General features: G+C 38.6%; 1 protein-coding gene and 1 pseudogene across 1 annotated transcript; both read right to left on the bottom strand.

Moving 5' to 3' along the window:
- LOC127424061 (protein-tyrosine kinase 6-like) overlaps nucleotides 1-3,684 on the bottom strand; it is a 6,712-nt pseudogene extending 3,028 nt beyond the window's left edge.
- Nucleotides 3,685-11,075: 7,391 nt separating this feature from the next.
- LOC127424415 (nucleolar protein 4-like) lies at nucleotides 11,076-60,948 on the bottom strand. The gene is made up of 11 exons (XM_051669601.1): nucleotides 60,579-60,948; nucleotides 40,445-40,597; nucleotides 31,374-31,485; nucleotides 29,314-29,423; nucleotides 22,714-22,867; nucleotides 18,581-18,879; nucleotides 17,880-18,065; nucleotides 17,390-17,578; nucleotides 16,602-16,718; nucleotides 15,824-16,013; nucleotides 11,076-15,626 (listed from the first exon to the last, which is right to left on the bottom strand). The coding sequence occupies exons 1-11, from the start codon at nucleotides 60,918-60,920 to the stop codon at nucleotides 15,403-15,405; spliced, it is 2,076 nt and encodes a 691-aa protein (XP_051525561.1). The 5' UTR covers nucleotides 60,921-60,948; the 3' UTR covers nucleotides 11,076-15,402.
- Between the last annotated feature and the right edge of the window lie 699 nt (nucleotides 60,949-61,647).

The raw sequence follows: 61,647 nt of genomic DNA, 5'->3' as shown, positions 1-61,647 counted from the left end.
AAACTGTCAAAATATGTAAATGACTCCTAAAGGGAAATATTTGAACTGGCTGACAGACAGCAACATGCAAAGAGTTTTGAAACCAACTCTGTGCTCTGTGCTCTCATTCTTTCAGCTCTTACAGTCACTGAACAAGAAACACAGCATTGCACACGTTCACAAGCAGTGACAGGAACAGAAAAAGTAGGTAAAGCGGAAGTAGTGGATTCCAGCTAAGAGTTTTGCCTTAGGAGGTACATTAAACCAGAACAGTTATTAATAAAACAATATTCCCAAAGCACATGCACCAACCCTACCATTATTTTGGAGGACCTTAATGGCCACGTTGACCATGCCTTTCAATTTTCCACGGTAAACATCAGCAAAGTATCCTTTACCGAGCTCCTCTTCCAGAGTGAACTCTTCCTTTGGTAACTCCTAATCATCTACCGTTTGATGGGAAAGATCTTGTGGTTTTGGTTCTGGCTGTTGGCATAATATATAACAAACAGGAACTCTTGGAGGGGAAGTACACAGTAAAACAGACACAAATGTAACATGAACAGAACATACTGTATGTTTGGTGTGTGGTGATACAACTGGTATATAGGATAAACTGTATATAGACAGAATATATGTGGTATTATACAATAAATATATAATAATTACATATACTATAAGCCTTAGAAAGAAGTTGACAAAATTGTAAATCTATAGTTAATTTTGAGTTCATATTTTAAGGGCTGTAAATTGGCATTTAATAGGTTTAAGGTTATCAAGGCAGGCGATTTGAATTAGTTTGTTTGGATTGGTGTCTTGGCATGTTTATTGCACCGGAATATGAACATGGCTAATTGTCTTACAGACAGTCTTCTCCCTCGTGTCACAGATGTTTTCGTGTAGTTGCTGTCTCACTATCTTAGTTCCTCTTGAATGGCACATATTTTAGAAACAACGTCACAATGGCATAAATAGATTTATTTTATAAATAGAACTATTTTCTGCAGTTTAGTTTGAAAATTCATTATTTATCCTCAGCTTGCCTCATAGTATCTCCCCCTTTATGCTTCACTCACCCATTTGCAGGGTTGCGTGAGGCTGGGGGCAGAGTCCAGGGAATGCCTCCTGTAGTGCTCCAGCTTCTCCAGGCTCGGAAACATTTGACTCTGATCCAACTGTCTGATAGAACCTCCTATTCACATCCTCGTGGACTAATGTGTTTCACTTCAGTGTCACTGATTACCACTGACAGAATGAGAGACAGATAAAATGGATGCAGGGCGTAGCTGAGGTCATTTAAGATATTTTCAGGCTAATTGCACCTGCCGTGAATTAACAGAACAGGAGTGTCCGTGCCGCCTGCGCTTGCCACCCCCGGGCAGGCTGTCTATGTTGCCCATGCCTAACTGAGAAGAATATTCCAGCTCTGTAGGTCCTCAAAATGCAAGTGAATGGTGACCAAAATGTTTAAGCTCCAAAAGCACATGAAGGCAGCATAAAAGTAACTCATAAGACTCCAGTGATTAAATCCATTTATTCAGAAGTGATATGATAGGTGTGGGTGAGAAAAAGATCAATATTTAAGTCCTTTTTTTACTATCAATCTCCACTTTCACATTCTTCTACTTTTGTTTTTGGTGATTCATATTCTTCGTGCATATCGCCACCTATTGGGCAGGGAGGTGAATTTATAGTAAAAAAGGACTTAAATATTTATCTGTTTTTCTCCCACACCTATCATCGTTTCTGAAGATGCTTACTTTTATGCTGCCTTTACGTGATTTTAGGAGTTTCAAAATGTTGGTACCCATTCACTTGCATTGTGAGGACCTACAGAGCTGAAATATTCTTCTAAAAATCTTTGTTTGTGTTCAGCAGACGAAAGAAAGTCATACACATCTGGGATGGCATGAGAGTGAGTAAATGATGAGAGAATTTTCATTTTTGGGTGAACTCCCTTTTAATTCACCTTGGTTATGAAGAGCAGTTTGTAATTTTATATAGAGAGAACAACTTTTGGAACAACTGGAATCACTCAAGTCCAGTAATTAGCTACATATTGTTACTATTAAAGCAATTACTTATAGGGCAGACTGGGGCTAGTCGTCACACTTTGTACTCCAGTGAATATTTCTCAGCATAAATGTAATTTTTGAAAGTCAATTTCTGCATGGCCACATACCTTGAAAACCTGGCAAGAAAAAAGCTATAGAACATTTGTACCATTATTGCCTAAGAAAAAAAGAGTTCACTGAACACACGTTGGCCTTTTGTGTCAACTAGCCCCAATAGTGGTAAATATGGTCAGTCAAGACTAGAGAAACATGCACTTGGACTTATCTGATCTTATTGTTCCTGGGAAATAGCCCTTGTGACAACCTACCGGTGTGACAACTAGTGATCTAATCAGTATTAACTGAGAACAGTCCAAAATTTTGCTTCTTTTTAATTTTTGCTATTGCATTCTCTATTGCATTGTATGGACAAACAGAGCTGAAATATTCTCCTAAAAATCTTAATTTGTGTTCTGCAGAAGAAAGAAAGTCATACACATCTGGAATGGCATGAGGGTGAGGAAATAATGAGATAATTTGGGTGAACTACTCCTTTAAACATGCAATATAATTATCACAGACACTATTATGTTAGTGTAAAATTCACTTTTATATATTTTGATGTGATCCTGTCTTAACACCCCATCACTACAAACTTCAGAAGAACGCTCCCATTATAATCAGTGAAGCTGCCGACAATACAAGTTTGCAGTGCCTTAATTTTAGCCCGTAGTTCAACGCGAGTCATGGACTCTCGCGAACTGGTTTGTCGCTTCTTTAGCAGTGTTGTTGAGGTGTGTAGAAAATACCGTAGTAGCCAACTCACGGATGTTTTTGCACCGTCTCCCTTATCGCCAGTTAACTGTGAGGAACGAAGCCCTTTGCTGTCACCCGCTTTTGTCTAGTTTAACTACTGTCCACCAGTCACCGGCGCGCTCGTAATTCGGAACAGTTCTCCCTCCTGGAAGGAAATTTCCTCCTCGGCGCGAGCCTGGAAGGGCCACGGCGCCGTGTAGATCTCTCCACCTTCACCGTCGGGCACAGGCGGCGACAAGTTTGGCGGTTTGAGTGCACTTTGTGTCTGAAATTTACACTGCTGTAAAGTTGTTTTTATATTGGATATTCATTAGACATTCGATCCTTCCTTTATGGTTAATTGGTATGTAATTGCAAAATAGTGGCGGGTCTCGTTCAGATAACACTGTAAATCATAACAGCAAAATTAATTATGCTGTTATACGATAAATGTAATTGTTTTAAGCATAAAAAGTGAAAAAAGCAAAACAGCGATCCCAACGAGGGCAATCCAAGTTAGGGAGTGTCTCAAAAGTGCAAAACGCACAAATATCAGTTAAGAGATACATAATTGCATGGCTACTTTAAAAAGGTGGTTCTTTTTACATGTGTAATGTTTATGTTGGTAAACAATTTAAGTTAAATTGAGATCATTTTTAATTTTCTTATGATTTATATCCCTGTTATAAGTGTTGTGTAAAGTTACTTTTAAAAGTAACTCGTTAGAATATTGCATTACTCCTTAAAAAAGTAACTTAATTAAAAAGTTATTTTTTTTTTATGGAAAGTAAAGCATTAGTTTACTTCTGGGTTACTTTTTTCTCACAGCCACTTTCTCTTCTGCTGTGCTGTGCATTCCACACAAATAAGTAATGCATTGCATACAAGAGACATTACAGGTCATGCTATTGTACAACACTCATGTCAAAACAACATAGTAAACAAACAGATATTTAGAAAGTAGGTCTTCACGCAGTGGCGAATTCTCAGGGCCAGCAAAGCCTTCTCTGCTGGCCTGACATGCCAAATAAATAAATATTTTTCATCCTTTCATTCTCAATCACCTTTTTGCCTATGTATTTTTTAATCGCTTTCCACTCTTAATTAATCTACAAACAAATAGAGAAAAACAAAAAGTTTATCCAGCCAGAATTTATTCCTTGATGCATACAAGCAAAGTGTGACAGCTGTTTCACAAATCGCATGCCCGAACCCGAGCTCGTTAGCTGAAGCAGCGTGTGAGTTTGAGCTCCACCCCCTCAGGCCTTCAGAATTTCCACAAAATCTCTCAAAATTGCAAATGAATGAGCAACTAAAGTGTCAGATTCATCAGCCAATCAGATTGATTTATTTGTTCTTGGTGGGTGTGATCTTTAGGATATGTCCTGGTCTAGGCCTTCTAGCTGGCCTTGAGTGACACAATCACGCTTTAAGTGATGTACGTAATTTGAAAGTGAAGAGCGCGAGATCGTCATCACTGCCGCTATCACCATTGAGAAAGAGATCCTTATGTATTTAAAATCACGAGATGTTCTGCATGACCGTGTGATTGCTTAATTTATTAAACAGGAAAGGAGGGTGATTTTCAAATTTGTAAGTGCTTTTTGCATTGTTATAGCAACATCAAGAGTTTTCTAAGTGTAAATTAGTCTGCTTGAGCATTCAGGCTGTGTCTCGTTTGGAAGGCTGCATGCTAGGTAGGACGCATCCTTTGAAGGCTGCAGTATACCGATTGTCCTCCTTTAAACAAGTCTCGGGCTGTCTCGTTTGGAAGGATGCGTCCTCTGGAGGTCGCATTTGTCGGCTGCATACGTCATCGACTATCCTTCCAAACGAGACAGCCTATGTGTCATATCAAGTTTTTAAAACTTTCATTCAACTCGGAAAGTCGGATTTTACAACTTCCTACTAGGAAAAGTGCAATGGAATGCATCTTCAGAATCAGAATTAGAATTAGAATGAGCTTTATTGCCAAGTATGCTTACACATACAAGGAATTTGTCTTGGTGACAGGAGCTTCCAGTATACAACAATACAAAACCGCAACAAGACTTTTAAAAAATATTAAAAAATTGAATAATAAATAAATAAATATTGAAAAGAAAAGAAAGTATATATAGAATACACAATAGACAATATATATATATATACACACACACACACACACACACACACACAGACATACACATATTTTGCACATTAATTATAGCTCAATGGGGCAATTTAACTGTTCATGAGAAGGATAGCCTGAGGGAAAAAACTGTTCCTATGCCTGATGGTTCTGGTGCTCAGAGCTCTTATGTGTTGGCCAGAATGCAACAGTTCAAAAAGGTAGTGGGCAGGGTGAGTGGGGTCCAGAGTGATTTTTCCAGCTTTTTTCCTCACTCTGGAAGTGTATAGTTCTTGAAGGGAGGGCAGGGGGCAACCAATAATCCTCTCAGCAGTCCGAACTGTCCTTTGTAGTCTTCTGATATCCAATTTCGTAGCTGAACCAAACCAGATAGTTACTGAAGTGCAGAGGACAGACTGAGTGACTGCTGTATCAGCAGCGCCTGTGGCAGCTTGAACTTCCTCAACTGGTGAAGGAAGTACAACCTCTGCTGGGCCTTTTTCAGAATGGAGTCAATGTGGGTCTCCCACTTCAGGTCCTGTGAGATGGTAGTGCCCAGGAACCTGAATGACTCCACTGCTGCCACAGTGCTGTTTAGAATGGTGAGGGGGGACAGTGTTGGGGTGTTCCTCCTAAAGTCCACAATCATCTCCACCGTTTTGAGCGTGTTCAGCTCAAGGTTGTTTTGACTGCACCAGACAGACAGCTGTTCAACCTCCCTACTGTATGCAGACTCATCATCATCTCGGATGATGCCGATGACAGTGGTGTCCTCTGCACACTTCAGGAGCTTGACAGAGGGGTCCTTGGCGATGCAGTCGTTGGTGTAGAGGGAGAAGAGTAGTGGGGAGAGCACACATCCCTGGGGGAGCACCAGTGCTGATTGTACAGGTGCTGGAAGTGAATTTCCCCTGTCTCACAAGCTGCTGCCTGTCCGACAGAAAGCTGGTAATCCACTGACAGATAGACATGGGAACAGAGAGTTGGTGTAATTTATTCTGGAGTATAGCTGGGATGATGGTGTTGAAAGCTGAACTGAAGTCCACAAAAAGGATCCTTGCATATGCCCCTGGTCTGTCCAGATGTTGCAGGATATGATGCAATCCCATGTTGACTGCACCATCCACAGACCTGTTTGCTCGATAAGCAAATTGAAGGGGATCTAGAAAGGGTCCAGTGATGTCCTTCAGGTGGGCCAACACCAGTCTCTCAAATGATTTCATGACCACAGACATCAGGGCGAAAGGTTTATAGTCATTAAGACCTGTGATTTTTGGTTTCTTTGGGACAGGAATGATGATTGAGCGTTTGAAGCAGCAGGGAACTTCACACTGCTCCAGTGATCTATTGAAAATCAGTGTGAAGATGGGGGCCAGCTGGTTAGCACAGGATTTAAGACATGCAGGTGAAACGCCATCTGGGCCTTGTGCTTTCCTTATCTTTTTTTTCTGAAGACACGGCACACATCATCTTCACAGATTTTAAGTGCAGGTTGAGTAGCAGGAGGGGGAGGAGGGGGGTTGTAGGAGGTGTTGGTGTTTGTGTGAAGTGAAGGTCTGAGTGGGTGTGGGGTGTGAGATTGGGCCTTTCAAATCTACAGTAGAACACATTCAGGTCATCAGCCAGTTGTTGGTCCACCACAGGGTTGGGGGTAGGAGTCCTGTAATTTGTAAGCTGTTTCATGCCACTCCTCACTGATTCAGGGTCGTTAGCTGAAAACTTGTTTTTCAGCTTGTCAGAGTATCTTCTTTTAGCCATTCTGATTTCCTTATTCAGTGTGTTCCTGGCCTGATTGTACAATACTTTATCCCCACCTCTGTAAGCATCCTCTTTGGCCTGACAAAGCTGCCTGAGTTCTGCTGTAAACCATGGTTTGTCGTTGTTAAACCTTAAATAAGTCCTAGTAGGCATGTACATATCCTCACAGAAACTGATATATGATGTAACAGTATCTGTGAGCTCATCCAGATTGGTGTCTGCAGCCTCAAAAACACTCCAATCAGTGCAGTCAAAGCAGGCTTGTAGTTCCAGCTCTGCTTCATTGGTCCATCTCTTTACAGATCTTACTACAGGCTTAGCAGATTTTAGTTTCTGTCTGTAGTTTGGAAGAAGATGAACCAGACAGTGATCAGAGAGTCCCAAAGCTGTTCTAGGGACAGAGTGATATGCATCCATTATTGTTGTGTAGCAGTGATCCAGTATATTTCTTTCTCTGGTTGGGCATATAATGTGCTGTCTGTATTTGGGCAGTTCACGTGTGAGGTTTGCTTTGTTAAAATCCCCAAGAATAATAATAACTGAGTCCAGGTAATGTTGCTTCGTGTCTGTGATTTGATCAGCCAATTGTTGCAGCGTGGCATTCAAATACGCGTTTGGCGCAATGTAAACACTCACCAGAATAAACGAGGAAAACTCCCGCGGCAAGTAGAAAGGCTTTCAGTTGATAAAGAGCACTTCCAAATTAGGACAGCACATCTTCTTTAATGTTGTTACATCTGTACACCAATTTCATTGATGTAAAAGCATGTTCCACCGCCTCTCGTTTTCCCCGTTAACTCCGCAATGCGATCCGCTCTAAACAGCTGGAAGCCCGGCAGATGTAACGCGCTGTCCGGACTGGCTTCACTGAGCCAGATTTCTGTGAAGCACAAGGCAGCAGAGGTTGAAAAGTCCTTGTTTGTGCAGGTGAGGAGATGTAGTTCGTCCGTTTTGTTAGGAAGAGAGCGGAGATTCGCAAGATGAATACTCGGCGGCACTGTTCGAAAGTCGCGCCGATGGAGCATGACCAGCGTGCCTGCTCGTCTCCCTCGCCTGCATCTCTTGAACAACACAGGCGCGCCTCCAACTAAAATGTCCAGCAAAACATCTGAATATTCAAAAACCGAATGTTCAGCAGTTCGTCTCTGGTAAAACTGACTGGAAAAAGATTACCAAACACAGGACAAACAAACAAAAACAACAAAACAATAGGAGCGCTCCACACCGAGGCGGCCATCCGTGGCACCATCATGATGATATTGAAGTCGGAATTACAGCTTGTAGGCTCGTGTAGAAATTCTCAACTCTGATTTCGCCGAGATGCAGGGGCATGATGTCACACAAACATGTCGACACACAGGGAGATATACAAAGTGATAAACATTCAATTTATTAAGTAATAAATGTGGTGAGACATCATCAGGTCACATAACCAGGAAGTTATATGGATTTGAACATTTCAAAACTTCATAAAAAATACACAAAATCATAATTCCAAAATCCAAGTCATGTAAGATGTGTGTAAAGTGTATGTGAATGCATTACAGGTGGTGTGACATCACTAGGTCACATGACCAGGAAGTTATATGGATTTGAACATTTAAAGAATTCCTAAAAAATACACAAAATCATATTCCCAAAATCCAAGTCTTGTAAGATTAGTGTCAGGTGTGTGTGAATGCATTACAGGTGGTCTGACATCACTAGGTCACATGACCAAGAAGTTATATGTATCCAGAATAAAAGTCATGTAAGGTGGAAAGGTGTTGTGTATACATGTGCTAGAGGAGGTCTGACATTCATCTATTTCTGTTAGCTATACGTTAAATGCAATTTCAGTTACGTTACATTGTTACTTATAACATCATTACATATCCTAGGGAATAAGCCATTTATGGCTTTAAATGTTTGTTTTTAGTGCCATATATTTCTGCTTAACTTGTCTGACAATATTAAGTTGCATCTGGATAAAGCTACATGTTTTAGCCACAGAGTAATCTGTTTTTCACCAGCCTTTGTCCGTTTCACACTTTAGAGACACTCCCTAACTTTGCCTGTCGAATGTCTAACGAATGTCTAATATACAAACAACTTTACCGCAGTGAAATTTACCAGTATTCCCATACTTTTCCGTTTCACTCGTAGAAGGCATGAAAAGTCTTTCATAAAGCGCCCGTCCTTGGACATTCCATTTGAATGTAAATTTATTACAAACTTGAAATGAGAATCAAAAGGAACAGGTTCTGGGCCGATGACACGTGGATGCGGGATCTTCTAAAGACAAGTGTCATAACTCTAGTGAGAGAGCTGGCTGGGAGGAGCAGAGATAGTGTCAGTCTCACAACAGCTGTCAACATGTTCGAGGGCTTCTGTGATTCTCAAGAATGGTGGATTTTGAGACAAAACCAACAGGTGAGTAATATGGTAGGTTTGATGAGGGAAAAAACAAGATTAGGCAAATGCACTGAATTATCTTAATTTTGAAGAATTTTTTCTTTTTTTTTTAAAGCAATTTATAAAACATTATCACATTAAGTGTATAAAATGGATAAACTATTCAGGGATTATAATTTCATAAGCATATTCATATATTATAATTCAGTCTCTAGTTATGCTGCAGACAACAAGCCCAGGTTGGATTTTTACCAAGACATGAACTCAGAATTTTAGAGTGCCATTCAAGCAGTTTATGTTGTCAATGCAATATATATATATATATATATATATATATATATATATATATATATATATATATATACACACACACACAGCTGATCACAAAGTATAGTCAGGACATTACTGATTTAAAAAACAGCACCATCACTATTTGAAAAAAGTCATTTTTGATCAAATCTAGACCGGCACCATTTCCAGCAGCCGTCACTCCAACACATTATCCTTGAGTAATCATGCTAAATTGCTAATTTGGTACTAGAAAATCACTTGCCATTATATCAAACACAGTTGAAAGCTATTTGGTTCATTAAATTAATCTTAACATTGTCTTTGTGTTTGTCTTTGAGTTGCCACAGTATGCAAAAGACTGGCATGTCTAATGGTCAATATTAGGTCAAAATTGGCAAAAAAGAAACAGCTTTCTCTAGAAACTCTATCAGTCAATCATTGTTTTGAGGAATGGCAGCTATACAATGCTTGAAATTGCCAAAAAACTTAAGATTTCATACAAAGGTGTACACTACAGTCTTCAAAGACAAAGAACAACTGGCTCTAACAAGGACAGAAAGAGATGTGGAAGGCCAGATATACAACTAAACAAGAGGATAAGTACATCAGAGTCTCTAGTTTGAGAAATAGATGCATGTCCTCAGTTGACAGCTTCATTGAATTCTATCCGCTCAACACCAGTTTCATGTACAGCAGTAAAGAGAAGACTCAGGGGTGCAGGCCTTATGGGAAGAATTGCAAAGAAAAAGCCACTTTTGAAACAGAAAAACAAAGAGAAAAGGTTAGAGGGGGCAAACACATTGGACAACAGATAATTGGAAAAGAGTGTTATGGATCTTAACCCCATTGAGCGTTTGTGAGATCAGCTAGACTGTAAGTTGCGTGAGAAGTGCCCAACAAGACAGCCACATCTATGGCAAGTGCTACAGGAAGCGTGGGGTGAAATGTCACCTGAGTATCTGGACAAACTGACAGCTAGAATGTCAAGGATCTGCAAAGCTGTCATTGCTGCATGTGGAGGATTTTTTGATGAGAACTCTTTGAAGTAGTTTAAGAAGTTCTGAAATTTTTTTTCAAATTGTAATAGTAATTTTTCACGTTATTAATGTCCTGACTATACATTTTGATCAGTTGAATGCTACTTTGGTGAATAAAAGTACCAATTTCTTTCCATAAGAGCAAAGTCTGTACATTATTCCAAACATTTGGCCAAACTTTATATATTAATATATATATATATATAACTTCTTTTTTAATTTTTTTTTTTAAGTTTAACCAGTTTTGTGAACCTGAGCATTTAGTAGTAAATTAGTAAATTAAATTTTTTTTTGCATTCATTATGTTAAAATCTGCATTCTGCTCCATGTTTTACCCATGATTAAAACAGTCAACATGTTTGGATTTAATTCAAATACACTACAGGGCATTAAAATTGCTAATACCTAAATGAGACAGGTTTTTAGGTTAATTAGGTTATTGCATTTTCGTGCAATAACAAAAGTTCATTTTTCAAAATGCAACCACACACTACACCTGCATTTTATGCTATTTAAAATGTTTGTAATGCATTCCAAACAAATTTTGTGAATTTCAAAGCCATTTAAAAAAAAAAAAAAAAAAAGATTTCTCAGCAGCTCAAACAAGGATAAGAATATAGCGATCATGGCCACTGAAAGAAACCCAGACTGCAATATGTCTTCAGCTCACAGATTTTTATTCAGACAGCTCTGGAAGAAAGAGCAACTCAGGTTGCAGGTGCTCTCTCTTACCACAGCGATGACACCACATTGAACATTTTAAAATGTCTTAGACTAAGTCTCTCAGCAGAGTGATATGTAAAAGGCAGGAAAATCACCCACCTGTGCTTTTTTGTTTTAGTTTTTTTCCCATTTCTTTTTTTTTTAACATTAAACAAACAGAATTAAATTTTACCTGCAATATTCTCCATCTTTTAGTTGCTTCACACACACACACACACACACACACACACACACACACACACACACACACACACACACACATATATATATATTTATATTTATCAACACTTTTCTAAAGAATTCAAATATTCAGCCACATGTACTGGAGAAGATTCACTTTAAAATCACAATAAATATATAAAAAACAAACAAACAAAACACATACATAGCAAATCCAATAGAATTGGGTTGATAATGGAGAGAGGGAGGACTCGTCAGCCGAGACGTACAGACCTGGTTAAAAAAGTAACGCAGATCCTAAGGGTTCCTGAGGTTGCATGTTCCCCATAAACACAAACAATGTAAGAGGAATGGCTTTCAGACTCACTGAAAGGCTTCTGACTGAGGTCAAAGGGCACATGTCAGTGTGTTTATGAGTTAAGTGGATCTTTGCCCCGCCCCAATCATTATGCCCCTACTCTGTATTCCCAATTAAAAATTGCATGACATTAAGAGTTTTGCCTTTTTCTTTGTCTCTACCACAGCAGAGAAGCCATAAATAACGAGAAACTATTATAAGGGGGAATTTTACTCCCACAGTTGTGGTACACTTTGAGCTGATGAAAAGTCCCTCCTCTCTCTGTTCATCAGCATCTACCATCAGTAGTGACAACCACATGTCTAAGGCCCTTACACAGATGTTTTGCCTTGGATGTTGAAAATAATAAATATTGCCAAGGCAAGGTGTGCTTTTGAAATAAAAGCGTAACTAATAACTGTTGCACTTTACACTATTATATCATTGGTTTTCTGAAAAAAAAAAAAGAAAAAAAAATCATACATATTTGCATGGATTAAAGCAATAGTATGTGCTTGAATTAATTCACTTTTAAATAGCCTATTGTTAGTGCCTGGCTGCAATATAATACAAAACTGTGCAAAGGCCTTTACTGTGGTTTACGTTCACCATCATACTCAGTGTTCCCTTCAAAATTAGATTTTATTATAGTTAAAGTAAAAAATTGCAGTGGGGGTCAGGACAAGAGAAGAGGTGGGGCTTTAGACAAACAAAACCAACAACAACAACGAAAATTAAAGCAACAACAAAAAAATCTGAAATTCTGTACATGTAAACATCACACACTTTCACTGAGTCAAAAAACCAGAAAGAAAGCTTCACACTGGAATACAAAGAGAGACTGAGCTTCCGCCTACAGTTTCTTGTAAGTACAGGAGTAAGAACAAATAAAATACCATAATCAGTAATAATAATAAAAAATTTACAAAGCACCACAAAATTAAAATATATCACAGGCAATGGTTGTTACCACATCTGATTGCAGATTTAAGCTGCACCAATTAAAAAAATAAAAAGTAGCATTTTTTTTATTTTCACTTGCCTTCAAATTTTCCTTTTTCTTTTCTTGTGTCTTGTGTTCATCAACCTCAGATGTCCAGAGAGCACAAAGGGTCTATTCCCTTTAACTTGTGTGACATGCATAAAAAGAACATAAATGACAAAGAGAACTAAGAACTATTTTACTATATTCTTAAGAAACTAATATCCACTTACAGTAATAATTCATATGCAGAGCAAATTAAAACAGATTATGGTTTGAAAACAATTAGCTGCATTTCATAATTTAGGATCATTCAGGTGGTTTTAAGGCTCCATCCCATAAATATTTGACCCCTTCAGTGTACATTTTTCCTTTGCAAATTGTAAAGTGCTACTATGTTTTCAACCAATGTAATAATTTATGTGTAAATTAATTTATTTTATTAAGTGTAACGTCTGAATATAAATCACTTATTATCCTGCACATATCCTTTAATCTGTTCATCGAGGAATCTATTTCAATGAGTAATAACAGGTAATAACAGGCTTCCAGCCACATATTAAAACTAAGTTGCATGGGACAACTTAGTAGTTGTTGTTTTTTTCTCTCTCTTCAGAAGTTGCTTCATTTGGATATCAAATTCAGCCACTCAGAGACCAATCTGAGATGCATGCTTTACATTTGGAATGTTAAGACTCACAAACCTGATTCACGTCGAACTGTCAGTGCATTACAAAAAAGAGCTTTGAAAAACTACTTATAAAAAACAAAGAGATTTAATGTACAATTAAAATAAAAAATAAATAAAATGCAACGCTAACAGTGAAAACATATTTCAAATCCAGATAATTAAGAGGAAAATGCTCTGTTCCGCATATACATGTTACAGAATGAGGACAAAGTTCAAGCTATGGCTACAAGACTTGAAACTTGAAGGCCCTGTATTGTCACCACTCTACGAAAGGCTAGAGTGTCAGAGTGAGATCTCATACAACACTATGCAGTTTTACGAGGAATCAAGTCACAATTGTTCAGGATTGTCTTTTGCTTTTTGAATACAGTTTTTTTTTTTCTAATGATGGCATTTGTGAAAATGAGAAAATGCAGGCAGAAGGAGTGAGGCTGGTGAAAATGTGCATTAACATGTTCCATTGATCATGGTATCATGGTGTAGATCCTATCCCCCCTAGAATCTATGCCCTTGATCTTAGTACACCCAACCACTTAGTACACCCAACCACTGCCAAAATCTCGAAATACAGCTCACTGGTGTTGTTGACAGAAAAGGAATGATTACCCTCCTTACCCTCCTGTCAATCATTAGCTCCTTTCTCTCAAACTCACTATGCATATACAGTATGTGTGCCAATAAGATGTTAATAAGTCCCTCTGTTTTGATTGGTCCCCGTGAAGAATATGAAAGTGTCTCAGTCATGAGGTTAGAAAATAAGAGCAGCATTCACAACTTAACAGAACGTATTTGGAATGCAATGCAGCATGGAAAATGCAGTCCTTCGTTCTTCTTCTATTTTTTTTTTTTTTTTCTCAGACTCACTTTTTTTGAACAAGTTCATGTACAGACCTGTCCTCCTGTCTGGGAGGTCGATGTCACCCATGTGTTCCTGTGCATGTGTTTTCCTACAGTGCATTGGTGTGCTGAGGGTGAATAGGCAATAGTGCATGTAGGAAAGGATTTGAAGCGTTCCACTCAGCACAGATTCATTTGCATAATGTCCAGCGGGTCAACATTCCCAACCAATAGAATTTCAGCATCTCTTTCGTTATCACCAATCATTGCTTCTATAAGTAGACTTTCTGTGTGCATGTGTAAGCTTGAATGAAAATTCTTATATATGAGTAAGGAATATATACTGTATTTGTACAAACATTTGTTAATGAGTTTATGATTGAAAATTATAAATTTTCAGACACTGACACACTATAACAATATTCACCTACATTGCACCTTCTGCCCAAACCTCATTAGCATTAAACAGATAGAAGAGATCTTTAAAAACCCTTTCTCTTAGATCTGTTCTATATCTAAAATGGCTAAATATGGCAGTAGTCCTGGATACCCAGTGGCTTTGTTGCAGCATCATGCAAAAAGGTTGTTAAGATACTGATATGACTGGAGTCAGTTAAACACATAAGTTCTATTCATTTCTTTATGTGTAAATTAATGATGGACAATTACTGAGTACACCTTTAAATAACCGAGGTGCGTATGTTTTAGCTCATCTGTTAAAAGAACTATTCAAATTGATAAAAATATTAAATCTTTGACACACAGGAATCTACGGGAATCTGATATCTGGTGTAAACTTTAGGCTGGAGATGACATCATAAATTTGTTTGGGCATCAGTCCCTAATTTAGAGAGGATTGCAAGATAGCTCTCACTGAGTGATTGTAAGACAATTTTAATGTTGCCGTGTGTACAGACACTTGTTGTTTTGTGTTGCATTTTCTGATCATAAAGCCTCAACATAAGCCATTTCAGCCCCCCAAAAAGCATTCCGCTCTATTAGACACAGAATCAAGGGTAAGGAAATTTGATAAAGACACTATCATGGATGTAAACTGTCATGAGCAATGTGTGATAGGTTGCCTTGCCGAAAGAATGGGCTTCAGATGTCTATGTGTGTAAGTGCATGTAGCTACATGTATCCTTCCTGTCATTGTACGTATGCATATATGTGTGTGTCTGCATTGTGTGGGTGTGTGCGGGAGAGACAGGCGACACCAGACCATGTGCAGTTCTCAGTTCTGCTGCAGTATGAGGTTCTCAAGCTCATCAGCGGAGCGAAGCAGGAATGCTGCGGACTCGCGGTAGCCTGCAATCAGCTGCCGAACAGCCGTGACCTCTGGCGGACTGAGCTGGGCAGATGCCCCCCCGCCCCCTCCACCCTGACCATGACTATTTGAACTGGAGGATGAGGTGGAAGTGTTGGATGCCAAAGATTTCATACTGAGATCAGTGGGACCTAACAAGTGTAAAACACAGAAACCTTTGTTAAATATTTAGTAGATCCATAGAATAGAATAGAATAGAATAGAATAGAATACAATACAATACAATACAATACAATACAATACAACTGACAATCAAACATTAAAATAAAATACTTAGAAAAACATACACATTCTTCTGAGGTAAGCTGCCTTTCTGATTTTCACTCACCATTGGTTTGTGGTGTGCCATTGTTTTGGAGGCTGTTGCCAAGGGTCCCATATCCCAGGAAACTGTAATTAAGTCCACCATTGGTGTAGAGTTGGTCCTGGGAGTAGGCCGAGGCAGCCAGTGAGAAGCCTGAGTGAGCCAGGGCAGCCGGATCTCTGGAGTTGAGCTTATCTGCAGTAACCGACTCATCCTGAAGAGGAGTACATGAGCCAATGGGAAGGTAAGAGGGAGTTATATTTTGATACAGAAGCATTAAAGGGAAAGGTCTGTCATCAGTCACTCTGATCATTTCTTTCTTCCATAGAACACAAAAGAAGATGTGACAGCCTCAGTCACCATTCACTTTCATTGTATGATAGAAAGATGCAACGAAAGTGACTGGAGACTAAGACTAACTACTTTTGTGTAAGAACAATTAAGAACAATAAAGACTTTTGTCTCACAATCACTTTATGAAAGTCATACAAGTTAGGAACAACACAAGTTTGAGTAAATTATTCCATTAACTTTTTGTCACACTTACCAGTGTTGAGTGAATTGAGACTATTTACCTGCCATAAATATTTCTTACTGGTCATGAAAACATTTTGCACTATTTAGCAGGCCATTTCTCTGTGAACTAACACTTTAAGGCATGTGAATGACACACATATCTCACTAAACAATCTAAAAACCAACCACAATGTTATACAATGTACTAAATTAATTTTATCTTGTTATAAAGACCCAAATATGTCTTTCTCTAAACACACTCACACACACACACACATGCACTCACATGGGCCTGGTAGTCCAGGCGCATCCTCTTTGCAGCATTGCGTGTTTCACTCTCACATGCAGCTGCAAGAATGTTCTCAGCCATGGCAGAGGTGAGGTGGGGGTGTGTGGGCCGTGTCTGACACCATTGGGGGTAGATAGATGGATAGATAGATAGAAAAAAAAGAGAAGTGTCATCACCTTATCCACACCTACTTTAACTTGGAAATTCTGTGCTTTCAAACTCCTACTTTTTTTAAACTATTGTAGTGCAACCTCGCTGCATGCTGTAGCTATGAGGAAAAATAATTTTTGGAATATGGAATATTTTGGACTCTGGAAATGGATTCATTTAAGTATTGAAGAAGTATTGTTTTCAAAAACAGAAGAATAATGCTGCAGTAATGCATTTGCTTCTTGTTTTGTGGTTATTGATAATCATATTTTGAAAAGTGGTAAATCTAGTTGCAATTGCTGTAATACATTCCATTGTCCATACTTAATTTCTGTAAGCCTTTGGCTACTCCAGCACCAGACAGAGGTTCCAGACATGCCTTCCAGACATACTGAATTTAATTCTAGTAAAGGACAGAATATAAACTATGGTTTGAAAAATGTTAACCTATAGGATTACCCATCAGCCACTAGAGGGCAGATGAATGCAACTGAAATGCACACGGATACGGTATGTAACACAAACTATATGTCCAAGATTTAATGTAATCTAAAACTTTTTGGATTAGCTGTGGCATTGGCATAACACAGAGAACTATGGCTGGCATGTGTATGAGTGTCTGAATGTTTCCCTACCTCAAAGCCACCCTTCTTCATGCGGCGACAGGATTTGAGGTAGGTTCGGATACGTTTGCGAGCACGTTCTTGGAACTCTGGGAACTGGCGGCTGCATGACTCAATGATGGCCTGGATTTTCTCTTTGGGCTGCTTTGAGATCGGAACCATTCGGTCCAAATTCTCATCCACAAACAACCGCACAAACATCTGAAAACAGAAAGAAATATTACAGAACAAGAAGAAGAATGAAGAAGAAAAGATGAGGAAGAAACAGAATGCACATATACATAAAAAAGTGACATTTGAGAAACATTTGAAAATTAAAGGGATTTAGAAATTTAAACTTGTTCATGTTTGAAAGGAAAATAATCATAGAAATAAACCTCGATATGCACTTCCAAACATAACAATGGAGGTCATAAAGCTTAAAAAATAAAAGTCATTAAATACAAAACCTGATGTATGGCATATTAAATCAACAAAAACTTTTTAAGGGCATCAGACTCACGTTAAAAGCTTTAAGTCTTTCAGGGTCAAGGCCCTCTGCGTCATTTATCTTGTCACTGTCGTCATGGTCATCATGATCATCATCATCATCGTCTATGACATGAGAGCGACCTGGGGTCATGTCCTCCCCGCACGTGCTCAGTTCCGTCTTCACCGAGTCATAGCTTCCCGAGCTGTACTGAGGGGACTGTAGACACATATGTACATAGAGAGCCACATACAAAATAAATGTAAACTTTTGTTTAACATCATAGCAGTTACAGACAAAAGTCAAAACCTAAACTGAAGCTAACCGAAACTACAACTCAAACACTATTATGCTTATTATTACTTTAGTGACAGTTCACCTAAAAATGAAAAGTCTGTCATCATTTACTCATCCTCATGTGTTCCACACCTATATGACTTGCTTTTTTCTATGGACCACAAAAGATGATGTTAGGCAGAATGTTAGCCTCCTTTCACCATTCACATTCAATGCATCTTCTTTTAATACAATGAAAGTGAAAGGTGACTGAGAGTAACATTTTGCCTAACGTCTCCTGTTGTGTTCTACAGAAGAAAGAAAGTCATACGGGTTTGGAACAACATGAGGGTGAGTAAATGAGGAGAGAAATTTCATTTTTGGGTGTACTATCCCTTTAAATACAAATATCTAAGAATTCTTAGAGTGATGTGGAAAAATGTGACTTAGTCTCATACCTTGTTACTGTACTCTGTTTTGACAGGGAATTTTCTATTGGAGTCAGGTGGGTAGGATCCAAGCGTCACTCCGGGTAAAAGTCTGTCACTCAGGTTGACAGGCTGTTGTCCCTCTTGTGAGGAAGAGGATGATGAAGTGCTGAAGTCCAGAGGTGCTGCGGCACCATTACCGTTCACCTCTCCATATGGAACCACCCCCTCAGATGCAGGAACTCCTCCTGTCACCATGGCAGCACCACCAGGCGGAGTCAGTGCAGGGAGACTGTTAGCTGTGCAGCCATTCTGTGAAGAGGAATCATCTGAGAGAAAGAAAGAAAATCTTAATACTCTATAATAAGTTACATGCAGCTGTAACCTTAAAAGAATAGTTCACCCAAAAATGTTTATTCTGTCATTTTTTACACAACCTCATGTTGTTCCAAACTTGTATGACATCCATTCTGTGGAACACAAAGGGAAATGCTGGGCAGAAATGTATAAACTGACAGCCTCAGTCACCATTCACTTTCAATGTATGGTAAAAAGATGGAATGAAAATTAAGGGTGATTGCGACTAACATTCTACCTAACATATCCTTGTGTGTTTCACAAAAGAAAGAAAGTCATATGTGTTTGGAGTGAATAAATGATGACAGAACTTTCATTTTTGGGTGAGCTATTCCTTTAAGGTGCTGTTTATACTTGATTTGATCCATAGAAGTTATATTTGTTGGTGTAACCTATAATATTCAGGTTGATTTAGTCATATTAAATAATATTCTTGACTAGAATAAAAACAGATCATTTTATTGTTACCATTTAAAGCATATTTTTAGGTTACCTGGCAAATGTTTTTGGATGTCTGTACATAAAGTCGCTCTGCACTTTAACTGCATCAATGTATGGATGTGAGGTATAGATATTAAGTGTGTGTGTGTGTCTACTGGGGGAAGGGGGCCAGGCTGTTCCACTTAAACGCTGTGTAACGCAATTTCACTGTGTGAAGGTGTGTGTGTGCTAGTATGTACAGGAGAGCAACATTGGTGTCCACTGTCAAACCAGTGGAGGAAGGAAGAGGTAAAGAGAGAGAGAGAGAGAGAGAGAGAGAGAGAAAGAGAGGATGAGGGGGAGCTCTGCTAGAGTGGTGTCTGAGTGGATGGGAATAGTAGTCAGAAAAGAAAGATGGAGGGGATAAGATGAAACAGAGAGAGACGACTCATTCTCATCCACTAATTTAGAGAGCAGAATAAGATTAAAGTAACAATTGTTACTCAATTGCTCAACAAATGTGCGAAATAACACATACAAGACTCTGTAGTAGAGCATCCATCAAATAGAATGGATATCAAATAGAATGGAGATGAAAAAACGCTGCGTGATCATGAGGAAGGATTACATCAAGATGTAGATTGGAATGCAGGTGCGAAAAACTTCATATAAATAAAATAGCCTGCTCCTCTCTCGCTGTTGCTTGCGTACTAGTGATAAACCCTCTGTGTGATTTTGAAAAATGTATAACATAATATAAGAAATATTTAAGATTCCACACAATTTCATGATCAGTAATCAAATAAGCAAATTTGTGACATTAACTGTGTTAACTCATTGTGTACAAAAGGAGAGGTTGTCTTTCATTAAAGCACTTTCACAAGTTGTTCTGTGAAAATTCACATGCAAAATGTTTCACACGTGGGTTTTGCACAAATTTTTCACTCAAATTGTTATGCTGATAATATAATTTGTAATGAAAAATAAATGATTAAAATAGAAAATTGCAAAATAGATACATTTACACAAGTGGACTCAAACTTCGGAAAATCACATACATGCAAATGTTTTTTTGGGGGGGGGGTGGTTGGGGGGGTTGGTTGTCAGCACAGCCATTGACTAGGAAAATAAAAAATGCCACTTCATGTCAAAAAGGTTGCCAACACCTGATATAGTCCACTCGCTCAAGCATCAGAGATATAAACAAAACAGCACATTCATAAGGAGTTTGTAGTGTAAATGAACTGTATGCAATAAGTAAGAAGAATAGAAATATGGACACGCTCCTTTTATATGCTTAGAAAATGTTATACCCATCAGGATTTGGATGTAAACCCCATTAAATTATAGGGAATGTAACTTTTATTAATCATTTTCATCTACTGACACACAAATCATGACTAGTATTAAGAGTGAATGGGCTCTGATGGGTGGGTGCAATGGTATGATGTGGGTCAAATCATCATCATTCTTGCCCTGTGTGTCTCTAAACAGCACCCTGTCTGCTTTGAATCAAGGCAGGGATCCATTAGTGCATGGGTACATTGAGAACGGGTACAGGACGCTAAAGAGCCTTATTATAGTGCAAAACACCAGACCTGAAATGAATCATAAACATCCCATAATACAACCACACCAGGAACACACCAGGCTGTATGTGACAGTGTGTATGTATGTTAGAAGGAATGTTCATGTCTGTGGGAGGTGTAGAAAACATGCACATTACTTATGAAAAATCATTTTGTTTTAGTAATAACAATGTAATTAACGTCTCTGTGTGTGTGTGTGTGTGTGTGTGTGTGTGTGTGTGTGTGTGTGTGTGTGTGTGTGTGGACAAGTCTTTCCCTACAGTCCAGTGTGAGCAAGATTACAAAGGATTAGCCCACAAAGAAGCGACCCAAGCTGCTTCCTCCTACTCTGCCACCCATAAGACCCTCGACCGTCCCAGCAGCCATTTTAAAAACATCTCCTCCTCCCCTCTCCCTACCCTCATCCAAGAAGGAAGTGTGTTCAATTCAGAAAGAGACTAAAGACAACAACCCTGACATCTTGCAGTTGTGTACTCTCATCCACAAATATGGAAGTCCTGGCCAAAGATTACTGTTTACATTCTGCATCAGAGACTATTATGTATTATATTATCTATTATAGATTCTAATTTGTACATTTGTTGGCTTGAGCAATGTAACCAATTGTGCGCATAATTGCAGTGGCAAATCAAAAGCATTTCAATTAGTCTATATACTTGTCTGCACTAATAAAATAAATAAATTAAAAAAAATGTTAAGATCTGATACACAGATCTGTGTTTTTTCTTTCACTTTTGTTTGTGGTGGCACACGAAAATGAGTGCCAAAGAAACAACACCTGACATTGAAGCCACATCCACACTAATCTGTTTTAGTTTGATAAGTCTGTTTTTGGTTTCCTAATGTCATTGTTTTCCAAAGTATGCTGTAATGGAGAGCATTTTCGAAAGTTTTTGGTGGAGGAAAACACTGTTCCAGTGTGAATGAGAGCAAGTAGGTATAGCTACAGGCCGGAGATCTCCAAATGGGGGCGGAATCTCCAAAAGAGGGTGTGGTTACTCTAGAGGGAGGTACTCCAAAAGGAAACTGGGCCAGCTCCATTAGGGAACAGGTTAGGTTAGGGGCTCTCTATACTTTTTCTGGTTGTTTAGAGCTACCGCCCCTTTTTGGTGCTCTGCCTGAAGCCATATCCTTCTCAATGTGAGGCATAAACATGTTTTATAAACTTTTTTTTTTTTTTTCAAATGAAAACGCATTAGAGTGGTCGTGGCCTCAAAAAGTTTTAGAAGCAAAGCGCAAAGCATTGCTAGTAATTTGGAATTATTTGGAATTTGTTAAATGCTGTGATGTTATAAATTCTTTTACTCAAAATGAATAATCACGATTACAATATCAAGGAAAAATTATGATTTTTGTCAAATAATTGTGATTTTTGTCATAATCTAGCAGCCCTACAAGCCACCATTTTTCAAACAACAGAGATCCACAAACATTATAGAACTTCACACTTAAGATTTTCACATATACGATCAAAATGAAAAAAATAAGGCCGCCTCAGCATGGTTCCGCATACCCCAGACATCCATTTAACCGGCATCTGTCCAGAGCATAATGGAAGAGCGTGAGAGAGACTAGAGTGCTGGGAAAAGGGCTATAATGGGCCTTCAGGCACCTCTTAAACATCAGCTACAAGACACTTATCAGACTCTCGCCAACCATAAGTCTTCACTGATAAACCCTGACAAACATCAGTGGTGGCTGCTATTTCAGTGAAATATACAGCTAACAATATACACAGTGTGAGTGAGAGAAAATGTGAGATAGAGAGAGAGGACGAGAGAGACAGGGAAATCGTACCTTCCTCCTGTTTAATGCTGGGCTGTGGGGGTGTAGGCATCCTCTCCGTGTATGGGGCAGTGGGGCTGCTTGGCTCTGCGGCTGGAGCACGTTCAGTAGAGACCCACGCAGGCTCAGCCATGTCCAAATCCTCACTGCTTACTGAAACCTCATCCTGTATGAGAGAGGGAGAGAGAGAGGGGGGAGGAGGAGGAGGAAGTCAGAGCTCAGGATATTCTGTGCACAAAATGAAGCTCACCCACCCAACTATTGCCAGGATTCTCCCATGTTTCAAGCACATGATCTTCACACAGCCAAAGTTCACAGCTCAAACTACCAGACCTGTATCAAAATAAACACTCTCTCTTTTCCACATTTCCCATTCTGAATTTTCTAGTTCACCATGTTGCTATATAAGGGATGTAAATAAAATAAAATAAAAACTTGCTTTTCAATCTGTTTTTCTCTTTTTTTCTTCAGTCCCTTGTTATGTTGTAACATAACAATTAAGTACAGTATCCCTGTGTATCCATTCCTGAGAAAACTCCACATTCTGAGGTGAAGGATGGGAAGAGTGGAATGGGAAAGGACAGAGGGAGGAGACTCTTAAATAATGAGTGACAATGAGGGGAGCTATTTTTAACCCTGTTGGAACCAAAACCCAAAAGAAATACAACATATAGTGTAAAAAGTGGTAACCTGCAATTGTTACTTTAAGGAGCTTTTTCTACTTGATCTAACCATTAACATGAGTTTTGATGGTGTAGCATTATGTATTCAGGTTGATTCAGTGACATTAAATAATAATTTTACTTGAATAAAACGACTAGTTAATTTAGATGTGACCACATGAAGCACATTTTGTAGATTGTCATTTTTTCAGTGTTGTGAGGAGAGGAGTCTTCCTCGGGAATCACACATTGGTTGAAATACTACATACAGTATATTTCATGCAGTATATTTAACTGACTTAAAGGAATATTCCGGGTTCAAGACAAGTTAAGGTCAATTGACAGCACTTGTGGCGTAAGTTTGATTACCAAGTAAAATAATTCCAACTCTTCCCTCATTTTCTTTAAAAAGGCAAAAATTGAGGTTACAGTGAGGCCTTTAAAATGGAAATGACTGGGGAAAAAAACATTTTGGAAAAAAACATTTTTAGAGGGTTTAAAGGCATAAATATGAAGCTTACAATTTAATAAAATCACTTATTTTTTGACGTGTGCATCATTTGAGCTGTAGAGTTGTTTAAATTGTCGTTTTTACCGTCGTTTTAGGGTTTGAGGCCATTGCGTTGCCATGGCCACAAAGTTGTGAAATTGAATGCAACTTTACACAGAAAAGATTAGTAAGCTATTTTATCACACTAAAAACATGTTAGCGTGAAAATTGTTTACGTCTTGTAGCTTTACTTTTGAAACAGTGAGAATTTTAATGTTTATGGATTGGCCCCAATAAATTCCGAAGTGCCTTACTGTAACCCAGATTTTTGCTAGTAGAAATACATTTTTGTGGTAATCAACAGAATGCCACAAATGCTGTTGATTGAGCTTAACTTGTATTAAAGCCGGAATATTCCTTTAAGTCATTGCATGCATTTACAAACACACTAGAGGACCATAGGAACACCAATGGGAGGAGTAGTATTACAATCCATACAATTGTATGCTTCTATTGTTCCTTTCATAGCTGGTTTATTTCATAGCATCTTCATTTCGGCCAACATACGGGACGTCCCGGCTAATACGTGACATTTGGCAACGATAATGCACACTGACACTGTTTGTGTTTCTGTCAGTTTACATATACTTTTGCGGATGACCTCGTTTGGAAAAATTATCCATAAATAATGATTTGTTGTTTTCTTTCAAATTCGAAAAATGCAAAAATGTGTCATTTAGGCATAGGGCTAGGGTGTGGGTTAGGGTTAGTCTACAGTCATTATAATTAGCTTTCTATAAAAACAACAGAAATCTATAGTATGTCCCCATTTTAGAAGTGTGTGTGCCAGAATAAGAGCAGTTCCATGTTTAGCACGCTTATGGCACAGCGAATCACAACGTGACCCTTGCTGTTACATACGCTATAGGAGTGAACACACCTCTCTACCTCCGCCGTTGCCATGACGATCAAGCTATGAGAAAGTTCACTGTGATTTCGAGCAGGTTTTAGAGCTTCTGGTGAGGCTACACATCGTCATCAACCAACACAGCCTCCTGTCCCCTTCTCAACCCCTCCACAAACATTCCATGAAAAACCCACAATATAATGCTCACCCTGTGCCTCCCATCTGCTCAGATCAAACCCTGTAGGCTGATCTTGTAGCTGTTAAAGACAAGCACCCACCCCCACCCATCTATATGTATGCCACTTCCTCATTTTATCAAAACAAACCCTCATTTCACTATAACCATCCCCCTCTGCAGCAATGACCCTCCCCTTCTGTACAGGACCTGATATTTAATTCATTACGTCCTTTCTCCAAAAGACTCCTCAGTTCAAGCCCCTGGCTAACTTTAAAAATTATTCAAATCATTGTAGGGATAGTCTGTCATCATTTACTCATCTTCATCTAATATAAATGGTAGCTTCAGTCACCAACCACTTTCATTGCTTTTTTTTCTCCATACAATGAATGTATGTTGACTGAGGCTAATATTTGGCCTAACATCTTTTGTGTTCCATGGAAGAAAGTCATGCAGGTTCTGAACAACATAAGGGGTGAGTAAATGACTTTTTATTTAAAGATTATTTTTGGATGAACTATCCCCCTACCTTTTTTAATTAGGCATGAAAATGATAAATTCAAGTTACGAATTCATTCAATTTATTTTTCACATTAACGAGAGAGACACTCTCACTATACCACGAGAGACACTCTCTCTCCCTGCACAAGCACTAACAAATGAACAACTAGTAAGGCCTCTACACTACATGTGTCCTTGGATCCCTCTTTATCATTACCATGGCAAACTGAAGAGTAGATATGGCTGAAAGAATGTAATCATCTAGTGGGGCTCAAGAGAAAGTGAGAAATGCAGGTGTGTGGATGGAGATGTGCATGCGTGGGACAAAACACACATACACAACAGAGGAAAAAGTCACTCTGATTTCACCCCAAAACCGTCACTGTGAATTGCCTCTCCAAAGCTCAGTAGTTACACGTAAAGCACTCACAGGATCACTTCTGCTTTTTATCATTGCATAGCTAACAGGAAGTTGGTCTGAAAAACAAATTAACTCATCAAAACTGTCACAAATGACCTTATGTAAAATAAGACAAGACTGATCAATTATTGCTGTAGATTAAAGTTAAATGGGTCATATCATATTTATTTATTTTATAATTTTCACATATAATGTTAATTCCACCACCTCTCTCTCGCTTAGAATTAAAGGACTGTTTTTTAATACTTTGCCTTTAGGGTTTTTGTTTCGATTTCCTCTTAACGTGTGAATTAATTTACAGTGCTTACTCACAGGCTATAAGTTTGCACTGAAATGTGCCACAAATCTATTAAATTTAGACTGAAATGATCAGGGACTTTATTCAAATAAATTTCAGCCAACTGTTCTAACATTGAGACTTTTTTGAAGGATATGCAGAGCGGCAGGTGCTACACACAGCCATGAACGCTTTGAAAGACTTTCTTCCATCATTAACTCTTCTAATGTTTAGGAATAACAGTACATATTCTACTTCAATTACCTCAGTCTGACTAAACAAAAGTTTTCAGTACTGAAACTTACAGCAGTGGCTCTCAACCTTACTGATTCCAAGGACCCCCATTGTCCAAGACAATTTTCAAAAGCCACCACTTATGTAGGCTAAGATATTTCCTATGGTACTCCTGCTATAATGATGCTATAATAATCTTTCATTTCCTGATTTCTCATGGAATTGATGCACTTTATACCTACGACCTATGGTAATGATGCACTGGATATCTGACTGACTCACCTAACAGGGGACACAGTTTTTTATACATACATCACAGAGATTTAGAATGCTGCAACATTCAACTGATCACCCAGTGATGATGCTGTCAGTCTGTTCGCAAGTTTAGCATTCAGCTTCTATAGGCTCCCTGTGATAAGTGCTAATCATCATGATTTCAACATCTCTCTGAAGCACTTCACAGATTCCGATCGTGACAGTCGTTCATTCGTAAAAGTGCTTTCGCATTGCCTTGTTCAGCTGTGAACCTAAATGAATGCATGTGGAAATGCACACATAGTGTATGTATACTATAAACATGGATACATTTTATTTGCAGGATTGCCCTAATGAGAAATTGGAGTTCCTCCGAGGTTTGTTTAGAAGGTTGATAAGTGTGGTGTTGGCTATAGGTACCAAGTGGGGCATCAGTAATGCAAGGAATGGGAGAGGTAGAGAAAGAACGAGAGAGGAGCAAGAAAAGAACAATGCAGGGGCAGGTATAAAAATGTATTTCAGTCCTAAAACAATAAAGGGGGGACGAGAGGATGATGGAGACAACATTCTTATCAAACAATCATAGGCCAAACCTATCACTTACACTAGCCTACCCCTACAATCTGAGATAATGATCCGTTGATAAGAATGTTGTTCAAGCCCCTGGCCCAAGCCCTAAGTCTAACCCTGAAATCTGGTTGATAGAAATGTTGTCCCAGTTTTAACAAGGATGTTGATCTCCAAACATGCCTTACTTGGGTAAATCACTTTAAGTGAGATACAGTACAATGCAAAGGACAAACACATACTGCAATGTTTAAATCGAGCAATACTGATCTAAACTACCTGGCATGCAGAGACATAATGATACTGTTAGAAACATGTACAATTTTTAACATGGATCTTATTTTGAACACTGAGGACAAATATAACCAACAAAGCGCTAAAACGGCAATGCTAATAATAGGTCTTACAATTTTAGGTTTTACAAAAGGGTAACTTAATATAGTTGTTCAGATATCTTCCCAGCAGTCTCTTATTTCTGTCATATGTGACCATGTCTGTCCAACTCCCAAGTCCACAGACCAATATAGATAAAATGCCATTTTTTTATTTAAAGGAATATTGCAGGTACATTACAAGTTATGCTCAATCGACAGAATTTGTGGCATAATATTGATTACCACAAAAATTTATTTTGAATTACCCCTCCTTTTCTTAAAAGAAAAGCACAAATCTGATTTACAGTGAGGCATTTATAATGGAAGTTAATAGGGGCCAATTTTTGAATGTTAAAATACTCAATTTTTCTAGCCACAAGACATAAACAATATGTGTGTAAACATGATTTCAGTGAGATAAAATCACTTACTAACCTTTTCTGTGTAAAGATATAGCCAGTTTTATAACTTTGTTGCAATGACGATGTAATGTCAACAAACCCTAAAACCCTAAAATGACTGTAAAAATTACAATTTAAAGAATTTGACAGCTCAAATAACACATGAGTTTTAACAGCAGAATTAATGTAAGTGCTTTTATAAAATAAGCATAACATTTCTGCCTTAGTTTAAACCCTCCAAAAATTGGCCACATTCACTTCCATTGGGTTTAACCTGTATTGAACCTGGAATATTCTTTTAATAGACAGTGATTCAACAGCGCCCTCTACCCACTGTCCTATGACATGCTTACTCTCATCCACAGCATACTGTACATTGCACCTGTAGTACCTAGGAGTATTTGCTACAGTTATGTAGAACTGGATCATGGGTAAGACTGGGTTCATTAGTGCCCAGTAAAGAAATAAGCATTGCCCATCCATACCTTTCAAAATTACCAGCCAAGCAGCATTTTATAATATTACATTCAAACATTCTGTTTTACACTGCCTTGTTTGTGAAGTGAGTTCTGGAAATGCAAAACAAACATACAAACAAACAAATATAAAAGCTAAAATAAACAAAAATAAAATAAAAAATAAAATGAAAATCTCTGCTACCAGAAAATAAATTCTGCTTTACATTGCCTTGTTACCGCAGTGGGTCCTGCCTATTATTATTTGTACCTTTTCAGTTAGCTGTAGATACCTTTTACCCACTGTCATTGTATCCTGGCGCTTGGTCTTTCTTACAATGTATGAGCATATTCTACAGACATGCTTTTTAGTTCAAGCTATATAATTCCATCTATTTTCTGTGTTTAGTTCTATTTAGTGCTATAAGGAACTGTAGTTCACAAGGATGGGTTTGTGTGTTTACCATCAACCCATTTATATAGCACAATGACCCATAGACACATCCAACTCTTGCTTTTCCAGGCTTCCACAAATACTGTTGCTGAGGCAACCATGTCTATAACAGTTTACCTTGACAACCACATATTGCACCATAGTCCTTTTTAACAGTTTCTTTGAACTGGGTGACTTTTACATTAAATTCCTTGCCCAGATACTGAGGTAAATTTAGCCTGATGTTACCGTGTTAAATTATAATTTGGTACATCTAAATAATCAGTAAGAATCAGCTTTTGGAGCTCCCAGCAAAAACTCAGAGCAAAAAACTATTTAAACTCAATACATGCACTTCCGAAAACCAAACCAACAACTTCAATGTAGTATTAGTCAATGCACTCTTTCATAATTGATTGCCTCTCCACAGCTCTGTTTCTCGCTTTCTTTCACCTACCTGATCATTGGTAGTCATGCACTGTAGTTTCATTTGTTTCAGATAGGTGGCAGTGAGAGGCATATTGTAATCGATGAGGTCTGGTACCAAGGAGGTGGGACGGTCGTTCTCTGTGGGTGAAAAAAAAAAAGAGAAGTGCTTTACACTTCAGTCATTAATCAATAATAATTTGTATTTAAAAAGAATTAAAAGTGACTTTAACATGAAAAAAATAAGGCAACATTTTCCATTAAAAAATTAAGAAAAAAAAAACCATAGAAAAGGACAGGGATAAGCCTTATTTTTGAATTTGCTTTTACCTTTGAAGATTTGTAGATATAGAATCCATAAGCTTCCTTTCATTGATGTGATAAACAAAATAAAATAAAACATTTCATTGTGTTTGGTAGCACTTTCACTGATGTGATCAAATTAAATAAATTAACTAAAATAATAGCAAAAGTTGCTGAACTATGTTTCTGTGCTACCAAACACTTATTCTGCCTTTGCTACTACTTATGAAGATTTATAGGTATAGAATTCATAAGCCTCCTTTCTCTGATGTGATAAAATAAGATAAAATATATTGTGTTTGGTAGTACTTTCATTTATGTGATAAAAAAAAATAAAAAAAATAAAAAAATAAAAACATTTAATTGTGTTTAGAATAACTTTCGTTGATGTGATAAAATAAAATAATGGTAACACTAACAATAAGACTCCATTTGTCAACATTAGTTAACAACATTAGTTAACATGAACTAACAATGAACAATACTTATTAAGCATTTATTAATCTTAGTTAATGTTAATTTAAACATATACTAATACATTTTTAAAATCAAAAGTTATATTAATTAACATTAGTTAATGCAATTTAAACTAACATGAATTAACATGTAATGAACAATTGTATTTTTTATTAACTAATATTAACTAAGATTAGTAAATGCTGTAGAAAATATATTGTTAATTTTTTGTTAGTGATACCCTAATGCATTAACTAATGTTAACAAATGGAAACTTATTGTAAAGTGTTACCAAAATAATTAAGTAAAATAAGTTTTGAATTATATTTCTGTGCTACTTAACACATATTCCACATTTTCTATTACTTAAGAAGATATAGAATACATTAGCTTAAAAAAATTATGCAAAAATTATGACTCTGAAGAGTTAGAATTTTAATAGTAAATCTTATTCTATAAAATGCATTGGAAAGCAGGCAGGTGCCACCCCTCTTAACCCCCATAGGCAGGAGCTGATCAACGAATTCACTATTCCAAGTTTGTTTAACATTCAATATGTGCTGTACAAATGTCGCAAGATGAGCTCTCCCCCACACGCCAGTCTGCGTGTGCAGAGGAGAAAATCAAACTTATCTGTGGCTGAGTGTGAATTAGTCACATCAGTCTGTGACTAATGGCAGACAGCTGACTTATAGCAAATGGAGTATAATATCTTCGCAGTGGGAAAACGACCCAAAATCTACAATTCCTTCTAATTCTACTTCAGGGAAGGGCGATTAAGTCATAAAGCACTATGGTAATCATGAATCCATGCAATACAGTTTAAATTTTAACAGCAGTTATGAGTCTGAATTATATAATGATGCTAATATCCAGGCAGAAGACATATTTGAAGGTGAACTGCTTGTTAAATCACACTGGACAGTCTGCTATGTTGTGTCATATGGGAGATGATTGCATTTTTCCTCTGGTGTTATTTGTGATTTCTTCTATTTTTTAATCTGATGATTACTGTGGGAAGTGCATGGGTAAGATTATCCAGGCATTAATTACAAGTGGCCTGTAGAACTCTGGAGTTTTAGTCTTGTCTCTGTGTCTCATCAAAAAGAGTGTGAGTTTAATAAAGATGTTGGAAATGTTGTCCTCCTAATTATTGCTGAAGAGGGACCAACTCCCAAAACTTTAATTAAAATAAAATTATCAAAAACAGCCAATTTACTCTTACAATTTACCAATTTAAAATGCTTTTTAAAATTTTACATATAGATGTATAAGATTCAAAATGATTAAAATTACAAATACAGAGATGAAATTGCAGGGACAGGGTCTGACCTTTGAACTCTGCCATGCTGGGGTTGATGTGCATCCTTTTTTGGCATTCTCCACAACTCATCAGGAAACGGGTCACCGCCTCACGTGGAAGAAATGCGTAGGTCTCTGCAATCTGACAACCAAAATGGAGAGGAGAGCAGTCAAGAAACATTTTGGGAGAGAGTAAACAACTGGAGTAGAGGCTGAACACAATAGTTACTGACACAAATGCAAAAGTTTGTGAACTTGATTTTCACACTAACCAAAATGAACACTCGGCAAGTGCTAAATACTGCTACTTTAGGAACTGCAACATAACACATTATTGAAGCTCAATGATTTGATGCAAGTGGTTTAAATGAAATAAATAAATAAATAAATAAATACAAGTTATTTCCAATTTTACAACTTCGCTGCCATAAAAACGTAATGCTGTAAACCCTAAAACAACCGTAAAAAATGACTTCTGAAGACAGATAAAATAAAACACGAGTTTTAACAGAAGAATTAATGTGTTTTTATAAAATTATATGCTTTACATTTCTGCCTTTAAATCCTCCAAAAATTGGCCCCATTCACTTCCATTGTAAGTGCCTGATGTTGCGAGTGACCCAATGTGCTGTGCTGTTTGTCACTGTGGAGGTGAGGGCATGGTCGAGCGCCCGTCTGGGGAGAGAGAAAGCGGTAAGGACATCCACCTGAGATGATTTGTGACTAATTAACATTTCCAGATAGAGATAAAAGACGGCCCAGTCCACCGAAAGAGAGGGAGAGCCCGGCTGAGAAGCTGCATGTGCGTTGGCTGCTGCCATTGATCTTTTATATTGTAGAGCCTTGAGTTTGTTTGCGTGTGAAGCTGTACCGTTGCGCTGTAAAGCGAATGAGTTTTGAGTTGATTAAAAGACATTCCTGTGTTGGAATTTCGTCTCCCGCTTCCTCCATCACCGGCCACTGTTCGTGGACGTGCTTCCCGCAACTCCAACAGACCATCCCAAACCTCACGCCCACACCAGTGGTGGCATCTTCCCCCAACTGAGAGGAAGAATGAGTAGAGCCGGGGGAGAGAGAAACAGGAGTGTTAGTACACAGCCGGGGCACCGGTCTCGGGGATTTTTCCACCATATCCGGGGGAACGGGATAGGTCAGAAAGAAGGAGAGGAGAGGGTGGGGGAGGGACCACAAAGAGAGAGAGAATGGGGCTCGGCCCCCAGGTACTCCGCTAAATGGTCCTCGACTGCAGGCGTCGCGGAGCTGTTGAGCGAAGGCAAACGCCATCTGACTTCGCTCAGTATCAGGGCAGGATGGCTTTCTTCAGCTCAGGATACCTCAGGGGGTTTTCGACCGGGAGTTGGGCCTGCAGTCCCGCCAGCAGCAGTAGGAGGTGGACTGCCCATTGCGCCTGCAGCCATTCCAGAGCTTGGACCTCCAGAATGGCCTTCACCCCCCCCCCCCCCACCCACAGGTACCAAGCTCCGCAACGCCCGTCGGTCCTCTTCTTGACTTTGAAGGAGTGCCTCGAAGCACTGTTGCTGCTACGACCGCAGATCCATGAGGGCCTGGTGTTGAGCCTGGTGGATGCTGGGATCGGAACACTTCCTCCAGTGGCGAAGACAACTCCATAGCAGCATACTTTCCTCCTTATCCCGGGTTTCGGCACCAGTGTAACAGATGTTTGTATTTGGATCAAAAGGAGGAAGCAGGAGATGGCGATTCCAACACAGGAATGTCTTTTAATCAACTCAAAACTTATTTGCTTTACAGCGCAACGGTACAGCTTCACACACACACAAACTCAAGGTTCTACAATATAAAAGATCAACTGCAGCAGCCAACACACATGCAGATTCTAAGCTGGGCTCTCCCTCTCTTTCGGTGGACTGGGCCGTCTTTTATCGCCCCCGACTCTCACTGTGATCATGGAAACGGTAATTAGTCACAATTCATCTCAGGTGGATGTCCTTACCGCTTTCTCTCTCCCCAGATGGGCACTCGACCCCGCCCTCACCTCCAGAGACACTAATAATGGAAAAACACCTTAATAATCCCACTTATGTATTTTTTATAATAAATAAATAAATTCAATGTTCAAAATAACATTCTCATGGCCAGTAAGAAATATTTATGGCAGGTAAATATTTTCAATTCACTCAACACTGGCAGGTGTGGTAAAGTTAAAGAAATAGTTCACCAAAACATAAATATTCTGTCATAATTTACTGACCATCATGTTGTTCCAAACCTGTATGACTTTCTTTCTTGCATGGAAAACAAAAGGAGATGTTTGGAAGTATGTTAGTCTCAGTCACCATTCATTTTCATTGCATCTTTTTTTTTTCATACAATTCAAGTAACTGGTGACTGAGGCTCCAATACCTCTTTTGTAAAAAAACAACAAACAAACAAACAAACAAACAAACAAAGTACTACAGATTTGGAACAACATGGGTGGATAAACAATTAAAAATGTTTGGGTGAACTATCCCTTTTATTTGGACCCTGCTAGAAACGATATATGTGCCGTATTTTCTAAGTATTTACAACGTACTATTACAACAATGTATTCTGTACTATGCCTCCCATTCTCTCTCTTTTCCAGTCTCCTACTCTTTAGGTCCATGTCCCTTCTCCCTCTCTACATTTTTGCTTTTGCTCTCTTCTCCTGAAGGCTTTTTTGTGTGCGACCTTCACACAGAAAGGGTGATCGAGCAGTAGGAATGGCAGGACCACCTCCCTCCTTCCCCTTAGGCTGCACAGAGGGAAAAGGCCACCCAGGAAAAACAGCACCTGCCAGAATGCCATGCTCCCAGACTACCCCCTCCTCCCAGCCTGGCAGGGCTGGTCTCTGTGGCCTGCTCATGCTATGAGACCTGACAGCCAGGCTCTCCAGGGCACTGGCTGAAAAGAAGTGAACGTTGCCCCAAGGACATGGTGCAGCCCCTGTTATCATCTCCCCACACTCAAAACACACATGCTCACACACAAATATCTCTTTGCATCCCTAATTAAGAAGGTATTATTGGGGTGGTCACTTTCTCTTTGTGTGTCTGTCCCAATGATTGCATCCTACTCTGTCTAAGTCAGTCCATGAAAGTCTAGTATGGCAATCCTGATTGTTCATGTGTAAAAACTTCAATTCCAAAGCCACAGAAATGCACAGAATCTTAGTCAACCAAGGAGTGGTGTCATAGGTATCCCTTCAGTAACCAAGATCTATATGAATACAGCATCCTAGCAGTTACACAAGGACACCGCAAGAGGGCAGTACGCAGAAAGCAGCAGTCTGAGAGGGTAGTGAAGTTTTTAAACTTGCATTAATATATATTATATACTTCATTTAGGAGGAGAAAGAGGTGAAATTAGTTCTTCCTCATATCCCTGCTCTTCATTACATTGGAATCCAAAGTTGTACATAGAGCTCCACAATTTATTCAACAAATAATCAAGATTACAATTACAGGTTCCTGAATGTTTCACACTCAACTCCCAAAGCACTCAGAAGAAACACTCAGAAGAAGATTTGAAACAGTATTTAGCTGCAGTGTGTGTATGGTTCATTGTAGCATGGTCTATGTCATCAAAATGTGAACTCTGAGGAGGACCGCTAGGGCTGAGGGTGACATTTGGGAATAGGCCATGAATGGAGATACTGAAGGAGGATCTTGTAAACCACCAATCACAGTCAGTCATGGCTAGTTACAGCAAATTAAAGTCGGTTCAGCAAATATTCGACAATCTGGCAGTATTTGGAAGTTCAATGTGTGCCAAATGTCAAAAACATAGCTATCAGGCAATAAATTGCTTTAATTAGGTGATTAGCACAGAGCTTAGTTGGGGCTGGAACCCCACACCTGATTTCACACACTGATGCTGCATTTCATTCAAAGTCGGATGTGGAATTTCCACCAAGATATCTCTGATCTTCGTCAATAAAGGCATAACATTGCCTGATGCAAGGAAGATTACATGTAAGCAAACAAAACAGGGAAAATGTTCCCATTAGCCTACAGTAGCTTGTGTTCAGCTGTCAACAGAGAAATCTCCTAGCAACCAAATTGATAAGCAATGCTGCAATTGTAGCATGTTGTACAGGTGTACGACTGTCAAAACTGAGTGTAATCAGAGACTATTTAGCTTGAGACAGAGCACTCGTAATGAATGGGAAAAATTGGAATGCCCAATATGGCGAATGTAGACAAGGAAGTCCTGTCTTACATGTAAAGGAGCTAAGCTTTTAGATACAGACATCGCCTGTCAGTCAACTCTAGAACGTGCATGTGCATTTGTTGGACCAGCCTGAAAACAAGTGTTTTTTAGCGTAATCCGTGTTGAACAAGCACAATTTATGATACCATTGTTGTCCGATTTTATTGCTGATTTGAAATTTTCTTTGATTGTAATTTTGACCAAGCATTTTGGAGATTTCAGTCTTTCCCAATTAATGTAGATAGGAGCTGTAATTTCATACTGTTTGTATCCATTGAAAATACAGTAGCTGCCCGGGAGTGTTTCTAAGATGGCCGCTGAGTGGACTGACTTGCCTTGAATGGGACTTTGGAATATTTACAGTGTTTTGAACATCTGTCTCTGCAAACGCTTTCTAAATGGGTTGAATTATTCTAAAATGTAGAAACTTTGACTTATTGCTGGATATTATTTAATGAAAGTTAATGTTTATCATTAATTCTGTAAATCTCCTTGGGTGCCAACCTGATTGAAGATTTCCGCACGAGTTTCGAAGTTGGAAGTCCGACTTCAAGTGGTGTTCCATTGTACTTCTCCAAGTAAAAATTTGGAAATTCCGACTTTCTGAGCTGAATGGAATGCAGCATTAGGAATCATAGAACAGGGGTTTATAATCAAGCATGCTCAGTGAGCACTTACACATTTTCTACATACCCCTGTAAGATTAATACAGTATATGTTAAGCCTATTGTGTGTGTTATATGTGTTCTGATTTAATTGGATCAGATGCTATGCATTAGGCTGTACCACATATCAACTCTTTTTAATGACCAAATAATAAGCAACATACTGTAACTCAATAAAACCTATTCTTAATGTATATGTGTTAAGAAATGCAATATAGCCTGCTTAAAATTACACCCTACACCAAATACCTCAAAACACACCAGTGCAGTCTCATAGAGCAAATACAGTGTAATGCACCACATTAAAGCATATGATATAGAATCCCTTTAACAGTGTTGCATGAGTTCAGTGTTAGTGCATTTGGTCCTTTAGATTCAGTCAGTTACTCTTTTATGTTTGTCCCTGAATTTTCCTCCCCCTTTATTCACCTGTGTCTCAGATAAAGGAGAGGAAAGTCACACACACAAACACAGCTCCCTTTACACCAGACTGGTGGTTGAGAAACCACTCTTTTTCATGAGCACCAATGGAAAAGAAATTGGACTGAGATGTTTTGAAATTATGGAAAAATAGTGAGTCTGCTTTTATCTCCTCTAAATATGACACACACAAAAAAAAAAAAACTCTGTCTGACTCTCTTTAAATTTTCAAGACCTCTTAGATTTTTCAGACAGTCAGAGAGGGAGAGAGAGAAAGAGAGAGAGATAGTAAGAGAGATGAATGAGAATAGAGATACACAGAGGTGATGTGCAGGTCGACTCACCTGCGGGCTGGGCGATACTGTATGCAGTTGGATTTTAAGGTGAATCTCAAGACAACTTTTGAGATCATATTTCCCCTCAAAATCTAAATATTATTTTACATTATGAAATATCTAATATGCTGTATACAGTATTTTTTTTACTGTATACAGTAAAAAATACTGTATTATGAGAATCTAATGGCAGAAACAAAAGGTACACTAAAAGTACTAAAGTACTAAAAGTAAGTAATTAAAAACACATTTTAAAAGTAAAATATCTGGATTAATTAGCATACTGAAAATTTTGGGGGTAAAATACCTTATTTGTCATGAAAAGTTTGTCACAATGCAAAAACTTAAAACTAAAAATGCATGATTTTCTTATTTAAAAATATAATTTCTTGTTTTTCATTTGATTTTGGGATGAAATGTAAGACATGTTTTCCTGAGATTCACTCATATAGATTCAAGACAATAAGCAAAATATTGTAGAAAAACATTTATTTATATCTTAAAGGTTTCAAACTGACATTTTATCGAATGCATGGCCTAACTGGTTGTTGCAGGACGCAAAGCATGAGGAAACTTATCATAGACAACTGTGAAAACATGATTCACTGGGCATGATCTTAACAGATTCATATAGCACATCAGAGCTTTGTTTCCCAAAAACATCGTAAGCCTAAGTAGATCACAGAATCCATCTTATGATTCATCTTAGTTTTGGGGCCCATTTCCCAAAGGCATCGTAACTTAAGTGGTACTTGAAAATGCTCGTAGATTAATGAGTGCTCTGTAGTAATCGTACAGTGTTAAGAACATCGTAAGGACATAGACTTATGCAGACACCTGCAGGACAAATGCAAAATTACATCTGATACAATTGAAATACCTATAGCTACACTTTATGCTCATTTAATATCAGTATACATACATTTTATTTTATTTATTTTTTCATCGAAAAGGCTAATAATAAATTTGTGGACCAGTTGGTAACAACAAAGTGGTGGGATGATTGTTGCAGAGAACTGTAAAAATGACAATCACAGAAAGAAGGAAAAAAAGTAAATAACTTGCTGCCGTGCATTAAAATTGTCCATACAGTATATTGGCTCGTCACCCTCGTCTCCTCTTCCTCTCTGACACCTAAGGGCGCTCTCGCCTGCACCACGTGTTGTGTAGTACCACACATGTTGTGTAGCATTGCTGTAATGGTTATCACTTTTAGGAGTAAAGAGCAGATCTCCCTTTGATTAGTGAATGTCCCTAAAGCCCATCTTCCACACATCTCCTTATTTTGTGCTCTGCAATAACACGGTGAACCTCGTTATATTCAATTAATGCTTGCTGTCATTAGCAAGACCATACACAGGGCCTCTTCAGTCTTCACGGATCCTGGAAGCTTTAATCTCGACCCACAGAATTTTTTTTTTTAAAGCGAAATATTAAAATGCACATCTGATGAACGAAGCAGTGATTGTGTAAAAGAAATATATCGTTCTGCATAAAATGATTGCAAAACAAAATGGAATTATGTGGTACATTGAAGAAAATATATTTTAATATTTCCAGCGAGCTAAATTACAAACGTTTTTAAAGTTACGCACAAATATAATGATGTTGCAACGACGAGCAGCACTATACGGTCACATTTCAGCACTTCACGTTTATGGACAGCATCTCTCTTAAGTAGCACTTAAAGCGCATCCTCGCACGTTCATGTTAAGTGAAGTTTTGGGAAACGCATGTAAAAAATAACAAACGTTCGTAAAATCGCTCGTAGAAAACGCTCTTAACCGCAAAGATCAATCGTTATTGGGAAACATAGCCCTGTTCTGTAACAACTGATCTTAGCGGTTAAGAGCATTTTCTATGAGCGATTTTATGAACGTTCGTTATTTTTGTTCGTAGCAATACTACACAACATGTGTGGTACTACACAACATGTGGTGCGGGCGAGAGCGCCCTTAGGTGTCAGAGAGGAAGAAGAGACGAGGATGACGAGCCAATATACTGTATGGCCGATTTTCATGCACGGCAGCAAGTTATTGACTTTTTTCCTTCTCTCTCTGATTGTCATTTTTACAGTTCTCTGCAACAATCGTCCCACCACTTTGATGTTACCAACTAGTCCACAAATAACTTTATTTGTTTACTTATTAATTTATCTGTTCATCCAATATTGACTAACCATTTTCTGCATTTATTATTGTTGTTGTTATTATTATTATTATTATTATTAGCCTTGTCGGTTAAAAAATAATAAAATAAAACGTATGTATACTGATATTAAATGAGCAAAAAGTGTAGCTATAGGTGTTTCAATTGTATCGGGTTTAATTTCACGTTTGTCCAGCAAGTGTCTGCAGAAGTCTATGTCCTTACGATGCTCTTAGCACTGTACGATTACTCCAGAGCACTCATTAATCTACAGGCATTTTCAAATACCACTTAAGTTATGATGCCTTTGGGAAATGGGCCCCAAAACTAAGATGAATCGTAAGATGGAGTCTACGATCTACTTAGGCTTACGATGCTTTTGGGAAACGAGGCTCTGATGTGCTATATGAATCTGTTAAGGTCATGCTCAGTGAACTTGGCTTACAATGTTTTTGGGAAATGAGGCCCTGGTCAGTACATCACTTGTCTGCACCAGGTACTAAATTTGCTGTTAATTTATTATAGAACCCTGAGACTAAAGCCATGAAACATTATTTATTTAAAGTAATAATAGCACAACAGTGCAATAGGTGTTTCAAGATGGCTGCTGTTGTCCCGGCAACAGCCTACACTCATTACAGTTAGCTATTCAAATGTTCTATTTTAAAGTTGGTTGTGCGATCATTAGAATAAAAAGGTTGAGGACAGTGTTCGCTTGCGCACACCTCAAATACAAACCAAAATTTGTTTTAACAATTTCTTACTCATAAAAAATGGTGAATTAAATTTACATTATGATGCATGACAGCAATTAACAACAATAAATACCAAGCTAGTTTATAGTAATAATATATCGGTAATTATGGTAAGAGAATAAATTTTTTTTAATTCTGTCATCATTTATGCACCCTCATGTTGCTCCAAACATGTTTGACTTTCTTTTTTCCATTGACCACAAAAGGAGATGTTTGGCATAATACCTCAGTCACTATTCACTTTCATTGCATCTTATTTCCATACAATGAAAGTGAGTGTGACTAAGACTAATGTTCTGCCTAACATTCCTTTTTGTGTTTCATGGAAGAATGTCATGTTTGGAACAACATGACGGTGTGTAAATGATGACAGATTTATTTATTTTTTTTTATTATTATTAAGTGAACTATCCCTTTAAATATATGACACATGGCATCTCTAAGCTGTGCAATCTAACTAACGAAAATTACTCTGTTAATGTTCTTGAATTGCAAGATAAAGTAAGTAAAAGTGCATATTTGTAGTGGCTGTTGTTTATGTATTAGACTGAAGGGTCGTGTCTCACCGCCTTGTAGGTCTTCTTTTGGCCGGCATGTTTGGGTGCTCTACCAGGATCTGCCCCCATCTCCACGTGCATGGCATAGATGATATCAAAAAAATCTTCCACCACAGCGACTCGCTTCAAAGAACTGTCCTGGGTTGCCCCTCCATCTGAACACTGCAGAGAGAAACAGAGAGGGAGATTAAAGCTTAATAGGGCACAACGGTAAAATGATAAAAGACAGCAATTTTCAATAAACAGTGAAATTTATCATAAATATTCATCTGAATAAACAAAACTTCCGCAAAGTAATATAGTTCATTATACAGTTGTAAGGGTTTGTGGTTGCCAAGCAACATTGCAACTTGTATTGCAACTAATATAGAATGTGTGCTCAAAGATGTGTATTTGTAGTCATTTTACAATGGCTTTGAACTTGGATCATCTGTCGGACTCTGAACTATTCGTTTTATAACATGAAGCTGATTAAAGCCATCAAACAAAACAAAAAAATTTAACTGGGTCAATATTCAAGCTTGTGATCATTCATACTTTATTAGTACAGAATCAATGGCAGACTCCTTGACCTGTTAATTCCCTAAAGCCCTGCATGAAAACATTTATACAGCTCTTTCTGTACACGTCTGTCTCAGGGAGCAATTTGGTCTGTGTTTTAGATCAGTAAACTCCAGTCTGGTTTTGGAAGGATGAGGTTTCAGGAGTAAGAGCAACTCTTACAGACTCAAAGGCCTCTGACAACAATAATGACACAGCAACAAGCACAGCTTGTTGGCACAGACTGGCATCTTTATGGGTAGAATTCTTTATGGCATTACTGATTCTTATTTCTGAAGTGCAGTCTCCTCATTTATGTTGTTCTCAGTCATTTCAACTGCTCCGGAATGAGTATACTCTGCAAGGCTTTATGAGTATCACTCCCAGGGTTATGGTGAATGTGTATATGGCTAGGAGAGTCTTTCTGTGTAGTGTATTACTCAAACTTTCATTGATCTGAATCTAATATTAAATCCTCCACAGCTCAAGGGGTTTCTTAAAGAATATCTCCTGTTTTGATTTGTGTGTGTGTGAGATGGAGTGAGATAGAATGTGGTTTTCAAACGCTTTCCTGCAACATTTTTAAAATAACTGCTTTCTTTACAACAGACACACATACAGTAACCAGCCCCACCTCCCACCACCAGCACCTTCAACCCTGCTTTCCATAAGGCTGACCCTGTCGCTATGGCAACTGCCTGCGCTCTCGGGCAGGTGTGCAGGGCAGCGGGTCATGTGACACCTGCCGGAACTCCAATTGCTAAGACAACCGTCTTATTCCCCAGTCCCACACGGGCCCCACCTTCATCTGTCCTTTGCTGCTTTCACACCTTTTTCTCTCATTATTCCTTTGTCAGAATGATTTGCAACTTTTTCCCAAGTAACCTTAATAGTTAAAAGTTTCCCATGTTAAATTAAAGGGTGCCAAAGTGCAAGCGCGTGCGATCGTTTGTGTTCTGCGTCTGCTACCGGGACCTTGAATAACGTATACCGATAAACGACGATGTAAACTCGACACCTCAAATAATACAAAAAGTTTTTACGTTTTTTATAATCAAGTCTAGAGTCAAGTCAAGTTTATAGTTAAGGTTCATGTTTCCTGTTCATGTTTGTTTTCATTTCATGTCTTGGGTTTCCAGTTTATGGATTTACTGCACCATGCAAATAAACTGTACTTGGGTTCATCACACATCATCGTCTTCATCTTCTTTGTCATTGCCAGCGACAACATTACAATTACACCAACATAACACATTTTAAGAGTTAGATCAAGTAGAAATAGGTCTTTACGGTACAAATTTCAGGTTACCACTTTTTACAGTGAAAGTTAGCCTGTAAAAGTGACCTGTTTTCATGCAGGTGTGTGTGTCTGTGTGTGTGCGGCTTTACTTTGCTATACTTTGTTAGCTAAATAAGACAAAACCTCCCTTTGGGTTCATTTGAGTAGGTACACATTTGGAAAAATGATTCAGCAATAAAATAAGGTTTAGTGTTAGTCTGTAGTCATTATAATTTACTTCACATAAAACCAATAGATATCTATGACATGTCATTGTTTTGATAGCTAAGTGTGTGTGTGTGTACATGTTTATGCTACATTGTGGGGACAAAATATCCCCACAAGGATAGTAAAACCTAAGATCACCTACATTTTGGGGCACAGCAAGCGGTCCCCACGAGGGTAATGGCTTAGTAAACATACTAAACAATGTTTTTTTTTAAATGTAAAAATGCAAAAAGGTTTCTGTGAGGGTTAGGTTTAGGGGTAGTGTTAGGGATAGAAATTATCATTAGATCTGTATAAAAGTCCCCACAATGATATAAAAACAAGTTTGTGTGTGTGTGTGTGTGTGTGTGTGTGTGTGTGTGTGTGTGTGTGTGTGTGTGTGTGTGTGTGTGTGTGTGTGTGTGCAGGGAGAAAGCATCAGTAATTCTCCTTCCTCATCACCTCATCTTCTCTCTCTCTCATTTTTTTACTCTTCTACTTTCATTCCCAGAGGGGCAAACTGTTTTTCTCTTTTCTTACTCCACTTCCTTCTCTCCATCACCTTTTCCCCAAGACATCTTCCTCTTTTCTCTGTCTCTTTCTATCTGCTGCTTTCTGTTCATCTCTTCTCCTGTCCCGCTCAATCTTCTCCCCCTCTTTCTCTCACTCCCCCTTTCCCAAGTGCCAGGTAATGAAGGTTGCCATGGCAACTAAAACCAGCGCACAGAGCGGGTTCGCTTTAATCCGGTCCTCTCCAGCCATCCGGCTCGTGCATGCGTTCCCTCCTCTCGTCATAATTAGCACTCTTATTATGCTCCCATCAGTCAAACATGCACCAACCCGGTTTGCATGATCTCAGTCACAAGGTGACCATGCCATACCTCTGCAGAATCCCTTTCTCTGTGTCTCTTTTTGCCTACCAGAGAATATTCCAGAAGTGGTCCCTTTAGGACACAAGACACAGGCTCTTCCAGTAATTTTGAGAAGAAAGCCATGGCTATAGCCATGGGGGAGGACTGTGTTTGTGTGTGTTTGAGGCTTTTGCCTTCGACTCCCTCTCTCGTACAAACATCTCAGCTCGACTGCTCCATTACGGTTGCTTTCACTCATGCACTCACATACACACACATTTCCTTTACTCCCCATTTCCCCAATCTGAGGGAAAATCACAGTCTGGGACAGACATGTGTGGGTGACTAAACTAGGCCAGCAGGATCAGTGTGATCTGCTGTGCCCTACCCAATGCCTAACTTGGGCCAAACCCAGACAACAGAGAGTAACCTAATACTGCACCAACTTAGATACAAATATGGGCCAGTTCAATGTACAATGCATTAAATCATTGTGCTGTAACAGAAAAAAACAATGAAATAAGTAAGATATAATGTATTGTCAGCCGGTCATTATCACAAAATAAGCCCCGGCACGAAACGATGGGGGCTTATTGTGCGATAATAACCTGCTCACTGCACATTTTCCAACCTGGTCTCATAGAATCATATTTTTTGGCAAGATGAGCTATACATGCCTTGTTGCAGGTATCAAGGCTGTTTCCTGGTGAAATGAACACTAGAGGTGCTAAAACAACAATTACATTTATTCCCTTTCACACAAATCATGAGTTAAAGGGCAGATTATCAGTTCATAAACACTTTTTGCCTTGTTCCTCACACAATGCTGTCTTATGGTATCCAAAAACTTTTACTATAGTGCATGACTTGTAAGGCGAAACATTTTAAAATTTGCATGATATAATCAACTACATTTACCAGCTGTTCAAGCAAGTTGAAATTGCATGGTAGCTCAATTGACAGAGCACTGCACTTGAGATGCAAAAGAAAGAATCAAAAGCACCACAAAATGACGTGGTTGCTTAAGCAATTGCGTTTTTCATGCCACATTTGCTTTTTTTGACAACTATCCTTTAGGTTTAGGTTTATGTTTTAGGGTAGGGAGGTCAGTTTTGCATTTTTAAAGTTATCGATTTAGAGCTCTAAATAATTTAGAGCATTAACCTTAAAAACCTCATTTGTTTAACTTGCATTGAGAAACATTTCACCTCGGAACTGACTCGATACCTGTAAAGAACCTATCGTTTTGCAAACATGTTGCCACAGTCACATAATTTTCATCAGATCAGGCTGACATTATCTGCCTTATTAGATGTCTACCTATTAAATAATTAATTAAAACTAAAATTGAATTCAAGTAAAAATTATGTTTTTAAATAATAAGTTAATAATAAGTTATTTGAAAAGTAACTGGCCACGGATTGACTCGAGAGACATGAAATATGTAGGACATCAGTTGCCTGGGACAACAGTCAATTACACTCTTTAGCAGTCAATGACTGCTGCAATTGACCAATAAGAATCAAGTATTTCAGAGAGCCGAATTATACGTAAAAAACAATAAATATTACATAACGCTTGGTTTTAAAAATTTGTGGGGGACCGTTACTAATACGATAAACAGTAACCGCTTGTGACTGCAATACTGCATGAGTCACACACACACACACAGATATACTGTGACCGTAGCTTCAGTTATTACCCCTGATCAGGTGAACACACTTACTCTTCCTCAAAACACAAAAGTGCAGGGTTTTGATTATTAGGTTGAGCTGCGTATTTGGAGCAACTGTGTGTGTTTGAACTGAATATGTTTGCGTTTAATCATTAAACCACTGTAGAGCTGAACTAGTGTGTGTGTGTATGTGTGTGTGGGTGGGTTTGGGTGGTTTATGACTTTTTTAGGTCACAGACTGGTAATTACAAGGGTATTATGCTATAAATGTGGTTTATTGTGTCCCCATAATTCAAATCACTTAAAAAACATACTAAATGATGTTTTTTTTGAAAATGTAAAAATGCAGAAAGTTTTTTGTGAGGGTTAGGTTTAGGGTTAGGGGATATAATCTATAGTTCGTACAGTATAAAAATCATTATGTCTATGGAGAGTCCTCATAAGGATAGCCGCACCAACATGTGTGTGTGTGTGTGCGTAAGTAGCTGCTTGCTGGGCCTGAAAGAGCACAATTTCATCATCCTCTCATCATTTTAAAGAAGCGCTGAGAATTGTCAGAAGCAGCAATCAGCATTTCCCTTCAAAAACTCCACATTATCCCTCTCTTCTCCTCTCTCTCTCTTTCTCTCCATCTATCCAGCTCTCTCTTTTCTTTGCTTTTTTTCTTTGCTCAGCAAGTCTTTGCTTTTTTCCAGATGTGGCATATTTTTCAATCCCTCTCTCCTCTTCTGTATCTTTGCTATTCTCTTTCTCTCTGCTTTTCTGTCTATCTCTCTCACCCGTCCCACTCCAAACAGCTCTGTTGCTAGGAGACTAGAGGGGCTGATTCGGCAAGCGGCCACCCCCGACCCCCCACCCCCTCTGGCAGTCACAAACACACACACACTCAGAGTCTCTGAACAGTCATACACACACAGGGGCAGTGAAGGGAGGGGGCAAGAGTGAGGAGGCAGCTGGGTCAAACTCGTACATACACACAAGCACGTATGCATGGCCCGATGGAGAAAAAGGAGTCCTAGCAAATACTTACAATGAAAAGGGTAGAGAAGAGCTGTCAGACCCAAGGAAAGCGACTGAACATGACAGATGTAGCAGCACACTGGACCCGTTAGCAGGGTTGGGAGGGTTACTTTTGAAATGTATTCCACTACAGATTACAGAATACATGCTGTAATATGTAATTTGTAACATATTTCATTAGATTACTCAAGGTCAGTAACGTATTCTAAATACTTTGGATTACTTCTTCAGCACTGGTAGATTTTTTCACTTGTTTTGAATATAAAAACTCTCCCAGTACAGTAAGACAAAATACACATGTTAAAAATACATTCTCTGAAAAACCTAAATATCTTATGCAGTGTTGTTTCTAAAACAAGATAAATCAAATTGATCTTGCTTAAAGGATTTTTAGATATTTTTACATGAAAACAATACAAAAATTATTATCAAGAATACGATTTTTGCCCTAATATCAAAGGTCTTACTTGAAGAAATGAAATTATGACCCAACCTGAATTTTCTTGATAACAAAATACGATCGTGCCTGGTAACATGTGCATGTAAAATGGCTAGAAATAGCATTTTAGCTTAGCGTAAAGCTGATAATTTACACAAGGTTTATTTCTATTTCTTCTGCTCCAAACTTACTTCAATCTTACTTCTCTGTCTGCTCGTATGAATGTAACACATCATAAGAAAGTGGTTCACCGCTGTTCAACCGCTCTTTGAATCGCATCATATATATGGATAAATGTTTTCCATCTGAAAGGACTAAATATTAAATGCAACAAATGACAATAAAATGCAAAGTAATCTCTTCAGTAATCAAAATACTTTTTGAATGTAACTGTATTCTAATTACCAATGATTTAAATTGTAACTGTAGTGGAATACAGTTACTTATATTTTGTATTTTAAATACGTATTCCCATTACTTGTATTTCGTTACTCCACAACCCTGCCCATTAGATATAAGATTTTAGAAGAAAACACTGTTGTATGATCTTATTAATATGCTTGCTAAGGCAGGCATCACTATTACTGTTTGGCAGTCAGCACGTTTTTATTAACTTCGACACATATTCCATCCCGTTTGCTTGTGCTACGGACATAAATAATACCTCAAATTGTGTGGCTTATTGAGAGGTATGCTATTACTTGACTAAGTGATCAGACTGACAATTATCGCCTGACAGATGATAAATCTGGCAAAACATCCTGTTTTAACTAGATAAAGGACTGCCTTTAAAGGAATGGTCTGGGTTCAATGCAAGTTAAGCTCAATTGACTGCATTTGTAGCATGTTGATTAACACACACAAAAAATGGTGCTTTGTTTTATAAAAAATAAAACATTTTGGTTATACTAAGACATTTACACTAGAAGTGAATAAGTCCAGTTCAAACGAGGAATGAGTAAAAAATTATTTCTGTGGTAATCAACATTAGGCCACAAATGCTTAACTTGTATTGAACCCAGAACATTCCTTTAAAAGAGGGACCCGAGTCAAATCTAGGGGCCCAAATATTATAGATATTTGGTGTTCCTAGTAACCATCTACAATACCCTAACCGCATAGCAATACACTAAAAACAATCAGAAAGCTTTAGCAACTGCTTAGCAACACCCTGGCAACCACCCACAGCACCAAAGCATCATAGTGGCAAGTTTTGTAAGGGCATGGACCACTCGCATTTTATTCAGAACATGTAAATATTACGTTTTTTCTTTTTTTTTTTTTTTTTCTTTTTCTCACTATTGTCCCACACCTCAAGTAGCCTACATGTTTTACCAGTTATCAGCTCCATATTAACTACAGCAACATAAATGTACAAACAGAGACAGCAACATAAATGTACAAACAGAGACGTCAACATCCCAATAATGTAATAGTTTCATCATCTAAGTGTCCTGTGGGTCAAGAATTATATTGCACTGAGAGAGGATTGAGTGTTTTGTTCTCAGACGCCGAAACACTTAATATCCCGCAGTTTATTTATGAATTGTCTAGTTTGTTAAAGCTGCCATAACACGTTACAGTGATACAGTGCTTGAGGGAGAAACAGGGGAAATATTTTATTACAGTGGAGGAGCCAGGAATGTGTGTTTTTGTGAGAGAGGGATTAATGCAGGTGATTCAGATAAGCATGTTGCGAATCTGATAACAGGTCACCTCTTGAAGTCCCGTTTCCTCCCTGTGCGGCCAGCTGCAGGTATGGATCTACAAATCGTAGGTTCCTCTGTTCCTTTCCTCTCCTCTCATCTCCTCATTTTCAATCCTGTGACCACCTGTCCCCCACCCTGGCACTCTCTCCACCTCCCTTCCACTATAAGTTCATGAAGCCCTTCCATTAAATCCACATTATGCTTTTCCATTACTACCTCTCTCTCTTCCTTTCCTCTTCGCTCATTCTTGGCCCTCCCTCTTATTCAGCCTCTCTTCCTCTCTCTCTCTTTCTCTGTCAAGGTGTGACAGATGCTTTCAGCTTCTCGTACAGGTGCTGCTCTTCCCTGATCTCCGTCTGACACTCATCAACCTAATTTCCCAGACGCACAGCTGATCATTACCTGCCATCTGCATTAGGCTGTCACTATAACACTGTTTATTGGTTTATATTGCTTTGGGGTTAAATTTGACCAGGACATTCTCTTTTCAGGTTTCGTGAGAATCACCGAACTGCTAATGGTTAAACATCCCATCATCAGACTGGAAGATCTGGAGGGTGGGCATAACAACCCACAGATGTAAACAAATGTTCAAGACTAAAAGAATTTGGTAATTGAAAAAATAAACCAAACTGATCTAAAAATTGGGAGAGACGTGCCACCTCAATACCCATAGTGGTTACGACCCTGCACAAACTCAAAGCACCAGATAAAGAAGCACACTTGTTTACATGTTGGTATAAACGTGTTCTGTGCATGCTCTGAGGTGTCTGCTGGGTCATGTGACCCTGGTGTCAGTGTGTAATTGTGGGGTGGGGAGGGGGGTTGCAGAGAGTGAGACAACCGGACAGGATCACAACGCTAATGAGAGACTGCAGCAGTTAATTACAAAGGAGAGAGAGCGAGAGGGAGAGAAAGAGAGAGATAGAGTGGCATAGAGGATAGGGAGGGAGGATATGAAGATGGGGAGATGGAGTGAAACACTCTATTGTCCCAAAGCTGCATCCTCCCAGAATAGAGATGGAGAAGGCTTTTATTCTCTCTCTCTCTCTCTCTCTCTCTCTCTCTATCTCCCTCTCACACACACACACACACACAGACACACACACACACACACACACACACTTCATCTCTGATCTGCTCAGTAAGGGCAGTGTGTACCGGGTCTCTGTCTGTGTGTGGTAATCTGTGTAGGTGTGTAAATGTGTGTGTGTGTTTGCAGGAGCTCTTTCTCTATGGTAGGGGGGAGGCCCTGGAGCCAGTTAAAAATGTTGTTAATTTCTTCTCCTATGGGAGAGGAGAACGGTCTCTCCATGGCAACAGAAAAGGAGCCGAGGGGAGGAACACCAGAGCAGCACCATCCGCGACCCTCTCATCACATACACACACACACACGCAGAACACACAAAAACAAATACACACAACACAATATACATATATGTTCATGCACCCTAAATGCACACTCTAGCATACAATCGCACATTTATTTTACATAACACGTACAAACCCCCTAACAGATCTATACATTCCTGTTTTTTCAAGAGACCCAAAAGCTCACACACTTGGACACACTATCACTGCCTTGAATCCCAAAAACTACCATTCAGACAGTAGCAAAAAAAAAAAAAAAGATGGAGAGGAGAGGAGACACCAGACAAGAGGCACTTCCAGGGAACTGAAGTGGGTCAATCAAGCCGTGTGTGTGTGTTTGTGTGTATGATAGCACAGAACAGTTCTTGGTAAATCTAGGCACTAATGTCAGACGTGGTAGCCTTATTTTGTCCTCTGATATGATTGCTGGCAGCTAATGATACAAAGTTTTAGTTAAATAAAAAAAATTGTCAACTTTGTTTCATATAAAACCAAGGGGCTGATGTTTAAGCAGCGTATACATTTAACAGGTGGACTTTGTACTACCTGAGCAGCATTTAAAGGTGAAGTGTGTAATTTCTGCACCACTAGTGTCAGCAAAGGGAATTGACCCTTCGCTAAGCCCACCTTAAAAGAGCTTCTGACCAATCCTGTCTTAGCAACTGTTGCCCTGCCGCCATTACTCTGACATGTGTTTGCGAATGACAACCTTTGGAAGTAATGTGTGTTTGAGTACTTTTAAGCGGGATTTTATACAAATTATAAAAAATAAAAAAAATATTATTAATGATGCTTTGTAATAGTGACACGAGCTACCCAGAGAGGATACATGCAGTGTACTTCTTTTTTTTTATTATTATTATTTAAATAAATCTGGAGAAGAGTATGTTTTGGATTAAACTGTGTCAGCCCTTATTCAAAATATAACACCTGCAATGACACCTACATTTGCTCTAAGGTAAATTAAAGCTAATAACTGAACTTTAATTTATTTATATATTGATTCAAGTCATAGTAAAAGCGATAGTAAATAAACAGTTCACAGCATTCAAATTAGTGTGTTATGAGACGTTATAAACAGCTCTGTTCACTCATGCTTATGCTATTAGATGTGTAATTGCTATGAAGTTTTTCTCTTTTCAAGTGACTGTAATAATTGTTTGCCTTGATTCTGATTTACAGTCTCCACAATTTTTTATCAAATTACTGTGTAATTTAACAATTTCTTCTATAAAAAACTTCTGATAAATATGCATTACAATGTCACTCTTCATACCAGCCCAAATAAAAATATTATCCATTCCGTTTATGAGAATATTTTTCCAAAACCCCATGTCATTCACGGCAATCTCACATTCATTCCAATGGGGAGTTCTGCAGAGCTTGTCAGAGCGAGCAACCATAACCAAAAGAGGCGGAGTTTAGAGAAGCAAAATTCGAATGCTGAAAAAATTCAGACACAGAACATTCCATCCCATCTGTCATTGGTCAAACAAACAGACAGTCCGGCCCCAAACTCATGCCATTTGTTGAGTCAACATTGCTGTGACCGGCTGGTCAGATGCTTTAACAAAAAGAGCAATATTTTGATTTGATAACATGCAAATCAAGCTGGGATAAGAGAAAGTATTTTAACACTGAAAAAGATAACACGTCACCTTTAACTTTGTTCATTCAATATTTCACACAAAGTAATTATACTATTTAACATTTCATGAGTTCACATTTTTATATGCTTCTTTATAGTGAGGTAAAGCTGGAGGGCTCAAATTTAATCTCTCAATTGTATATTTAGCACTTAAACAGTACAGGTGGAAATTATGTTTATTTATCCTTGCTTTGTGATTGACAGGATTAGATTATTCTTCTGAACATATAATTAGAGCTCAATTTCTTTTAGTTATTGTTTTTTTTTTTTTTTTTTTTTTTTTGCATAGTAAAGAAGAAAGAACACTGAACTGGAATTTTGGTCAGTGCTAATAGAGATCTGTTTTCAAAGTGCAAATATATGTTATTGGACACTGTGCCTGTCTTGTGTGTTGCATGTGGACAGTGTGACTGTTTTGTACGTTGTATGTGGACAGCACCGTGCTCTCTGTGGGCTTTTCATGTCTTAACCTGCTATTGCAAATGCATCATGCAAAACTGTTAGCATTCATGCAAATGACTGGTAGATAAAAGGCCACTGTTGAGGCAGTGGCGGCGAGTGTCTCTGGGTTTGGAGGGGTGGGGAGGGGAGCCGAGGGAAGGTCTGTTTAGATCCCTTTTTCAACAAGGCCCTCTACAGATACGCTCACTAATTAATCACTTATCATAATGAGATTTTTGCCAGATATTTTCCTCAGTGATATGCTAATAATGGAATTTGCTACTGTTTAAGTCCTCTTCTTCTCACAATTGAGTGTGTGTGGGGGTGTGTGTGTGTGTGTGTGTGTGTGTGTGTGTGTGTGTGTGTGTGTGTGTGTGTGTGTGTGTGTGTGTGTGTGTGTGGATACGTGTACTGTTGTCAACAGTCATTTGAGTGGATGCGTGTGTATTTTTGAGATTAGTCCCCAAGAGGAGCAGTTTCTTCAGCACAGAGGACAGTGTCTCCTGATCTCTTCAGGACAGAGGACAGCATCTCTTGAGTGTGTTTCTCTACACAGATCTGCCTGGAGCTCTGAGCGAGAGGTTCGACATAAAACACACGCACAAAACAGATGAAAATAGCTGACCACAATGATGCATTAGACAAGGTGTCAGTTCTGAAACTCTTTTCCAAAAACATGATCTGTCACTGTCACAATCCAAAAGATTAATGTAGAAAATCTATAGCACATAATTACAAATTACAAAAATGCTGCAAAATGTAACTTTTTATATACATAAAACCCACTCCTTTTTCTCTTTCTCTTTTTTTTTTTTTTTTTTTTTTTTGCTTGAGGTTACAGGTATGATGTAAGAAGCCAGAGCATTTCTGAAACAACTGTTTGCTTTTCCTCTATCATCCCTCAGTAGATATGATGGAATGAGTGAGTATTGAGCGACTGACCAGAAGATTTCAGAATAAGCTCACAGTCCTCTTGCCATAGGCCCATACTGCAGATGACTGACTAAACCCTCACAAGGCTACACACCACACACATACATGGAATGAGGATATTTCTGTTTCTGTTGGCATAGCAACAGAAAGCAATCATTTCCCTCACTTAAAATCTTGCCGCATCCTTTCTTCTCTTTTGCCCCCTTAATAAGAAAAGTCTTTAAAAAGTCTCCCTCTCGCTGGACTTTACATCCGTTTCTTAAAATGAACTGAGACATAGATGAAGGGAAAAAATAAGTATGTGAGTGGTAAGAGATGAGTGCAGTGTAGAGTCACTGTGCTGTAGTATATCTGTTATTGCCAGCATTTACAAATGCAGACCAGGAGTCTTCAGCCCTTTTTAGGTTAAGGACCCATTGGTTGAGACGAAGCAGGGACCCCCTGTTATGTACTGTATAAAATTAAGTGTTGCATAACGTAATGACGTTTTGTCACAAGACATGTAAGAAACAATGAGGTATGATGTTATCAACGTAGCCGCCATGCTGGATTTCAGCACTGTTTAACAACATTAATTACAGTCTGTTCATCATAATCATAACATCATGTTGATCATATGACTTCAGAAGACTTGGTATTTGATATATTAGCCGCATGGACTGCATTTATGACACTATTGGGTGCTTTATTAAGTCAGTGTGTACTGCCATTGTATTAAATTCAGCCAACGGGACATTCATTAAATAACTTCCTTTTGTGTTCTAAAGAAAAAAGAAAGTCATATGGATTTGGGAGGGACAATGAACCACTTTGCTACTTTAGCTTCTTAACTTTAGCTTTGGTTGGAGTACATCTAACCAAACGAACGCATATTTATATTTGTTTCACAAACATTCGTTTGAGATCAAACAATAATTGGTGGACCCCCTGCAGTACCACCACGGACCCTCTGTTGAAGATTTGCAGTAGATTGCGAGATGTGTTTTTAAAGAGATTTTAGAAGGGGAAAAAAACATGCATTATAGAACACAGAGTGGTCACAACTAAATATGAGAGCGTGTGAGTGTTTTTGCTCCCAATGTTACCCACAGGACATAACAGGTGATAAATGAAGTTACACCCCCCTCTCTAGAGAGAGAGTGATAGAGCAACAAAGAGAAAGAGTAAAAAAGAGATCAAGAGAGAGGGAGAGAGAGAATATTAAAGTGATACAGAGAAAGAGTTTGACAGACAGAGAGCAGAGCAAGCTTGTGATGCCCTGCAGCTGAATTCAAAACCACTCTCATGAAACAAAGTCTACAGTGGGTCTGTGACACAACAGATACATATTTAATAGCTTTATGAATGATCTGTACACTGTGAGCACAGTCAGCACAGAATAACACAGGCTGCTAAACGTATACGCTAATCGTGCCTTATTCTATTCTATTTCTCTCTCTCCTACCTCCACTGTGATGGGCCTCTTTTTGCCCAACCCTTCCTGACTTTTCTTCCTCTACCTCTATCTTAAAACCACACAGGAAAAAACCCACCAACCCCCAACACAAACACACAGATGAACACACACTCCACCTTCAGCCCTCAGCAGCCCCCTTGCTCGATTAGTTTCCCCTCCTCTTCGCCCCTGTACACTGAAACTTGGCACACCCATGGAGCAGCTGCATCAGAAAGGCCCTCCGCCACTCTGCTACATCCCATACTACACTGGGGCTCTGGCCCACACCATGGCACCCTGCAGCCCTGGCACCCAGGGGGAGGTGAAAGGGAAGGGAGCAGAGACACTGCTCATATGTGGGGGGGGGGGGATGAGTGTAACAGCCAGAGGAAGATGGATAGGAGATTGTTCAGATGAGAGCTGGCAGGGAGCACCCAAGGTGAAGTCAATTTTGTGTTTATGGCTGATGGTAGAGAGAATGAAAGACTGAGAGAGAGAGTTACTGATAAGAGACTGTGTAGTCTCTTAACACAAAAAAATAGCTCTGTGGGTGCATGTATGTGGGTCTGGCACCCACATACAGGAAATAAACATGCATGTACACATACAGAGTGGCCCCAAGAAGTATTTAGACACTTAAGCCACACTTAAAATGGATAAATTTCATTGCATTAATTAATAAATATTACACCAAGTGGCATCTGCAAACAATATATACATATTTTTTTTTATGTTTTTACTTATTCACAAACAAGCTTCACTTTCTTTTGCCATTTTTGAAATTACTTTTTAATTAACAAGCTGGTTCCAAGGTCATTTTTTGTGGATATATGAAGTCAGCTCACACAGTAACTACAGGTGTAGTTACATTACCTATTGACACATTCCACTATGTTTGACAGCCAAGTTTTTTAAATAGCTTTGAACAGTATATCTACAGTATATGCTTAACAACTGGGTCATTGACAAATACGGTTGTCCAACGTGATAAAAATTAGAATCTTTTAAAAATCTAGTTTAAAACGCATGTTTAAAACACGTTAAAACGCATATCATATTAATGTCATAAAAAAATAAAAAGAAAAAAAAAAGGATTTAATGACTTGTCCATATCCATTAAGTAAATAAATAAATTTAAAAAAAGTTATAAAAATACCTTGCTTGCACCTTGAATAAATTAGGTTGTACACAACTTAATTATTATTATTATTATTACTTTTTTTTTTTAAAGTTTTCAAGCAAATTATTTGTTAGAATATCATGAATTTTTTAGTCAAAAATAACATGAAGTTTTCTTAAGGTTACTCCATCTGACCTGAAAATATGGACAAAAGTTTGTCAAATATGAATAATATTTTAAAACAAAATTGTTTCACAGCTTATTTAAAAAAAAAAAAAAAAAAAAGGAAAGAAATGATAATAAATATTATTCTGCACTACTTGTCCCAACATTTCTTTTTTCTCAGGACGGTTACACTACTTACCTTTTTTTTTTTTTTTTTTTCACTTTAAAAGAATAGTTCACCCAAAAATGAAAATTGTCTCATCATTTACTCTGCAGAACACAAACAAAGATTTTTAGAAGAATATCTCAGCTCTGTTGGTCTATTCAATGCAAGTGAATGGCGGCCAGCAGTCTGAAGATCCAAAAAACACACACAAAGGTAGCATGAAATCCATACAACTCCAGTGGTTTAATCCATATCTTCAGAAGTGATATGATAGCGTGGAAGAGAAACAGATCAATATTTAAGTCCTTTTTTACTATAAATCTCCACCTTTGACCAGCCCCAACAATTAGGTGGTGATATGCATGAAGAATGTGAATTAACAAAAGAAGAACAATGTGGAAGTGAAAATGAAAGTGGATATTTATAGTAAAAAAGGACTAAATACTGATCTGTTTCTCACCCACACCTATTATATCACTATTATATTATATCACTTCAGAAGACATAAATATAACCACTGGAGTCATATGGATTACTTCTATGCTGCCTTTATGTGTTTTTTGGAGTTCTGGTCATCATTCACTTGCATTGTGAGGACCAACAGAGCTGAGATATTCTTCTAAAAATCCTTGTTTGTGTTCAGCAGAAGAAAGTCATACACATCTGGAATGGCATAAGGGTAGTAAATGATCTGAGAATTTTCATTTTTGTGTAAACTATCTCTTTAATTCCAAGAAGGGAAAAAAAATCAAAATGACTGACAAGTAACTTTTGTGTGAATTGCATTTTTAATGTATTTTTTAAATAACTTCATAGATGCAGCTTCACTGACACAATTAAATACCAAACGAACGGAATTATTATTATTTTTATTTTTTTATGTCTTTCTTTACAAAAATATCACTTGGTTTGATATTTTGTTATCTAATGCAATGACAAACATACATTTTTAAGTGTGGGTTAAGTCTCCAAATACTTTTTGAGACCACTATACATACAAACATAGTCACCTCAACTAACACACCTGTAATGATCTGTAGTATTTTAATATACAATTACTCAGTTGAATATACACCCCATTGTCAGTAAAATTGGTGAATTCATGTAAAATGGGACGCTTTTTTGCCTTTTGGGTCCAACTTGTCTCAATTCACCCTACCCACATGATGACCACTGTAAAAAATGTTTGTAATTTTAACGGTACAAGACTGTAAAAATTCTACAGTAAAAACTTTAATTGGTTAACGGGTAGTTACCTTAAAATATACGGTAAAAAATTTTAATATATTTAAAAAGACAATACATGTAATTTTACTGTAAAATTTTGTACAAATATATATTTTTTTATGTAAAAAGTATTATTTTCTGTATAATTAACAGTAAAAACTTATATTATGTTTAACAAGAGAGTACATGTACTTTTTATGATAAATTATTGTTAAAATTACGGTAAAAACAATAATCGGGCGTTCCCAGAAATCCCTGCGTGATCCAGTTCATTTCATTATATTTTATGGGAATAGTTATGTTTCTTCTTATTTTTAATATCAGTTATGTACATTGGGGTGCTCTGTGTTATATTTTGATGTAGTTTAGTTAATGTTTATTACATTATTTTAATTTCACATGTGTTACCTGGATGGTGTTTAGTGTTTGTGTGAGTGCAACTGAGCACTGTCTCAACATGTTTATTGGTCATTGCTCCTGGAAGAGCCACTATTGATGAACTTCATGTCATCGTGTGCCCTTTTGTGATTACTACAGTGATTAACAATACATTATAAAGTGAAAAGCAGATTTTTACAGTTTCAGAAGATTAATATATCAAGTTTATTATTTAATAATATAAACGACGGTAATGCACCGTAAAATATACAGGCATCAAAATGACATCCCGTAAAGCCTGAAACGTGGTTAACGTATTTTTTAAGGTGAATTTCTGGCAACAACAGCTGCCAGTTTTTTACCATAAATTTAACAGATTTGTTTTTTGTTTTTTTGTTTTTTTTTTTGTGAACAATTACATGTACAATGCTAAGTAGAACCACAGAGATGTTGTGCCACACTCTTTGCACTGTCTTTATTAATATAAAATTTCCCTGGTTTCCTCTGTTCCTCTTAATATTCTGCTCTGTTCTGTTTGTTCTCCTTTCTTGGCTTGTTTTCTCATTTGTGTACACAGAGCAGGTTGGGGAGGATCCCCTACAGTTTCAGCCCATAATGAGATAATAACGCTGATGTGAACATCATTCTCTTGCTCAGTTTGTATGTGTGGATGGTTACACTTCCTTGTTCTTGGACACTTTGTGGCATACTAATTAGTGAGGAGCAGTGCAGGGTGGGTATTAGAGGAAGTAACCTTAGCGACTCAGTTTGGATTCATTGCCCTTTGTGTGAAAGGTGTCATGTTCTGTTACTGTACATTTTGAGGGCATAGTGTGAAAAGTAAAGAAATACCGCATGTAGTAACATGTTAACAAACTAGGCACTTTACTGTTTATAATTAAGGCATAATGTACAACTAGCTGGTCATCCCACCCACTTATTACAGGGCTACTTTTGAGTAAATAATTAACTAAATAAATAAAAATTTAATATTTATTTGAGTTGAAATTATGTTAGAAGAAAGAGACCGCTGAGTGATACGGGTGACTAGCAAAGCCATAATGGAAATCTGATGCCTGGGACAATGGTCAGTTATACAGTTAAGTGAACATATTTGACCACAGAATGAAGTGACTGACCAGAATCAAGTATTCCAGAGAGCTTCATAAAATATCTTATCTAGTGGCCATAGATCATATAACCTCATCCATATAACTGGTCCTCTGCGTGACTGACAGATCATTTGTGAGATGTAGTGTACTTGTCATGCAGTGACAGGAGGCTGTATGGATGCACGGAGGGACAGAATGACTAATGAAGGGTTAAAAAAAAAAAAAAAAAAAGCATTAGGGAGCTGTTAAATAATGATAGTGAATGCCAGTGTATACAGACCTTAGATCAGCCACAGTTACATGTCCTCAGAGAAAGAGAGAGAAAACGGTGGGTGGAGAAATGCACATGTGTGTGTGTTGGGGGGAGGGGCATAGACTTGAACAAGTAATTCATATATGTAATCTTGAACTTCACTTTCACATCTGACTTGCACATTCATTCCATTACAGGGGTAATTTGTGCATAGAGGATCTGTAATTGCCACAGGCTCAATGTACGTCCTCTGGGTAGTTAAACCCATACATCTGTGTGGAGGATTCACAGAGGCAGGAGACATTACTATCTTCAGAGTTCTGCCACATTTCTTCTTAACACAGTCTTATAAATGAAAAGCATGTTGGGAGCTGCCTGTTAGGAGCTGTCAAACGGTTGCATAGCAATTATCTGCTAATGAGAATTCATCAACGTTAGTTTAGCTTTGGTTATTTTCCACACACACACACACACACACACACACAAAGAAAAAAAAAAGAAAAACGATGTAAAATAATACTTATTGAATTAAGTTTTTTTTCTTTTTTTCTTTCTTTTTTTTTTGGCTTAACTTTATGGATCCTGTCGGTATGATTTCTAATCCTTGTTGTGTTTTTTATATATACAGTCAAAGGGATTTCAAATGAATTGTCAACAGGTATGTACACTCATTAAAATACTGTATTGTCACTATTGTTCCTAATGTGTGTGCTTATTTTGCTCAGACTGAGGTATGCCGGTCTCTGGGGATACAGTCCCTCCTGGCTGGCAGACAAAGGTCTGCTGGTGGGACCCCTTGAGGGCACTACACAAAATGGTGTCTCTGAATGGCATTATGCACCAGTGGCATGGGGCGACCTCCTAGTGTTCAAGAAAACAGTTACTAGCGCACATTTTCCAGCCTTTGCTATGGTCATAGTTTTTTCAGATTTTTTGTGTTTGAGAGGTCGTGACAAATGTTTCACCTCCAGCTTTAAGTAAAACTATCATTGGCTAGACTGGACCTTTAAATTCGCCTCCAAAGCTTCGTGCCAAAATGCCTGTAAGCGTCGAACAAATTAAATAGTATTGTCACCCCTCATCCTGCATGGGGGGCCCATTTTCGTGCAATCGTGGGACGTCAAACTGATTCCGAATGAAACACTGAACATCGCTCATCTGGCTCAGGTTGTCTTTCTAATGATGCATTCTGTCATAGTCCTGGGATGTGTGAAGAAAAAAAGCGCGAGCATTCTAGAGCAGAACAGGTAGGTTACCAGAGCAACGGGTGCCAACCGTCCGTTCCGCCCTCATCCGGTACAGAACAATGCAAGTGCTCTCCCTCTCCACCCTCAAATAAAGCTAACGATTTCCCACTATACTAGTTAATACTGCGTTGGCCTTTTTCTTCAATGTTCATCGTTTTTACACACCACTCTAAACAATACAATGATCGCAGAGAGCGAGAGAGCGTCAGTGCCTGATATGACCACAGGAGGAGCATGGTGCGCGAGACCCTCAAGTGGTCCACGAAGTGCTCCAAGTCCCTCAAACACTCATTCACCAGAACATCAGTGCACCTGTCATGTATGCGTGTATATAAATGTGCTTGCGTTTTAACATCCATCATATCGTCAGCCCCTCCGGCAAATGCCCCCTTTGCGCGCGCATCCCCAACAATCGGGTACATCAGTTCATCGTACGCGCGCTCCAGTGTCTTGTGACTTAAACCAATGTGAATTAAACATGCGCTGCGAAACGCGTTGTCTCAGTCAACATTACTATGATTTGCTAGCATGCAAACGGGCCACGTTGTGATTTTCGGTGCCATCCCGTCAGCAGGACAACGTCATGCTTATTCGTCAGGCGGCGCGTCTCGGGCGAGATACCATTACTACACCGCCGTTGCTATGGCAGCAAGCTCTAGAGTAAGACTGTTTTGCCCGGTTGGGGTGAAGGATGCAATTCTCGGTCAACCCTCTGTGACAGAGAGATGTACGATTGAAAAGTTGTGCACAGCAATGTGGATTGCGCGTATCTAAGTCTGGCTGAATCAAATGAGCACTGTCCTGAAGCACGTTTATGTTACAATATTGGTAGTACCACGTTAAGAGTTGAAGTCTCACAATGACAGACAGACACAATTCACTCAGAGTGTTCACACAGCTGTCAGCTGGGAAAAAAAAGGACTTTACCGTAGACTTGACAGGGACGTACAGGACGGGCTTCCCCGATGACTCTTTCTTGTTGTGCTCGCCCAATATGTTGCTGCCGACCTGAAACCCCTTGGACTTCACCCAGAATTTAAATTTGGCGTTGATGTGGCTGTTGTCGACATAGACACCGTCGGACTCCTCGTTTTGTAGCAGGGTCTGCATAATTTTGTTGTATTTTCGACGCGTGACGGTCTTTGTTTTCCCCGAGTCCCCGTAAGTCCGGAGACACCAGTCCTGAAATTCGCTGAACATCTCTGCCTCCAACACGACGGGACTTCGGCTCCTTTTTGTTAAATCCGCGCATGGTTTCTTAGTTGCCATTCTTTCCCCTTTGTGAGCCGTGCCCCTCTTCGAAATAATAAAATACAACTACAAAGCTTCTAACAGAAAATTATAGTAGACTCCCCCTCCTCTCCCTGTCCCGCTACGAGGATGATGCTTCAACGCCGGTACTGGATGTCCTCCTCCGCTAAACAAGCGGTAAAAAAAAAAAGTCGTACGTGTCCCTGTTTCGGGCAGCCGCACACCTGTTTGCAGAGACGCCTCGCCTACTGTCCCAAACCGCAACGGTAAATGTCACTTGCACACACCATCCGCTGAGTAATTGAGAGAGGGGGCAGTCCTACCAAGCGGGTATCTCCCACCTGTGCGTAAACGGTCTTCTGCTCGAGGGCTAGTGTAAGTGAGAAAAACGCCGAGGGTCGTTTACTGTTAAAAAGAGATAAACGAATAATAATTTTAAAAAAGCTTCGCGTGACACTGTAGAGTTTAACGGCTCAGTTTTCAAACGACCGGCCCGCGAAAGCGTTCTTATTCGGGATACGGCACGAGCCTGTTGATGTCAAAAGGCGCGTGGCGCGAGAATGTTTCGCAAAAATGATTCAGTTTGTTTATTTATTCTGAGATTCACATTAAAGAAATCCTCTCAGGGTTATAAAAGACTGCCTTCGCGAGCCGTCGTCACGCGCTAGGACTGTCCCACTCTTTCCACCTGTTTGAATCGGACCTGCGCGAGCACTGCTGCCATGGGCAGCGCACCACCACGCTA

The sequence above is a fragment of the Myxocyprinus asiaticus genome, chromosome 33 (assembly GCF_019703515.2).
Source record: "Myxocyprinus asiaticus isolate MX2 ecotype Aquarium Trade chromosome 33, UBuf_Myxa_2, whole genome shotgun sequence".
In the NCBI taxonomy this organism is placed as follows: domain Eukaryota; kingdom Metazoa; phylum Chordata; class Actinopteri; order Cypriniformes; family Catostomidae; genus Myxocyprinus; species Myxocyprinus asiaticus.
Note: the sequence above shows the minus strand (reverse complement) of the source record. Positions and strands in the feature narration are given on the sequence as shown.

Coding starts and splice junctions, on each gene's coding strand:
- LOC127424415 (XM_051669601.1), bottom strand. CDS start 60,920: ATGGCAACTAAGAAACCATGCGCGGATTTAACAAAAAGGAGCCGAAGT. Junction 40,598..60,578: donor ACGTCCCTGTCAAGTCTACG/GTAAAGTCCTTT, acceptor TTCTCTCTGCAG/TGTTCAGATGGAGGGGCAAC. Junction 16,719..17,389: donor TGAAGAAGGGTGGCTTTGAG/GTAGGGAAACAT, acceptor CAATGGTGTCAG/ACACGGCCCACACACCCCCA.